The 72,089-nt window shown below is 41.2% G+C and overlaps 1 protein-coding gene across 4 annotated transcripts; it reads right to left on the reverse strand.

Annotated features, from left to right (window-relative positions):
• Positions 1-634: 634 nt before the first annotated feature.
• Positions 635-53,195, reverse strand: XIAP (X-linked inhibitor of apoptosis). 4 transcript variants are annotated; one of them, XM_079765081.1, is made up of 8 exons: positions 53,046-53,195; positions 52,679-52,803; positions 23,614-24,517; positions 21,986-22,085; positions 20,725-20,803; positions 19,773-19,815; positions 10,751-10,951; positions 635-5,225 (listed from the first exon to the last, which is right to left on the reverse strand). In XM_079765081.1, the coding sequence occupies exons 3-8, from the start codon at positions 24,488-24,490 to the stop codon at positions 5,032-5,034; spliced, it is 1,494 nt and encodes a 497-aa protein (XP_079621207.1). In that variant the 5' UTR covers positions 24,491-24,517; positions 52,679-52,803; positions 53,046-53,195; the 3' UTR covers positions 635-5,031. The 4 variants fall into 4 exon arrangements, with proteins under 4 accessions (XP_079621207.1, XP_079621206.1, XP_079621208.1 ...); XM_079765080.1 differs by lacking the exons at positions 52,679-52,803; positions 53,046-53,195 and adding an exon at positions 52,876-52,899 and having other exon boundaries at positions 23,614-24,522; XM_079765082.1 differs by lacking the exon at positions 53,046-53,195 and having other exon boundaries at positions 23,614-24,522; positions 52,679-52,798.
• Positions 53,196-72,089: the final 18,894 nt, after the last annotated feature.

Below are 72,089 nucleotides of genomic sequence, written 5' to 3' on the forward strand. Positions count from 1 at the left end.
TTTGGCTCAATGGATGGAGTGTTGGCCTGCAGACTGAGGGGTCCCAGGTTCGATTCTGGTCAAGGGCACATGTCTGGGTTGCAGGCTCAGTCCCCAGTGGGGGGCGTGAAGGAGGCAGCCAATCAATGATACTTTGTCATCATTGATGTTTCTATCTCTCTCTCCCTCTTCCTTCCTCTCTGAAAGCAATAAAAAATAAACAAAAAAACCCTGACTTTTCATGCATTTATAGAATTCTATAAATTAATGTGAAAATGGATGTCTCTTTTTTTTAATGATGACTTGATGTGTACCTTAATGCCTAGCACAATGGCATAAAGTGTATTTAGGCCCTAACCAGTTTGGCTCAGTGGATAGAGCGTCGGCCTGCAGACTGAGGGTCCCAGGTTCGATTCTGGTCAAGGGCATGTACCTTGGTTGTGGGCACATCCCCAGTAGGGGGTGTTGCAGGAGGCGGCTGATCGATGTTTCCCTCTCATCGATGTTTCTAACTCTATCCCTCTCCCTTCCTCTCTGTAAAAAATCAATAAAATATATATTTTAAAAACGTGCATTTAGGTTGTATTTTTAGTATTTTAAAAAGGGCTGTTCTATTTTTTTTCTGAAAAAGTACAACATATACAAAGTAATAAGATCATTTTAAAGAATAGTACTTTATTGAATACATTTTATTCACAGAAAAATAAGCTTTAATCTATGACTGCCAGATTATGCAGTGGAAAGTAATTTTCTTAGTTTTCCATGCTGATGGAAAGGTTTCTACTATATGGGGAAGAAGCCATAAAATTATACTCACAAATATAGTACTCTATCTCAAAACATTTCACACGATTATTCACAACACTAATACAATGATGTAATAATTAGCCATTCTCTCAGGTTAGATAAAGTATAACAGTAACAAAAAAATGCAAACTCTTCTAACAAAAATTACATAAAAGCCTGTTACATCAAATAAAAAACACAAATTTGTAACTAAGTATACACAAAATGACAAAATATACTTATACACAATCTGCAAACTTTAGACTTCAAAATAGAATCTTACCACCCAAACATTAATGTAGTATTGTACAATTTGAAGATATAGGTATTTAAGATTGTCCTATTGTATTAGTTATAAAGTGTCATTTAATATGTAGCAACAGCCCTGGCCAGTTTGGCTTGGTGGATAGAGCATTGGCCTGTGGACTGAAGGGTCACGGGTACGATTCCGGTCAAGGGCACATGCCTGGGTTGCCGGCTTGATCCTTAGTAGGGGGCGTGCAGGAAGCAGCCGATCAATGAGGCTCTCTCATCATTGATGTTTCTGTCTGTCTCTCCCTCTCTCAAATCAATAAAAATATATATATTAAAAAAATAATATGTAGTGACAAAAGTTATGGTATAGAAGAAAGAATAGTTGAAAAAATAAACTTTTGATACCTTCCAGGAAAGGTAGCTTGAAGTTTTTCACCTTCAAACTATGTTCCAGTCTGGGCTACCACTAATTAGCTATACAACAAAGAACAAATAACTTCACCTTTGAGCCTCAATTACCTCATCTGTAAAATGAGGGGGAAGAATTAGATACTCTCTAAGGTCACTTCTAACTTTGACCCCTATAATTCTATTATGCTGCAAATGAAATTCACATTGTGCTAAGTACTGTATATGGGTCAAATTGAAACTGATTATGAAGGTGGGAATTAGCCAATTGTTCCTATTAGGAAAGCTCACCCAAATTTGATAAATTTTTCAAGTTTTTTTTTTAAAAAGTAAATATTTTAAGGACTTGACCTATTGATTTATTGTAATTTACATTTTAACTATGAGAAACACCAAAAAAGGTGAGTAAGAGTCACTGAAAGAGTTATCACCTAACTTTTAGCTCAAATTTCCAGAGTCAAAGGCAAACCAGGAGGGTAACAGTGTTAGGAAGGGAATTAACATTTATAGCAGGTATTTTACATACCTGATCTCTTGAACTCTCATAACTGTAAGTCAGGTATTATTCTCATTTTTACAGATGAAGAAATGACAACCTCTTTTTTAAAAAAGATTTCACTAAAAAATAACTACATCTGTCAAATATTCTCTCCAGTTTTATTTCTCTAATGGAAATGATACACAACCAATCCCATTTCTCCCTCTCCTCTACCGCCTTCTCCATATGCAACACCTGAGTAATCAGGAAATAAAACAATGTTTGGATCTTAAGGGTACAATACATGCAACTAATGTTGTGGTGGTAGTCTTCCATTCAGAGAGTTCAAAGAGTTGAAAATACCAATTTTATTCACTAAAATGAAAACAAGAGAAAGCAACTACCAAAATTTAAATATTATAACAAGAAAAACAAGAAAAGATCATAATATGCAGGGTTACATTATGTACACACACTACAACCACCCTACCCCATCTTAGACCCTAACCAAAGGGAAAAAAAGCAAAACCACACACACAAAAAACAAATCTAGCAGGAAAGGCAATACAAAGCCATTAATTAATAAACTGGAATTTATAAACACTAAAGTCATTTCTTAAAAATTAAGACAAGGCTTTTAATCAGCATACCAAATTATTACAAACAAAGATAACTATTACAAAACTTGACTCTTCATGTGACTACAAGTAGCAAATTGGTGGTCACTTGGAAATCTTAGCATGAACTTCATACAGAAAAGGAATGTCTACATGTAGATACTGAGAACTATTCTGGGAAAGGGGGAAGCAGAGATTTGGATCCGGTTATATTTTTGACCTTGCAAGTGATCATTTTTTGCATAATTAGATGGGAAGGATCCAGTGCTTTTTTATAGTGTGAACACAGACAAACATTGGTAAGTCTTAAAAAAAAAATTTGACGAGAAGGTGGAGTGCTGAGTGATTTAAGAACCTGAAGCAACTGCATTTCTAAACAATTCTTAAAATAAACTTGTTAGTCACATCAGCTTCATGCATTAAATTTCACAACTCACAGGGAGAAAAAAGGTCTTGCTTAATTCTAAACACACAAGTTTTAAGAGTTTTAATGGACTGAGTCTCCCAGAACAGGAAAAGCCTTATGTTAAAACAATTCAGTCCTTGGCCAATAACTAGATTGAACTAACTACTTGACTTGGAGCAGATAGGTCCTGAAAGCACAGTTTACAAACGTTAACACTTTTCTCCCCTTGTAATTTAAATTTAAATTTAAATCTTAGACTACACATGTAAAATTTAATGGATATATAACTAATAGTAAAACAAAACCAGGACAGTCATTATTTTTTTAAATTCTCATTTAAATTTGCAGTGCAATTGAAAAACGACTATCACTTAAAGTAGTAATCAACAGAGGTTAGGAGAAAATGACGATACTCTTTCTCTTAGAAAATACAACTATAATTTTTAACGGTTTTACTCTCCAACTTTTCTCTGTAGTAAAATGCCTCATTCACCTCTACAACAGGTTGTTGTGAGAATCTTGTAATATAAAGCCTGGGTGTTCTATGAAGCATTTTAAAACTTTTATCTATATGGAATCTTACTCAAGTTTTATTTTCTCTTTAATATTTAAACAACTGTTCTTCTTTCCTTGTCAATATTTTATAATTTCCAAGAGGTTTTTAAGGATCTTAAGAGAACATTTATTTCAGAATTATCTACTACTATTACTAGTCAGGAAAATAAAAAGTTAGGTAGAGGAAAGACCTGACATTTTGTCCTATATACATCTTAATCATCCTAACGGTAAAAACTCACATGAAACTTTACAATACAAAAATGATATGATAATCTCAACATGGAAAGCCTTCACTACAACTACAAGCAGTATACAAACATGCTTCTACTTTCTACTTTTACCTACATAAGCTGACAGATGTTTAAAATACTGGGTTAACAAAGATCTTTTAGTAAAGTGACTTAGGCAGGCTTAAACTAGCAAGGATTAAGGATGAATCCTTACTAATTAATTGGAAGATCTGACACATATTTTATATTTCATTTTACAAAATCAGGAATATTTATTTTGAAACAAGAGAAGAAGACATGGTCTACCTGTCAGAAAACTACCACTCAGAAAGATTTTTCATCCACAAAGCAGGACAAACATAAAGACATTTAAATTTCACATTGGTACCAAAAAGGTTAACTGCCCTGTCTTCTTGGATTAGAAAAAACTAAAGCTGAGCAATAAGTAGTTTTGCAGGCGTTTGAACATGCCTAAGCCTTTAAATCATAAAATACTTTCTAAAAATTCTGATTACAAAAGTAACATATACTTACAAAAATTCAAACAGAACAAAATAAAAAAGTAGAAAGTGAAAGGCCCCGGAAAAGCCCCTCTGGATCCACCCCCCACCCCCCTTAAGAGAAACCATATTTAACAGTTTGGTGCATCTTTCCAAATCTTTTGTTTTATACATATACAAAACGCACACAACCTTCATTTGACTCATTTGATACACAGTGTTTTGCCACTTGCATTTTACATTTATAGCTTTGACTCTTTCCATGTCAATACACGTAGGCTAGATGGCATGCTATCATTAAATACCCTTTTAACAATGACAAAATCATCTTTTAAAAATCATCCATCCAAGTATGTATGTATAATTTTAAAATAGACAAAATCTACAATACAAAGACTAACATCTAAAAATAACCTCTATCCACCAGTGTGGAACAGTTCATTCCTTTTTCACACAAAACAAATTATGTGATTGGGGAGATTACTCTCCACGTTTACACAGAATGTTAAGCCTATTTGAAATTCGCTTACACTTAGAAGCCAAGTCAATGCACTACAAATACACATTGTGATCAGTTACAATATGATGGCTCTTAGTCTAGGGTTTCAATTAATAGAAAAAAATAGATAATACAGCTAATATTATGAAAAATCCAGAAATTAAAATTTTAGATCGGCAATTACAACACTGCAGTTTTACATTTTTCTTCTTGGTAGCAAATGCTAAATGGAATTCAATGCTGATTACTTAAATTTGGTTCACATCACACATTCAATCAGAGTAATAAGAATATAACATAGCTACTGTAGTTAGATTAAGACATAAAAATTTTTTGCTTGAAAGTAATGACTGTGTAGCACATAGGACATTTATCAACTGCTTCAGCACATTGTTTACAAGTGACCAGATGTCCACAAGGAATAAACGCCACAGCAATATTTCTATCCATACAGATTTTGCAAAGCTTCTCCTCTTGCAGGAGCCTTAGCTGCTCTTCAGCACTAATCTCTGCACAAAAAGAAAATAAATGAGTTAATTATAGACTTTCTTAGTTGTTTAAATTCATTGAGACAATTTGAACCCCTACTATGTGCCAGGTACTAATCAAGTGTTAGGAAATAGGATGACTCACACATGGTATATGCTTGCTCTTAAGTAGCTCGATTGCTAGTAGGAGAGAAGGACATGAGTGGAGACAATAAAAGTAAGCACAAAGGACAAAGTGATAAGTGCCATAATAAAGTTATCTACAAAGTGCTCGGGGACAAGATGAGAGAATAAGTTCTTCTATTCAGACTAACTGGGGAAAGCTTCATGGGTTGGCAGCTGCTGGGAGGGGGTAGTGGAAAGTAGAGTAATGACATTTAACATGACCAGCAATTGCCAGGCAGAGAAGCAAGGGTTACACAAAAGAAGTAGTGTATAGAAAGGGCATGGCTCCCAGCCCACGTGGCTCAGTGGTTGAGTGTTGACCTATGAACCAGGAGGTCACGGTTCTCCTCTCTCATCATTGATGTTTCTATCTCTTTCTCCCTCTCGGAGATCAACAAAACTATATATATATGAAAGGGCATGGCTTATTCCAGAAATGGAGGGATGGATTTGAGGGGCACTTCTGACGTGGGACAAATAGGATTTGATGACTGCCTAGAGGTGAGGGATGAGGAAGAAAGAAGAAATATAGTTGATTTCAAGACTTCTCGTGTGGCTGACAAGAGGACGGTGATGCCAATAGGAAATATAAAAGAAAGTACAGGTTTGGGATTTTCAAGATATTTTTGAGGTGTCTGTAGGGCATCTATATAAAATGTCTAGTAGGCCAATGGGGAGTCAAATCTTGAGGTCAAAAGTCAGCATTAGAGATAGAAGTTTGGGTGTCATCAGCATATGGATGGTATTGAAGTTTTTGCTTAATTCAGCCTTTCCCAAACCAGGTTTTGCAAAATATTAACACATATGCCACAAAAAATGTGTTTTGTGGTCTTATATAACTACAATTAACAATAGCAGCAGTTAACAGTAATACAGCAGTTATTACCATGTGCTAGGCACTATCCCAAATGTATTACATACTTTAACAATCTTTGTAATCACTGTATACCATGGTTTCCAAATCTGGTTTCATGAGAATCACTTGAAGCATTTGTAACAATAGATTTCTAGGCTCCATTCACTGAATCTAAAATTTTTTGGGTTGAGCCTACTGGCATTTGGAAACCACTGCTATCAAGTTCAGAGAAGTATAATATAGTTTTTGTCCCCTTTTAGAAATTCATAATGCATTTCCCTACCTAACTATAGAGTTCCTTTTTCATGGCATCCCTTTTAACAATAGTGGGGAACACTATTATGAAAACAAGTTTTGGAAATAGTGGTTTAATTTTATTCAACAGATACTGAACACTTAATTAGGTTCTAGACACTAGAGATACAACAATTATATTTATAGACCTTGGGCCCCCGATCATTCACAGACAAGTAAGGAACCCAAGTAAGCATGAAATTATAGTACAGTGTGATGATAAAAGTAGTTACAATGTGTTATGAAGAACATAGGAAGGATGGTACATGTTTGAACACATAAAGAGAAGGCCTCCTGGAGGAAAGTATACTTAAACTGAGTCCTAAAGGATGAGTAGGAATAAACTGGGGAGAGGGAGAGGCCTTGGGGGACAGGGGCAGAGGAAGAAGGGTGTTCTAGGTAGAAGAATGGCATAAGTAGGCTCCAAGGAAGAGACAGAAGAGGGCCTACAAGTCTACAGGTAAGGCTTGGGAATAGAATTTGAAGAGGAAATAGCATGAAATAAGGCTAGAGAAGGTTAGGAGGAGCCTGATTATGAAATATTTGGCAACCCATGTAAAGGAGTTTGAACTTGATCCTCAGGGCCCTGTGAGCCAGTGAAGGTTTTAACTTGGAGAGAGAGATGTTGAGATTTATGCTTCAAAAAGGTTTCCCTAGAGGTGTAAGAAAGGATTATTTAATCTACTTTTTCTTCAAAGACAACTATCTGAGCATAATCAAAACTATAGGCTCAAACATAGGGTAATTTTAAAAAACTACCTTTTTATTCATTTCAGAGAGGAAGGGAGAGGGAAAGATAGAAACATCAACGATGAGAGAGAATAATTTAATTGTCTGCCTCCCACACACCCCCTCCTGGGGATTGAGCCCACAATCTTAGCATGTGCCCTGACCTAAAATCTAATTGTGACCTCCTGGTTCATAAGTCAATGCTTAACCACTGAGCACCACCGGCCGGGAGGAAGTAAAGGACTTTATATCATACTATGTAATTATTTTTATTTTTTAAAATCTTAAAAATATATATTTTTATTGATTTCAGAGAGAGGAAGGGAGGAGAGATAGAAACATCAATGATGAGAGAATCATTGATCGGCAGCCCCCTGCATGCCCCTACTAGGGATCGAGCCTGAGACCCTTCAGGCCTCAGGCCGATGCTCTATCCACTGAGCCAAACCAGCTAGGGCTGATGTTATTTTTAGAATACTACTTACTGGGGCTTTTTCTGTTACACAGCAACTGGGATAAAAGCTAGTATTTTATCTAGGAGTTCTCAGTAAGCAACAGTTACACTGTAGTTTTCTAAAAAAACTTCTAGCCGAAACCGGTTTGGCTCAGTGGATAGAGCGTCGGCCTGCGGACTGGAGAGTCCCAGGTTCGATTCTGGTCAAGGGCATATACCTTGGTTGTGGGCACATCCCCAGTAGGGGGTGTGCAGGAGGCAGCTGATCGATGTTTCTCTCTCATTGATGTTTCTGACTCTCTATCCCTCTCTCTTCCTCTCTGTGGAAAATCAATAAAATATATTTAAAAAACAACAAAAAACAAAACAAAAACTTCTACCTGTTTTACTTCAATTAGGCCCACCTGCTATTTTGTATAGAATTAAAAAACTCATTTTTAAATGACTGAAAACATTAATGAGAGAGAAACATCATTGATTGGCTGCCTCCTGCACGCCCCCTGCAGCTGATCGAGCCTGCAACTCAGATATGTGCCCTGACCAGGAATTGAACAAGAAACCTCTTGGTTCATGGGTCGACACTCAATCACTGAGTCACACTGGCCAGGCTAGAATGAAAACATTTTTAGTGCCAGTTTTTCTTCATCAGCATTTGGAAGGAGAAATAAGCAGCAACCCTAGCATGAGAAGATAGCCGGTATCAATTACCTGCCTCTCAGTTTAGTGAGACTAAGGAGAGGTCAACCAATAAATTGCAACCCCTGCCCCTAAGAGCTTCCATTGCTTAGACCTTCCTTCCTTCACCATTCTAGCTTGCAGTCTCTGTGATAATAAGAACCCATTGACTCTCTTCCTATTGAACCTATAAAATCCTTCTGTTGCAGACAACTTGAGGTATAAAAACTAACACCTTACTCTCAAACTTAAATAGCTTGAGTTGTGGTTAAGATACAGAGAAAAATGACACAATCACTTGTATTTCTACTGCAGTAAAAGATAACAAAGTAAATTATTTATTTTACCATGGCTAAGGCAAGTAGAGCTATTACATATTTTAAATAAATGCAACTTTAGGAAAAGAGTCTTAGGCTTTCTGCTGGATCTTTTACATCAACTGATGTAATTTAAAAAATCATTAATGTTATACTGTTTTATGACTCCTAATTCTTTGAGTAATGTTTCAAAGACATCTGAAATGACTTAAAGATCACAAGGATCTTTAACATAAAAAATTAAGTAAATATTTAGGTTTATTTAGTACTACAAAATTCTCGTCTTTTGGGAGAAGTGGTCAAGAGCTTAGAGAACAATCCTATATAAAAGCCTAATATGCAAATTGACCAAACTACTAGTGGAACAATTGGTTGCTATGATGTGCACTCACCACCAGGGGGCAGATGCTCAATGCAGGAGCTGCCCCCAGCCCGCAGGCCGGCCAAGGTGGGTGCCAGCGGGGACCCCCCCCCCCCCCCATCGGCCCTGATTGCCGGCCAGGCCTAGGGACCCTACCCATGCACGAATTTCGTGCGCCAGGCCTCTAGTAATTATAATAAATGCATTTAGTCTGATACCTTTTCTTTAACCTTCAGTGCTGCTGGCAAGCACCAGAGTAGCTGTCATTCTTAAAGGAGGAACCTGCATTTTTTAAATCTTTTTTTTTCCCCTGAAAGGAGTTATATGCTTCTCTTCTACATTATTTAATACACTTTCTATATATGATGCACAGTATTAACCCTTTGCACTCGCTTGCTTTTTCTCGATTCCTGCTACCGATGCCAACCATGTCGAGTCATACTCGACATCTGAGTGCAAAAGGTTAAGGTGCCATTCATTCAAGCTCTATTTAGTAATATGACCCCTTTATATGTTTATCTCATATGAAAAGTTGCAGAACACTCTAAATCCAGTTTCAACTATATAAACTTATTCTACACACAATGATAAAAGTTAGCCTTTGTTGTTCTTTATCTAAAATAGAGCATAGCCTGGCCAGTGTGGCTCTTTGGTTGAGCGTCGACCTATGAACCAGGAGGTCACGGTTGGATTCCCGGTCAGGGCACATGCCCAGGTTATGGGCTCGATCCCCAATGTGGGGTGTGCAGGAGGTAGCTAATCAATGATTCCCATCATTGATGTTTCCATCTTTCTCTCCCTCTCCCTTCCTCTTCTCTCTGATATCAATAAAAATATGTTAAAGAGGAAAATATATAATAAAGAGGAATAGAAACCAGAGTGTTCTCTCTCAGCCATGTGAGGACACAGAGAAAAGGCAGCCATTTGCAAGCTTGGAAAAAGTCCTCACCATATCTGCCTGCACCTAGATCTTGGACTTCCCAGCCTCCAGAACTGTGAGAAATGTCTATTGACTGCCTATGGTATTCTGTTATATCAATCCAAGCAGACTAACACATAGTATTAAGGTTAATTATAAAAAAAAATCCTTATCTGTTAGATACTTATTGAAGTATTTATAGGTGAATGATATATAGGATGTCTGGGATTTACTTTGAAATACTATAGCAAAAACACCCAAACAAACAACAAAACAAACAAACAAACAAACAAACAAAAAAACACACTGGGGGAAGTAATGAAACAAAATTGGAAAGTGTTGGAAATTACTGAAGCTGGTTGATGGGTACATCAGGGTTCATTATACTGTTCTCTCCACTTTTGAGTGTGTTTGACATTTAAAAAAAATATATTTATTGCTTTCAGAGAGGAAGGAAGAGGGAGAGAAATATCAATGACAGAGAATCATTGATTGGCTGCCTCCTATATACCCCACGCTGGGGATTGAGCCTGAAACTGGGGCATGTGCCTTGACCGAGAATCGAACAGTGACCTCCTGGTTCATAGGTTGATGCTTAACCACTGAGCCATATCGGCAGGGCTCCTTGACATTGTTCATAATAAAAAGTCAAAAATTGTTTATTCTAAGGGGGATGTGAGAGGAGGGAAATGAATGGGTCACAAAACCATATTAAATACTACCCATAATGAAGTACTATTAGGTGTAACTTGTTTTTTAAAACTAACCAAGCATACCTTTCTGCAATGAAGTCTGACTTGATTCATGTTGCGTACTGTCTTTCTGAGCGCTCACTAAATCTGCAACCAGAACTTCCAGTGATTTATAGTTGCTCCCAGATGTCTGAATTTTTTCCTCCATTTTTTTCTTGATGTCTCTGAAACTGAATCCCATTCGTATAGCTTCATGTATCATAGGACTTTGAAAGATGTTATCATCTGAAATGAAAATTGGTGAGCAAAAAGAACAGAGTTTAAACAATTATTTTCATTAACAGAACTCAACACAAAGTATAGTTAAAAAGAAAAATTTAAGGAAGAAAAAATACCAAAAACAAACCAGCAAACCCAAACTACTCTGAGATGTTTAGGCACTAATGGATCACTTTCAGAATTTTACAATAACTGAAAATGCAGTGAGTATTTTGGATCACTGTGAAGTGAGATTAGGTTGTTTAAAGATTTGATGAGCCCTAGCCGGTTTGGCTCAGTGGATGGAGCGTCGGCCTGTAGACTGAAGGGTCCTAGGCTCGATTCCGGTCAAGGGCATGTACCTTGGTTGCGGCACATCCCCAGTGGGGGGTGTGCAGGAGACAGCTGATCGATGTTTCTAACTCTCTACCCCTCTCCCTTCCTCTCTGTAAAGTCAATAAATATATTTAAAAAATAAAGACTTGATAAAATAGTGCAAGATAAAGTAAAACAGGTAAGGGCTAAGTGCTTAAAAAATCTGAACATTTTCCAAATCAGATGTACGCATTGAGAACTAAGTTAAGGCACTTAAAGAACGAATGTCTTTATTGTGTCCTTAGCAATTATTTTGAAAAAATAATGGGAAATAGGGGAAAGTCTGTGACCTTGAAAGTATGAGTTTCCTATTTCTCAGACTTAGTTTCTATAGCTAAAGGGGGTGAACTAGGTAAAAACTAGGAAGCAAATAGAAACTCACTTTAACGGTACTCAGAATAGGAATACTGGTTATGTAAGAAAGTGCTAAAGAGAATATTAATACCCTCTGATTCATCAATTCCACTCTGGGTTATTAAAAATGATGCACCTATCTACCGAAGACATACAAAAGAATATTCATAGCAACATTATTTATAACAGCCCCAAACTGGAAACAACTCAAATATCCATCATCAGGTGAGAATGGCTAAGTACACTGTGGTATATTCAAATACCACACAGCAAAAAAGGACAAACTACTGCCATAGGCAACATGGATGAATCTCACAGACAGGAATAAAACATCATCTTAATGATGAACCAAAAACAAGCGATTACATAGCATATGATTACATTTATAAGAGGTTCTAATTTAATCTATGGTAATAGAAGTCAGAATATAACTTGGGGGTGGATACTGATTGGGACATAAAGGGGTTTGATTGAAAGAAACATTACATGGTAAGTAACAAAAGGTATTTTCTAGGTAGGAAAGTAACTTAACATTTGTGTTTGATAAAAATTCTGTCAGGAGGCTATAATGGAAATAAAAGAACAGTTAGGAGACTACTACAATAGCCTGGATAAAAAATAAGGGCAGGATCCAGGGCAGAACCAGTAGATTTTAGACAATATTAAAAAGGTATAATTTATGAGACCCAGTGATTAATTAAATGTAGAGAGATTAAGGAAAACAAAGAGCTTAAAATGACTCAAATTACAAAGCGACTCTGTGAATTGTGATATTATTAACTAACACAGGGAGGGAATAGAGCAGGGCTAAATTTGTCTGAGTGGTTTTCAGAGATGCTGAATTTAAACTGCTCTTGAGATTTCTAAGTGGAGATGTCCAGATCAGCTGGACACTACTGTTTCCTGATTCTACTAACTCTTGACTATTTTTCCCCAGTTTGCTTTGCTGGCCCCTTCTGCCCACCTGATTAGATATTGATGATTCCCTTCCACTGTCTCATTGACCCTCCTCCCTTTTTACAATGTCTCTGGATACTCTCCCTACTACCACAATTTTACCCTCATTTCTATGAGTTCCAGGTTTTAATATTCACCAAGTTGAATATTCTACAGGTACCTGAAGCTCATCTTGCTGAAAACCAAAAGCAAGGACAAGAGGATATCCACATGAAAAAGAATTAAATGTATCACGACTTCATATTATATATAAAAATTAACTCAAAATGGATCAAAGACCTGAATGTAAGAGATAAAACCAAAAAACTCTTAGAAAGCAAAAGCAACAAAAAACTCAGATCACCCTAGCCAGTTTTGCTCAGTGGATAGAGCATCGGCCTGTGGACCGAAGGGTCCCAGGTTAATTCTGGTCAAGGGCATTTACCTCAGTTGCAGGCTCCTCCCCGAACCAGACCCTAGTTGGGGCGTGTGCAGGAGGCAACCAATCAATGTGTTTCTCCCACATCAATATTTTTCTCTGTCTTTCCCTCTCTTCCACTCTCTAAATATCAATGGAAAAATATCCTTGGGTGAGGATTAAAAAAACACAAAACAAAAACCAAAAACAGATAAATTGGACTTCATCAAAATCAGAAACGTGTTTGCTTTAAAGGACACCAACAACAATGAAAAGACAATCTACAGAAAAGGAGAAAATATAAGAAAAACATATATCTGATAAGGAACTTATATATAAAAAGAACTAGAATATATCAAGAACTCTTGAAACCAAGATGGCGGCATAGGTAAACACCTAAACTGCTGCCTCGCACAACAATTTCAAAACTACAATTAAAGACAAAACGGACATCATCCAGAACCACAGGAAAGCTGGCTGAGTGGAAATTCTACAACTAGAAGGAAAGAGAAAAGCACACTGAGACTCACAGGAGCTACGGAAGGCAGAGGTACAGAGGTGCGCGCGGAGAAGGCTGGCAACTGAGTACTCGGCTGGATTTCTCAATCAGTAGGAAGACAAAAGCTCCTGACTGCTCTGAACTCCAGTTCCAGGCGAGATTCTGGGGACCCAGACTCATACAGGGAGAAACTGGACTGTATGGCAGCAGGTGAAACTCGAGGGTGGCGTTATCTCAGAGGTGCTTGCAGCAATTACCGCAAGACACTGAGACCCAGGGGACTCTTAGGGCAGGACTGACGGAAAGCCATTGCTGTCTGCTCCGCCCTGAGATCCCACCCCATGAAGCCAATGCTGATTGCTCTGCCCTGAGACTCCGCCCCATCCAAGCTGAGCGCAGAGGCTTTTGCATATGAATGCCTGGTCCTTTGAATTCTAAACTTACCTAACAAACTGCAGCTGAGTCAGTGAGACCCAGAACATCCAAAAGAAGGCGCAAGGCCCTACAGCAGCTTGCACTGCTTCATAGCTGGGCCTCATCTGGGCGCCTCCAAACCCCAAACAAATAAGAGGAATCTGCAGATCTCTCCATAGCTCCTGATGGGTGGCCTCAGGCAGAGGCTAAATTAGCACCTTATTGGAGATCCAAGAGCCAGTGTACCCAGTGGTCAGAGTGAGACCATCCAGATTACAACTCCTCAGATCCATAAGGGACACACTCAGGGGGCAGACTCAGTGAGCACCGAAGCCCCACTGAAACAAGTCTTGCCTCAAAAGGGTGTCTCCAGCACAGAAGTTCTCCCATCATAGACACAGCTGATTCTCACAGCCCACTCGTGTGAAGGTCAATTCCTCCCAGTGAGACCAACAACAATCAAGGCTTAACTACAACAAGACTGTGCACACAGCCCACAAAGGGGTGCACCAAGAGTGTCCACCTCAGGTAACTGGGGAGGCTGAGCCACTGGGCCGTATAGGACACCTAGCACACAAAGCCGCTTTATCAACACAGGGAAGCAGCCAAAATGCGGAGACAAAGAAACAGGTCACAAATGAAAGAAATGGAGGAAAGCAAACGACTGGATATAAAGTTCAAAACCACGGTTATAAGGTTTTTCAAGAAATTTCTAGAAAAGGCCGATAAATTTAGTGAGACCCTTGAGGATATGAAAAAGGACCAACTAGAAATTAAGCATACACTGACTGAAATAAAAAGTAATATACAGAGATCCAGCAGCAGACTAGAGGATCACAAGAATCAAGTCAAAGATTTGAAATACAACGAAGCAAAAAACACCCAACTGGAAAAGCAAAAAGAATCCAAAAAGTTCAAGATAGTGTAAGAAGCCTCTGGGACAACTTCAAGCATACCAACATCCGAATTATGGGGGTGCCAGAAGAAGAGAGAGAGCAAGATACTGAAAACCTATTTGAAGAAATAATGACTGAAAACTTCCCCCCACTGGTGAAAGAAATAGACTTACAAGTCCAGGAAGCGCACAGAACCCCAAACAAAAGGAATCCAAAGAGGACCACACCAAGACACATCATAATTAAAATGCCAAGAGCAAAAGACAAAGAGAGAATATTAAAAGCAGCAAGAGAAAAACAGTTAATTACCTACAAGGGAGTACCCATACGATTGTCAGCTGATTTCTCAACAGAAACTATGCAGGCCAGAAGGGAGTGGCAAGAAACATTCAAAGTAATAAATAGAAAGAACCTACAACCAAGATTACTCTACCCAGCAAAGCTATCATTCAGAATTGAAGGTCAGATAAAGAACTTCACAGATAAGAAAAAGCTAAAGGAGTTCATCACCGCCAAACCAGTATTATATGAAATGCTGAAAGGTGCCCTAACCGGTTTGGCTCAGTGGATAGGGCATTGGCCTGCGGACTGAAAGGTCCCGGGTTTGATTCCGGTCAAGGGCATGTACGCTGGTTGCAGGCACATCCCCAGTAGGGGGTGTCCAGGAGGCAGCTGATCGATGTTTCTCTCTCATCGATGTTTCTAACTCTCTATCCCTCTCCCTCTCTGTAAAAATCAATAAAAAATTATTTAAAAACAAACAAAAAAACAAACAAAGAAACAAAAAAGAAATGCTGAAAGGTGTTCTTTAAGAAGAGGAAGAAAAAGGTAAAGATAAAAACTATGAACAACAAATTCATATCTATCAACAAGTGAATGTAAAAATCAAGTGAATAAAAAATGTGATGAACAGAATAATCTGGTGAATATAATAGAATCAGGGCATAGAAAGGGAGTGGACTGACAATCCTCGGGGGGAAAGAGGTGTGGGGAGTGCGGGAAGAGACTGGACAAAAATCGTACACCTATGGATGAGGACAGTGCGGGGGGGGATAAGGGCAGATGGTGGGGTGGGAACCGGGTGGAGGGGAGCTATAGGAGGAAAAAGAGGAACAACTGTAATAATCTGACCAATAAAGATTTATTTTAAAAAAAGAACTCTTACAATCCTATTCAATAAAGATGGAATATGCAAATTGACCATCGCACCGCCACAAAGATGGTGGTGCCCAGTCCCCTCAGCCCTGCCGGAGATTACTATGGCAAGTGGACTGAGAAGGTTTTCAGTAAGTGTGAGAAGCAAGGGTGAGAAGCAAGCCTTGGCGGGATCGAGGGAGAGCCTGCAGTCTCAGGGCCGCTGCCGCCTGGGGAGGCCCGCAGAGTTCGGTTCTGAAACCACAGGGACCCTTTCCAGCACGGGCTGGGGAGGAAGCACCGCTGCCACCTGCCTAGTGCCAGGTCCCTGTTTAAGGAAGTGGGTCAAAGTCGCAGCCACGGGGCCTGGTGGAGCTGTCTCACTCTGGACCATTGTGGCTGAGCTCTGGCGGGGGCAGCGAGCGCTCCCAGGATCACTGTGTGTCCCCAGGATCACTTTTTGCCCCCAGACTGCCTGCAGACACCGATGTAGCGGGCGTGGGTTGAACATTTTAATGAAAATGGGACGCCTGTGCCCCGGGACCTTGTTAGGAGGCACCGGTGCTCAGGAGGGGCTTGAAGCAGAGGGCCCCGGTTTCCGGGTTGACAGCAGGACGGACCGGAGGTGCCTCCAGTCGCTGTCACCCGCCCAGCGCTAGGCCCCGGGCCCTCACTCCGGAGCTCAGCCATAGGAGGCGCTGGCCCTGGGATGTTTTTCCTGTTATCTGGCTGGAAGTACAAGAGCCAGTTGAATTAGAGTCATGATTGTAATTTAATTTTTCCAAATTCAGAGCTATTTTCTTTCCAAATACATCAGGGGACAGGAAACGTTCAAAGAACTGGGGAACCATTCCCAAATCAGGAAGGGAAGTCACAGGGTGTATACTATTGCTATGAATACAGTATTTCCTACTACTTACAACATATACAATGTAATGTATTAAATGCCTTCCTATCGCATGAAGTACGTATTCTCATAGAGTAATACTGGTAGATATGTTATACTTATGGCGGTATGTCATATCCTATCTATACTAATAAAAGGGCAATATGCTAATTAGACTGGAGACCTTCCGGACAAAGCCATGGTGGCGGCACCGAGGCAGAGGTGGTTGGGGTGATCAGGCCAGGAGGGAAGGGCAGTTGAGGGTGATCAGGCTGGCGGGGGCGGGGGGGGCAGTTGGGGGCGAGCAGGCCGGCAGGGGGGACCAATTGGAGGCGAGCAGGCCAGCAACGGGGGGCAGTTTGGGGCAAAAAGGCCAGTGGGGGGGCAGTTGGCGTGAGCAGGTCGGCAGGCAGAGTAGTTAGGGGCAATCAGGAAGGCAGGCAGGTGAGCGGTTAGGAGCCAGCGGTCCCGGATTGTGAGAGGGATGTCTGACCCCTGTGGATTCGGGCCTAAACCGGCAGTCAGACATCCCCTGAGGGGTCCCAGATTGGAGAGGGTGCAGGCCAGGCTGAGGGACCCCCCCCTCTCCCGTGCACGAATTTCATGCACCGGGCCACTAGTTAAATAATAAGAACACGAATAACCCAACTAAAAACTGTCAAAGGAGATGAACAGACATTTTTTCCAAAGACATACAAATGGCCAATTAGCACATGAAAATTGCCCAACATCATTAGCAAACAGGAAAATACAAATCAAAACCTTGATAAGGGCCTGGCCAGTGTGGTTCAGTGGTTGAGTGTTTACCCATGCACCAAGAGATCATTGGTTGATTCCTGGTCAGGGAACATGCCCTAGTTGCGGGCTCGACCCCCTGTAGGGGTGTGCAATAGGCAGCCAGTCTATTTTCTCTCTCTCTCCCAATCCCTTCCTCTCTCTAAAATCAATAAAAACATTTTTAAAAGTTCCCCCCTAAAAAACCCATGATGATACACTTCACACCTACTAGGATGGTTGTAATAAAAAGACAAAGAATAACAAGTGTTAACAAGGATGTGGAGAAACAAACTGGAACCCTCATACACTGGTGGTGGGAATGTGAAATGGTGCAGCCACTTTGAACACTGGCAGTTTACCGAAAATGTTAAACATAAGAGTTACCATATGACCCAGCAACTCTATCCCTAAATATATACCCAAGAGAATTAAAAACATGTCCACAAAAAAACTTGTACATAAATGTTCATAGCAGTATCAGCTATGTCTACCAAGTGACAAATGAATAAATAAGATGTATTGTCCATACAAAATCAGTTTTCCACCATAATAAACACACATATATGAATACAACATGAGTGAATCTTGAGGCCATTATAATTCCATTTAATATGAAATGTCCAGAATAGGCAAATTTATAGAGACAGAAGTAGATTAGTGGTTGTTTGGGGCTGGGGTGTGGGGGGCAGCAAGGGGAAGTGATTGCTAATGGGTATGGGGTTTATTGTTGGGGTTATTGTGATGTTCTGTAATTAAATAGTAATGATGGTTGCACAACCTTGTAAATACACTAAAAGCCACCAAAATACATACTTTAAAATGGTGAATATTTTAAAATAAATTATATCTCAATTTAAAAACAATCTGAAACCAAAACACCAATCTCATCCTAATATATAAAAACCCTGGGTCCATCACATCCACAATGACCGGAGGCTCAACCAACTGGAAATCAGTCCTGTAGTCAGCCCTGGGTTGCCGTGGCGACCCAGCACTGACTGCAGGGCGCCTCAGCCAAGGCAACTCAGCACTGACTGCTGAGGGAGCTGCGATCAGGCCTGGACAGAGGCTGGGAGAGAAAAGCAGGGTCTGATCGCAGCCTCTGTAGCAGTCAGTGCTGGGCCCATGTGGCAGAACTCAGTCCTGCAGTCACTGAGCCTCTAGTTAATCATAACAAGAATAGTATGCATTGTAAGGATGATTATCAAGAAATGTTACAGAATGTTTGTTTCTGGATAATATAAAAAATATAGGCTGGAATGAATGATTTCTTAAACTGTATTATTTATTCCCATTACAAAATCCACATTAAAGTGGATCTCTTTCTCAAGCATATTTATAAATATAAATATTCTCTTGCCTTGAAATCCTTAAGATACTAAACAGGCGATGCTATGAGTATAGGGAGTGGGGAATCACCAGACATATTCTAAATTAAACTTTCTACTATATTTGAAACATGATGACTCAGTTGAGAATGAGATCTGTAGTGTGATGTAGAATTCAGAATACCTTGCTTACACCCCTAGTTCCACTAATGATTTGTAATGTAACTGTGGACAGGTCACTTAACCTTTCTGACTCTTTCTCCTCATCTGAACTATGGGGATAACAACATCTTCCTTGCTTAACATATTACATTTATGGTTTTAAAGATGTCTATGATAAATATATAATCTTTGTGATAAAAACTTCTACCTCTCTGTGAGGTAATAGGAAACAAATAAGCTTAACCATACTCCTCTGCGAAGAAGATGGGCAAAGCACAAAGATAGCATGGAATAGACAGGTAGGTTAGGGTTAATTATGGTGATGGCACATTAGTAAAGCACTGGATTCATGATCCTGGCTAACTAAAAAAGTCCCAGGGACAAAAATATATCTAACCCTTCCTTTTGTGATTGTAACAGAAGTGGTGATGGACAACCTATAGTTAGCTGCTCCTTCCAAACTTGGAAAGGTAACTGTCTAACCTCCACAAGAATGTTCTGAATATATAAATATCCTACTGATATTTATAGGTACGTTGTTACTTCTTAAGTTTATAGCAATCTCATCTCAAACACACCTTGGTGAACCTGAAAGATTATGTTTACCTTTCTACCCTATAAAGTTGGCAATGAAATTAAAAGTATATTTATTATAATAAGCATATTTACCAATTCTTTTAGTTAGTGATGGTGTTTTTGCAGAAGTTCTTCCCTAAAATAGAAATATGAATTATAAGTTAAAATTCTTCTTGGTAGAAGGCAATAACCTCAATTTGAAAAGTTACATTAATCATGAACTTAAAAATTGGCCTTATTCCAATTCAACATATGAATATTCACAAGAGGCATAGCCTGATGAAGCTAGAAGGAAGTTAAAAGATCATCTAACCCACGCCATTCACTTTACAGACAAGAAGCTGGCACTCAGGAAGATTAAACAACTTGATTGAGGCAATATAGCTCATGGCAGAACAATAATGGCAACTCTGGTCTTCAATTCTACTCCAGGCCTCTTTTCACATGGTACTAATTGATGCCTTGGCCACCCTAGGTGACAATATCAATTTAGATATCTTTTTGAGATTTTAATTATTGTCTGTGGAAAGTTTAAAACTATGAGTACAAAACACACTGTACAAAACAAATTTCAAAAGATTGAGAGATGCAAGTATTTTAGTTCCTCAAGACCATTTTTGCCTATAGTGATATTAAATCAGTTCATCCTAATCCCCCTTTCACAAATTTGCTTCAGATTAAGAATAACAAACAACCTGGCCAGTGTGGCTCAGTAGTTGAATGTCGACCTATGAACCAAGAAGTCACATGATTCCCGGTCAGGACACATGCCTGGGTTTCAGGCTCAGTCCTCAGGTGTGCAGGAGGCAGCCAATCAATGATTCTCTCTGATCACTGATGCTTCTATTTCTCTCTCCCTCTCCCTTCGACTCTGAAATCAACAAAAATATTTAACAAAAACAATAACACTTTTCAAGATCTCCCCTTTAAAGTTCACCATACATTATGAATTTAAAATATGACACTGTGAATTTTACACCAAGAAATCATTGCAAAACAAATTATATAATACCTGAAAATATATATTCTACAATATTTGACTTACCACAGACTCCTCAAGTGAATGAGTTAAATGAATATTGTTTATATATTCTTGTCCCTTCTCTTCTAACAGATATTTACACCTAAACAAGAAGGTTAAACTTTAGTAGCTGAAAAATTAGTAAAGTGTATAATATCCACCATCTTAATTCCATTAACTTGCTTTTCAGTATTTCTAAGGAGCCACAAAACAAAATGTTACTTGCCCTGCTGGCATGGCTCAGTGGCTGAGCATCAACCAATGAACCAGGAGGTCACAGTCAGGACACATGCCAGGGTTATAGGCTCAATCCCCAGTGTGGGGCATGCAGGTGGCAGCTGATCAATGATTCTCTCTCATCACTGACATTTCTATCTCTTTCTCTCCCTCCCCCTTCCTCTTTGAAATCAATTAAAAAAATTTTTTTTTAAAATCAACTTGAAAACTTACAACTTTTAAGCAAATTATTAAATTATCACTTTAACATTTTTTCTAAGTTTTAAATAGTTAATCTTAACAAATGTTATTTAGAGGATTTACCAATTGTGCATTCAAAAAGAATTCTTTAGGCTTTCAACATTTCCTATTAAAGCTGTTTAAGGTTAAGATTTCTTTTCAAATGATTACTCTCAAGTTGTACTATTTTGTAGATAAAAAATGCATACTACTTCTGTATGTGTTACTTTATTTTAAAGAGGCGAAAATGGGGAAAAATAAATTAATTAAAAAAAATAAAGAGGCAAAATGGCAAAGAGACATTTAGAGTATGTCATCATCACTCTAAGATGCCATTGACTGTACAAAGCATGATTGCTTTATGTACCATTGTTGCTAATTAACTTATGGCCCACCACCAGATGTATCCTGATTTCAATTATTGGAAAATGTACACAATTTTGTGTCTTAGAATCAGTGAGAAACAATAATGTTTGCTAAAGGGTGTGATGGGTTCTTTAGGAATCTCCTTGGCAATGGGTTCCCTTGTGCCCATTGTAAAAGAGCCTACTTCCAACAGCTAAAGTATACACTCCTCCTATGCATACTTTATGTGTTTAGAAATGGAATCATCTGAATGTCATAAATATAATATACAAGCAATAATGTTTTCATCACCAGAGAAGGCTGTGTTTTTCTCCTATAAAGTAGGTGACCCCATTTTTTAGAAACCAGGTGTAAATTTCAAGCCATGGGAAGGCAAAAATAGTCGAGGTGAAAAGTTATTCAAGTCTTCCCACTGCATACTGTCCAATTTGGCTTTTACTGAATAAATATTGAAAAACCTTACCCTGGATACCACTTAGCATGTTCTTCCCAAGGGTCTTCATTGGGCTTCCAATTAGTTAGCCCTCCTCCACATTGAAAGCACTTTACTTTATCACCTTCACCTAAGAAAACACACAAGTAAAAATACATGTATTTTGTACAATCAGAAGCTTACACAAAAATACCCTTTTTAGGCCCTGGCCGGGGTAGCTCAGTTGGTTAGAGCATCATCCCGATACACAAAGGTTGCGGGTTTGATCCCTGGTCAGGGCACATACAGATATCAACCAATGAATACATAAATAAGTGGAACAACACATTGATATTTCTCTCTCTCTCTCTCCCGTCTCTCTAAAATGAATAAAAAACCCCGTTTTAACACCATGAAATTAAGCATTTCTAAATTTACATAAAAACCTCACAGCTTAAAAGAAGACATTCAAATTCACATCTAAGTAATAGATATGACCATGAGAGGAAATACACATTAAATTCACTAATTCAACTTGAGGTATTTTACAGAATACAAAAGTAAAATAGCCCAATTTTTATATGGAAAATTAAAATTGTTATTCTTTTTTTTTTAAATCCTCACTCGAGGAGTGAAGACATTTTTTCCATTGATTTTCAGAGTGGGAGAGAGGGGGAGAAAGGGAGGGAGGGGGGAGAGAGAGGACAGAAACATTGATGTGAAAGAGACACATTGATTGGTTGCCTCCCACATGGGGCCAGGGATATCAGACCTGCAACCCAGGTACATGCCCTTTGACAAGGAATCAAAACCTTTACCCACTGGTGCGTAGGCTGATGCTCTAATCATTGAGCAACACCAGCCAGGGCTACTACATTCTTTTTTAAACATGACATTTGAGGCCATAAATACTATACCTTTTCAAACTGTGAAACTTTAATAGTAAAGTTTAATGCATAATGAAGTTAAAAGATAAGGTTGTAGCTACATGACAATAACCTTCAAGATTGTAGCTACATGACAATAACCTTCAAGATTGCTATGTGAGACTATATAAAATATTGAAATACTTGGTATTTTGGCACTATTCAATCCTAAAGTAAATGGATCAGATATATAATGGTGTAAATTTTTCTGAAAATCCCTTGAAGCCATCACACTAATGGCTCTTCCTGACATGTCTAAGGTAGTCAATTTGAAATGCACTCATTTGAAGCAATAAAGCATCATACAGGGCAGCTTTCAAATATAATCTCTGTACAAAAGGCAGATACCAATTTTAATATCAATTTTACTAACAACAAAACTAAACTCTCTAATATTAACTCTTCTTGAGAGGTGCAGAGAAAATGCATAGAGTACGCATTCAATAAATTATAGTTAGTATTACTATCAGACCCATTGTTTTATCAGGGATACCTATAATCTTTTGCATGTCATCCTTCTCCAAAAAACAATTACATGAAGATAAACATGACTCATAATACAGTAGTCTTTCACATAAATTCAGTGGTTACATTACATATTCAACATAAGGGTTAACAGAATAATGTTATAATCATGCCAGACCATACCTAAATATTTACCAGTTCAAGGGGCTAAAGGAATCTATTTACTTTTTAGGAGCCCTGGGATAGTTGGAAAGTTATTTATTAGCCTGGTTTTATAGTAAAGTTTACCTAAAGCATAAAATCCAGCTCTTGCAAGCTGCTCCTTGTTAACAGAGTACATCCACGTCCCAAAAGTAATGATCCGTGCTTCATAATCTGCCATGGCTGGGTTTCTTGGAGAATTTGTTGAATTTGGGAAATTCCTATCAGAACCCAGGACATCAGATTCATTTCGAATATTAACATTCTGTCCCAAAACAAAGAAGCAATTGGGAAAGTGTCGCCTGTGTTCTGACCATGCACGATCACAAGGTTCCCAATTTTTCAGTTTTCCACCACAACAAAAGCACTGCACTTGATCATCAACACCTGTATAGTAGAGCCCAGCACTAGCTAACTCTCTTGGGGTTAAGTGGGCATAGTCTGGCCAGTTCTGAAATGACTTTAATCGAGCTTCTTCACTACACATGGCAGGGTTCCTCGGGTATACGGTGTCAGACATATCTACAACCTGTCCAGTTCTCAAAAGATAGTCTGCATGAGTCTCAGATGACCTGTCTAAAGCAAAATGATTTCTGTCTCCCAGGTAGTTTTCAGCTTTGTACTGACCATTCTGGATACCAGAATTGGTAGGTTTCGCGGCATTATTTTCAAAATAAAAGCCATTGATAAATCTGCAATTTGGGGATACTTTCCTGTGTCTTCCAACTGCTGAGTCTCCATACTGCCATCTATCTACTGCTGCGTGACAACTAAAGCACTGCACGGTGTCTCCTTCACCAGTATATAGAAAACCAGCTCGTGCTAGCGTTGATGCTGAAACAGGACTACTACTTGGAAAATTAGCAAAAGTTTTTAATCTATTAAACTCTTCTACAAATTCTTCATCCTTATCGATGGCTGCAGGTACACAAGTTTTAGATCCTCCAAAACAGTTAAAAGTCATCTTCTCTTGAAAATAGGACTTGTCCACCTTTTCTAAAAAGAGAACATTACATTAGGAAATCACTTTTGATATTAGGAACTAACAAATTACCCACTTATAAAGTTACACAATCTCTAAAAACCATTCTAATTCTAAATACTAGAGTTCTACATTACCACATGTTTCAAGTCATAAAGTAAAATCTAGCATTTTTGTTTTCTTTTAGAGGAAAGTAATACTTAAGCAAGTAGAACAGAACTATTCATTTTTAAGTGCTTATTTTCACACAAATATAGAAACTGTGATGCAGAATATATTAAAATTAACCATGTGAAATCATTAATTAGGGAAAACATGAAAGCATAAAATATGCAGATTCTTAAAGTCTATGCATAATTGTTATAATGGATTATTATATATTCGAGGCATCAAAGTTCAGTTTCTACAATTTTTTAAAAAAGAATGTTCAGAATGCTAATGATTTAATTTTAATATTTTTTTTGCTTAACAAAAGAGAAAATATTCACAATAATGATTCCAATGGGTTCTTTAAGAACATCAAAAGTTTCTGATTTTCATGCATAAACAGAGGGCATTTTTCATTGAAATTGGATCATTTTAGATGTATATACTACTGCCCTCTAGAGGGTGGCTCAGGAGGAATACTAAGTACAGTATGTGTAATTCCTTTTGCTATCAACTTCCCATGGTCAAGGAAGTTCAAATATAAGTACCATTGCAGCCTCATTACATCTGCCAAATCATAACTGTATAATCTTTAACCCAGGTTAAAAAAAAACAAACCCAAGAGGAACTAGATGGATTATGAGAAGGATGGTCAGTTACTTATCCTCAAAACCAAGACACTTTTTGAAAGTGAAAACTGATGCTACTAATAATTACCCTGGGACAATAGGCTGAAATCCGAGTTGCCTCAGGCAAACCTGATTCTCCAGAATTTCACACAGTTCCTAACACTGTACTCTGTATATGCTTGTCAAATGCAAAATAAAAGAACAGTCACAATGACTCTGTCTCTACTTCATAAGTGCATTAATTGATTTCTTAGGAAGAATAACCAGCTCTTTTGACATTATGTCGGTACAGTATGACTTGGAACATTATCCCTCTTAATGTTCAACAAGGCTTCTGTCTTGTGGGCTGGCAATGGACATCAGTCCTTCTTGACCATGTCAGTTTACAATGGTATTAATTCATATATACCTCAAAAGCTGAGTTATAACTGCATACAATTTTTGGAAGAATCTCCATGACTTTTTTTTTTAAATATATTTTATTGATTTTTTACAGAGAGGAAGAGAGAGGGATAGAGAGCCAGAAACATCGATGAGAGAGAAACATCGATCAGCTGCCTCTTGCACACCCCCTACTGGGGATGTACCCGCAACCAAGGCACATGCCCTTGACCGGAATCGAACCTGGGACCCCTGAGTCCGCAGGCCGACGCTCTATCCATTGAGCCAAACCGGTTTTGGCAGAATCTCCATGACTTTTGATTGTTTCTCAGATATCTGAAAATATTCTGATACTAGTTTCAAGGTCCTTTGTTCAATCAGCATAAACTGGATGTCAAAAATCAAGATTCAAAGAAACCAAGGCAGGCTGATAGGCTAATGAGATAAATTAACAAGGATATGTGTAAAGTTTTACAATCTGACTTGAAAAATATGCTGTACAACTAAAGGAAGATGGAAACTTGATTTGGAAAGAAGTCACGTTAAGGCAAAGCAGAATAAAATCTTGGGATTTTAGTTAATTACAAATTCATTATGAGCCAACATTACATGGCTGATAAAAAAACTTAAAGTGACTTCAGGCTGCATTAATGTCCAGATGTGCAACATCCAGAGCCAATTCAGCTATACTTTGAATATTATTTTAAATTCTGAACAAATTTTAGAAGGGACATTACACTTTTGTCCCTAAAGAGCAATCAGGATGATGAAAATGATGTCCTATGAGAAATAGTTGGAAGAGCTGAGTGTGTTTATCTCAAAGGGAAAAAAAATTGTGAGGAGAGGGATATGGAGGATAGAATAACTGCCTTTAGATATCTAAGATGCTGTCACATAGAAAAGGGATCCAAATTCTGTGAAGCGTGAGGGCAGAATTAAAATCAAGAAACACAACTAGCCCTAGCGGGTTTGGCTCTGTGGATAGAGTATCGGCCTGTGAACTGAAGGGTCCCAGGTTCAATTCTGGTCAAGGGCACAAGCCCGGGTTGTGGGCTTGATCCCCAGTAGGGCGCGTGCAGGAGGCAGCCAATCAATGATTCTCTCTCATCATTGATGTTTCTATCTTTCTCTCCCTCTACTTTCCTCTCTGAAATCAATAAAAATATTAAAAAAAAGAAACATAACTACTATAGATTTTAACCCAATACAAGGATGAGCCGTTACAATAATCAATAGCAGTACAAAATGGGTTGGAATGCCTTGTGGAATATGAGTTCCTTACATCATTGGAAGGTACTTCAACATTGACTATGAGAGAGTATTAAACATTTCTAAGTCCTAATTACCCTGAAGAATTAATGCTCAATATAATCCATATAAAAATTACCTTCTCTGAGATGTTTTATTTCTCAGGTCAATCAAAATAGAAGTGTAAAATCAATGATTCATTGTCATTTCACAATAGTGTATATTTTGTGTGGTTTAAGCAGCCACCTTATTTCAGATATTATATAGAACTCCACCATTCAATATTATTAGCAGGAGAATTTCTATTTGAAGCTTTCAAGTGGAGACCTCAACGTCCCAGGGGTTATTTCTATGCTAATAGTTTATATTTCACTGTTTTAAAAAGCAGATATTTTTTGCCCTGGCCAGTTTGGCTTAGTGGATAGAACATTGGCCCGCTGACCCAAGGGTCCCAGGTTTGATTCTGGTCAAGGGCACATACGGGTTGCAGGCTCAATCCCCAGTGGGGGGCATGCAGGAGGCAGCCGATTAATGATTCTCTCTCATCACTGATGTTTCTATCTAACTCTCCCTCTCCCTTCCTCTCTGAAATCAATAAAAATATTTTTAAAAAAAGCAGATATTTATTCAGAAGCACTCCACACTACATATATAGTATCAGAGTGAGAGCTTCTGGAGAAGGGTGAGAAAATGAAATTACCAAAGAAGTTAAAAGTGAAAGGGAGAACGATGACTGACAAAAGACAGAAACCTTGGCTTTGGAGGAAGATTCCAAAAGAAAGGGAGAATTTAAAAAACAAAACAAAAACATTTAAGTGAAATGAAGGTGTGGAAGAGGATATTTAGAAAGTAAGTATACACAGAGCACAGGAACTGTAAATACAGAATAAAATAGGTATGGGTATTGGAGAAGGGTGATAAAATGTTTTTTGAGAATAAAAAGGTCTGAATGCATTGAAGTATGCTAAGCCCAGCCAGTGTGGCTCAGTGGTTGAGTGTTGAACCATGCACCAAGAGGTCTGCTGGTTTGATTCCTGGTCTGGGCACGTGCCTGGGTTTCAGGCTAGATTCCCCGAAGGAGGCATGTTGATTGATGTTGATGCATTGATGTTTCTCTCCCTTTCCTTTCCTCTCTCTCTAAAAACAAAATCAATAAAAACATATTTTAAAAAAGATTCACTGCTAGTTAAAAAAAGTATGTTGAGATAAATTAAGTCTTCTTTGTAAAAGCATATTCGGTCTTTGTACTGGGTAAGCAGAAAGGTAAGAAGGCACAGAAAAAAAAATCTTTAGGGGAACGGTGCTTGGGAAAATGGCACTATGGAAGCAAACACTGGCAAAAAAGAATCAGCAAGTACAGGTACATGTTTATATGGGGGGTATGGAAGACTTCAAGATGTGAGATGTGTTTAAAATATAGATACACACACAGTATATGTATATATAGCCTAGTCAACTAGGTAAAGATAGCCATTGGCAGGTGCCGAGAAGAGGCTGACTGCTAATTTAGTGATAATGTGGGAATATGGACTGTTGGAGGAGAGAGAAAAATGCACACAAAAGACCCACCTACTTGGTATCTGCATATAATACAAAAGTTTCTATTCCCTGGGTTTTTATTATTAAATATACAAAATAGAAGTGATTTTAATGGGGGAGAGGAATATAAAATAGGAGGTACATCAGACTGATAGTAACAATTATGCCGTCAAGCTGTCAAGGGTGTGGTGAAAATGGGCGTGCTCACTCATGCTGAAAAAAATGTAAGCAAGTAGAACCTTTTGGGAAAGGAATTTGGCAATGGTTATAATGCTTATCAGAATCTATATCTAGGAATCTACTTTAAGAAATGACCTGAAATGTGAGAAAGATATTATACATGAAGATGTTTGTCATGGCTTTATTTATAATAGTGAAAGGTGGAAGCAAACTAAATAACTGTACAGGCATGATTAGATAAAGAAGATATGCAGTCATTAAAAATGTTGCTTGTGAAAATTTTAAATAACATGAAAAAGTACTCATGAATAGGATTAAGTACAAAAAGAATATCCTATACTAGTAGCCCGTTTGCACGAAGATTCGTGCAATAGACCTTCATTCACCTGGCTGCCTGCACCAGTTTTCTGCCGGCACCGGGGACCCAGGCCTTGGCTGTGGCCACCGCCTTCTGCCTTCTTTCAGGGTCGGGGCTTGGCCCCGGGCGGCAGCCTTGGGCTCTGCTGCACCCCAGCGTCCCTGCTAAGGATCGTAGGAGCCGACCCCCGGTGGTTTCCTGCAATCCATGCAGGCTCCCCGCTGGTGCCCAAGGCCGGGAAAGCCTCCGCCCGAGGCTTTCCTGGGCTTGGGCTCGGCGGCACCCAGCGTCCCTGCTAGGGATCGCAGGAGCCGACCCCCAGTGGTTTCCTGCGATCGGTGCAGGCTCCCCGCTGGTGCCCAAGGCCGGGAAAGCCTCGGGCAGCTTTCCCGGCCTTGGGCTCGGCCGCACCCAGCGTCCCTGCTACGGTTTCCTGGTGGGCGTGGCTGGTGGGCGTGGCTTGGGCATAGCGAAGGTGCGGTCAATTTGCATATTTGTCTATTATAAGGTAAGATAATAAAAGGCTAATATGCAAATCGACTGAACAGCAGAAAAGACTGGTTGCTCAACACAGGAGCTGCTCCCGGTGGTCAGTGCGCTCCCATAGGGGAAGCGCTGCTCAGCCAGAAGCCGGGCTCACAGCTGGCGAGTGCAGTGGTGGTGGTGGGAGACTCTCCTGCCTCTGTGGCAGTGCTAAGGATGTCCGACTGTCAACTTAGGCCCACTCCCCATGAAGCTGTCAATTGGACATCCCTCGAGGGCTCCTGGATTGTGAGAGGGTGCAGGCCAGGCTGAGAGACCCCCCTGAGTGCACAAATTTCATGCACCGGGCCTCTAGTTTTTAATAAATGGGTAGAATGTGTTAAGGTGGCAGGATTAAAGGTGATCTTTTTCTCCAAAGTGACTTTAATAATATTTTCACTTAATGTTTCTCAGGATGGTACCTCTGGCCTGGGCCAGAAGCCCAGCTGTGTGGGAGGTGGATGAGCAAGGAGGTGGATGGCCTAGTTGCTTCATCCTCCTCCACAGGAGCCCTGCAGCCACCAAAGCAGAGGGAGGGAGGGCAGAAGGGAGTTATGTTTCCACCTGCCACCAATGAGCCCTATGAAGCTCAGAGGAGCTCAGCATTGAAACCCAAGTCACCAGTGCAGGTGCATTTGGTGAGTTGTAGGCTCCTAGGCTGCATCCACCTAGCGCTCATGAGGGATAGCCCCACACTCAGCATGACCGTCGCTGCAGGGGCATCCTGGTGGGAAAAAGCAGGTATGGCACTGAATTTCATCTGTTTTTGCTAGTAGGAGCAAAATTTAGGCATTTTGAGGATTTTTATGGATTACTACAACATGTTCATAAGATACTTAATGTTGACATTTTTTAGGCTATGCAGACCTCCAGGGAAACTTATTACCTATAAATAATGCTGATAAATACAGCCAACCCACTGCTTACGATTTTAATACAAAAGAAGGAAGAAACAGATAACAGTACCTTTGGTACAAACACTCTAATGAAGAAGTAAAATGTTTTAAACCAATTCACTGTGTCCTGTCAACCACAGAAAAAAGCAACACCCAGTCAGTCACTGGTATGCCCCAAGACTTCACACCTATCTTTAATTACAGATGTGGATATTCACCCAGAAACACATTGTAGGGTAAGTTCACCTTTAAACACCACACTGAACACTCCCTAGGACCCTACAGCTGGGATGGTTTCAGCCTAAGGGAGATACCACATGGCTTAGAGAAGGTCCCAGGGATCTCTTTATATCCTTGCTTGTTCCAGGGGGTCTGGTTCATGGCACAAGTCTATTGGCTATTAATGATGAAGTTTCAGAAATTAATGATATAGAAGTTACAGGAAGAGTTTTGATCAAGTAATAGACATGATGATTGCAAACAGCTACAACCTCATCATAGCAGCAAGATAAACCAGGAGAATAATGTCAGGAACAGTAAGATTTCTGGCAGCTCCACCCAACCTACTGAAAATAATCTTCTAGGCTATACACAGCAGATTGAACCAAACACTGAGCCAAAGGATGAAGACAGTGATGAAGATGACATTATTATTGAAGATAATGGTGTGCCACAGAAGATTCCTAAAGCTGTTCTTTATACCGAAGGCCTTGGAATTGTTAACACAAACAGAACAAACTCAGTTATGAGTCTGGACGGAACAGTTTTATTCCTTCTAATTAAGTGAGTTTAGTACCCCTAACAAGTGGCACAAACAGAAGAGAATTTGAAACACATGTTGCAGATCAAAAACCCTTAGAATATGGAACAATAATTACATCAGGAAACCATCCTTTGAATGTTTTCTGAGTGAGGATGTCACAGGACATGTACATTTGGCTGGTTTAAGAGCTTTTAAACCTCTGATCCAATGACCTGGAATAGGCATGAGAACAATAATGTTGCAAGTTAAAATGTTATAAAAATAAATAGAAACAGAAAGTAGATTAGTGGTTGCCTAAGGCTGGGGGAAGAGGGGAAATGGGGAGCAACCGCAAATGGTTATTGAGTTTCTTTTTAAAGTAATGAAAATATTCTAAATTAGATTGTAGTGATGGTTGCATAACTCTGTGAATATACTAAAAACCACTGAACTGTACACTTTCAAATTAATTTTATGGTATATGAATTAATAGTTTGCTAATTGTTAGTATACACTTTGATGGAGCAGAGGTCATCTTAAATCTAAAACAAAGAGATCTTTGCTAATGAAGTTATGTGCTTTTGATATGAAAAACTAGATGTTACAGTACATTTTCAGAACTATGTAAGATTACCAAATCATTTCTGTTTAAAGTGGTTAAATATTTAACCTGTTGCAAAGATTCTAGTTAAGTTTTCCTTTAACTACATTCTTTAAATTCTGTGAAATCTGATTCTCTCTTTTGGTACTCTGAGTTCTTGTGTTTCCAGAATTTTATTTCTTAATGTTGTTCTTCTGTTGCTAATTGTTACAAATCATTTTCTGAAATGCATTTTTTAACTTCTAAGAAATCAAACTAAATGGCTTTAAAAATATATATATATTTTTATTGATTTCAGAGAGAAACGGAAAGGGAGAGAGACATCATTGACGAGAATCATTGATCAGTTGCTTCCTGCAAGCCCCCTACTGGGTATCGAGCGCAAACTGTGACCTCTTGGTTCATAGGTTGAGGTCAACCACTGAGCCACATCGGCTGGGCTCAACTGGCTTCCTAAAGTTTCTTCATATTATGAAGCACTGAAGCTATGTTCCTGAATTAGGAAATTCTGTAGCTTACATATTTATAAACACATTCCAAATGTGTATAATTTATGATTTCAAAATGCAGTTAATTCCATTGACCCTGGTAATATAGGAGACTCTCCTTTAATTCTTATCCTCATTCCCAATCTCATTGGAAAACATTTCTTTTGTTTTGGGTGCATGTTTCTATATATATATATGTTGGTGTGCTTTTGAACTCTTCTAATTATTCAAGTAATGTGAATTGTTTACATACAAAATGAACCTAGATTAAGAGATTTTTACACACAAGACAAATGTGCCCTTTTTTATACAAAGATTTTGGATTTTCTTCAGTGGGATTATTCTAGGAACACCATCTAGACTTTAGGAAAAAGATGTATTGACCACTGACAATTAAGAGTTTATATATATTATTTTCATTAGGCTATTTCCCACACATCTACCTAGAACAAGTAAGAGTAAAGCTGCTGACATTCATTTCTGGCCTGATTTCTTTGATATTTATCATTGTAAAATGTGCGTGAGCACTATGTGTGTATATAGAAATTAAGAATATTATAAAGCACATTAACTCCTTATGATTTATGGATAATTCCCTGCAAAGTTATTAATTTTATGGTAGGGGTAGTGTGGATGCCTTTATAACAGTTGTATGTTATTAAATCAATGCAGAATCAAATGATGGTTTTGAAGGATTAACTTCTCTAAGTGGTAAAAAACAAAAAAAACCCACACAAATAATCTCTTATTTGAAGAAAATTCTAATGTTGCTCTGGCCAGTGTGACTCAGTTGGTTGGAGCATCATCATGTGCACCAAAGGGTCACGGGTTCAATTCCTGGTCAGGGCACATACCCAGGTTTCATTTCCCCCCCACCCCCACCCCCCGTTGGAGTAAGTCCAGGAGGCAACCAATCTATGTTTTTCCCTCACATCAATGTTTCTCTCCCTCTCCCTTTCTCTCTCTCTAAAATCAATAAAAAACATATCTTCAGGTGAAGATTTAAAAAACAAAAGCTATTTGGTACTCAATTATTACTGGCTCAAGCAATTTTATGGTCTTTAGGGTTGTCTATGTACAATATTATGTCATCTGCGAATAATGACAGTTTTACTTCTTCTTTTCCAATTCGGATGCCTTTTATTTCTTCTTGTCTGATCGCTATGGCTAGCAATTCCAGTACTACGTCAAACAGGACTTGTGACAGTGGTCATCCCTGTCTTGTTCCTGTTCTTAGGGGAAATGGTTTTAGTTTTTTCCCATTGAGTATGATGTTGGCTGTATGTCTGGCTTAAGCAATTAAAAAACACACATTTTATTCAATAATACCAGGAGATTCAGTTATCATAGCATCTTAGAAAAAAATAAGCAAGCAGTTTCATATGCATACCAGATACTGAAGAAAGTAATTTTGACTCTGAAGATTAATACAAATTTATTTAAGGTGGCTAACTAGGAAACTATCTCTGATGACTGAAAATTAATTACAAATACCCATTAAAACTTTTAAAGTCAAAATAGCTCCTGAATAGCAAATCACTGTTCTTTTTTTTTATTTTTTACAGAGAAGAAGAGAGAGAGACAGAGAATCAGAAACATCGATGAGAGAGAAACATCGATCAGCTGCCTCCTACACACCCCCCACCGGAGATGTGCCCGCAACCAAGGTACATGTCCCCGACCGGAATCGAACCTGGGACCCTTCAGTCCGCAGGCCGACGCTCTATCCACTGAGCCAAACCGGCTTCGGCAAATCACTGTTCTTAACAACTAAGTGGCAAAACCTTTAAGTCTTTTTTTCCCCCTTTAGTCTTTTTTTTCTATCAAGCTCATAGATCTCGACAATGTACATGAGCACTATAGTATGTGTGTATATAAAAATGTGTATGTCTTGTCTCTTGAATAAAAGAGACACCCTCTTATCTCTGGAAGAAATTCCTCCAATCACTACAGGCTCACTTAATAAACTACAAATACCATTATTTCTGCAAACAAGGGCTTTGTTAACCTCTCATCATGAAAACAAAACAAAACATTTAAGTAACTATATCGATGAGGCACTATACAAAGGGAATGAAGTAATTGTTATGGGTTGAATTATGTCCCCCACCCCCCCCCAAAAAAAAGATGTGAAGTCCTAACCACCAATTCGGAATGTGATTTTATTTAAAAAAAGAATATTTGGAGATGTGATCAAGTTATGATGAGGTCATTATAGTGGGCCTTCATCCAATATGACTGACAATCTTATAAGAGAAGAAAAACACAGAAACAGAGACACGCAGGGGAGACAGCCATGTGAAGATGGAGGCAGGGGCTGCAGTGATGATGCATCTACAAGCCAAGGAACACCAAGGATCAAAGGCAACCCCAGAAGTAAGAAAAAGGAATGAAACAGGTTCTTCCCAGGGCCTTCAGAGAAAGCATGGCCCTGCCAACATCTTGATTTTTGACTTCTAGCCTCCAGAACTGTGAGAAAATAAATGTCTGTTGTTTTAATCCACTCAGTTTATGGTACTTTGTTATGGCAGCCCAAAGAAACTAATATAACAGTGTTAAAAATATGAAAAGAATTATGCATAAAATATAACTCTATTAGCTACCACTATAGTACTACTATCATGCTAACTGAAACATTATCTGATTATATAATTAAATAAAGGCATCTGTTTAAAACTCAGAAAACAGTTATTTTTAGAATCTCATCTATGACATTTTTGCTGGTTCTCCCACTCAAAACTCCAGGACAATGACTATTCTTTGTGCCCCCCATGTATCCTCTACATAATTTGCTGATGACTCAAGTATACTGGATTTAATAATTTCTGGAGGTATGCATGTTTGTGTGTGTGTGTGTGTGTATATGTATGTTGTTAGAATGAAGGTCCTTTATGACAGGACTTTTATCACAATTGTATTCCCAATGTCTAATGCAATGCATAGCACATAGTAGTGCTTAATAAATATTAGGCAAAAGAATAACTGTTGAGTCCAGCCAGTGTGGCTCAGCGGTTGAACATTGACCCATGAAGCAGGAGGTAGCAGTTTGATTTCTGGTGGGGGCACATGCCCGGGGTTGCAGGCTTGATCCCCAGTAGGGGGCATGTGGAAGGCAGCTGGTCCATGATTCTCTCTCATCATTGATGTTTCTCTCTCCCTTCCTCTCTCTGAAAATCAATAAGAACATATTTTTTTAAAAAAAGAATAACTGTTGAACCACCTCTATTAGGCTACTGCCGTTATTATTCCACATCCCAACCACCACATCCCTTGGACTCTTGAAATCACTCTGAGTACTAAAAATTGTTAATATGCCATTGTGCCTTGGAAATGTGACCGAAATAGGAAATATATGCATACCATGTAAACAGGATAATTCTTCAGTGATAAAAAACCCATACTAAAATCACATTTCAAAAAAATACAGGATTCATAAAAGTTTTCATAGTAACACTATAAAAACTTAATGTGCTAACCAAAAAAACCCACACCATAATAATATAAAACTTATCTTAAGATTCTCTCTTTGCTCAAATATTACAAGTTTTTCTTATCTGTAGCTTTTTCCTCTATATTGGACCCAGCATAGAGATCTTATCAAATAAGCAGCATTCTCCCTGACCCAATGTAGGGCAAATCCTCTTTTAATTATCTTAAAATATTAGCCAGTTAGTTCTCTGTTTAGAAATAGCATTATGATTTGCAATGTTGTAGTACCTAGGACATATATTGGTGTAAATGTATCATAGCATAAAAAAGCTGAATTTTTAAAATGATATGCCCCAAACAAAAATGGAATATCATTTTTCAAATTCAGTTTTCATACTATGATACATTTACATAAAAATTCAACACTTAAGCAAATTGTTCATTTATACTATACTGACATTATTCATATTGTGAAGCATATTTTCTTCTTTTAAATATTTTTATTGACTTCAGAGAGGAAGGGAGAGGGAGAGATAGAAACATCAATGATGAGAGAGAATCATTGATTGGCTGCCTCCTGCATGCTCCACTGGGGATTGAGCCTGCAACCTGGGCATGTGCCCTTGACCGGAATTGAACCTGGGACCCTTCAGTCCGCAGGCTGATGATGCTCTAGCCACTGAGTCAAACTGGCTAGGGCAAGCATATTTTCTTTTAACTTTAAGTTAAATGGCCGATAAAACATTTTTTTAAAAATATATTTTATTGATTTTTTACAGAGAGGAAGGGAGAGGGATAGAGAGTTAGAAACATTGATGAGAGAGAAACATCGATCAGCTGCCTCCTGCACACCCCCCACCGGGGATGTGCCCGCAACCAAGGTACATGCCCCTGACCGGAATCGAACCTGGGACCTTTCAGTCCGCAGGCTGACGCTCTATCCACTGATCCAAACTGGTTTCGGCCGATAAAACATTTTTGAGGTTAGTTACATTCAATCAAATCACAAGTTCTTTCCCTAAACTTACCCACTGGAGCCCCCATTCAAATAAATGAATGGCACTAATGAGCACTTAGCCTATACTAACACTGCTGTATACAATGTATGCTTGATCATGAAGTCTATTTCTGTAAATACCTGAAAGGGCATACTGAGAACCAACAAAAAGAATATCAATTATATGTTCTACACTTAATTTAGAAAGTCATAGTAATACGTGAATTTGAGTACAGAACTCCAATCTTTGACAAATTATTCATAATAATTAACTCCGCAGGAACAGCTCCCTCAGAATAAACACATAGTAAGGCATTTCCGCATCTATTCTTCAACAAATTATAGAACTGTGCTCCTCCGAAAGAATGTTTTGCATGAAGATACACAGGTTTGGGGCTCAAGAATTCCCTCAAGAGCATAAAAAAAGCTTAAGACCACTATTATTCCCCTTTCATTTCACTGAAAATTGTTCAGAACTTAGGATAATTTATAGTGCTCATTAATCAGTAGTCTTTGGATTCGTGCTAGAGATAAACCATGTAGATCCATGGCATAGATCAATACTATTTATGCCTTAACCTATGGACAAAGACAGTGGGGTGGTGAGGACGTGGGGTGGGGAGCAGGGGTGGACTGGAGGGGTTCGATGGGGGGAAAAAGGGAGACATATGTAATACTTTCAACATTAAAGATTTTAAAAAAATACTATTTATGCTTATTCAGATCTCAGATGAAAACCTTTACTAAAATCAGAGCAGGCAGAAAAAAAACACCTCAAGATGGACACCAACCCAATCTTGAATACAACTGTTTTCCTTTTTAAAAGACAGGGGTCAGAAAAATCCTACTACCCAGGCTGTGAACACTTTAGAATATTTATCCTTTAAGAACCTTTCCTGTGTGCATGCACACATGCACATTATAATTATTTCTAAAAGGGATTTATTGTACATGGTGTTTTATAACTTGCTTTTTTTACTTAATAATATAAACATCTTTCCACATCCATTTTTATCTGGATTAGAAACATTATTTTAAATGGATGTATGAATGTGTCATAACCTCACCAAATCCATATTTCTGACCATTAATTTTAGATGTATATTGTTTCAAAGAGATAATACCCACATGATCAAACAATTCAAGAGGCACAAAAGTTATATCCATTCCACCCGTGTACCTTAAACCTCTGGTTCTCTTCCTAGAAGCAATCACTCTTACCAGTTTTTGTGTATTCCTCCAGAGATGGTCTATGAATATAAATGCACGTATGAGCATTTTAAAAAACAAGATGTTAACATATTCTATGAACAGGTATGCAACTTCATTGCTAGACATTTAGAAAGCTAGCAATATTTCACTACTATACTTCTGTATACTATTGTATAAAAACTATGTAACTTTTTACTATTATAAAAAATGTTGCCTTGGCTGGTGTGGCTCACTCGGGAGTGTTGTGTCATACACAGAAAGGTCCCAGCTTCATTTCCCGGTCAGGGTACATGCCTAGGTTTTGGGTTCGTGCAAGAGGCAACCGACTGATGTTTCTCTCACATTGATGTCTCTCTCTTTTTCTCCCCGCACCCAAATCAATGAAAATGTCCTCTGATGAGGATTTAAAAAAAACTGTTGGCATGAATGTCCTATCTAAACCTGCTTAAGTCATTATTTGTTTTTTAACACTAATATTAAATTGTCTCAAACAGGATTGTGTCGTATCACCACCTCCTTTTAAATCAAGAAAAAGCTTGAAAGCATTTTTAATCCGTTAAGAAAAAGATAAACACCTCAATAGAAATAGTCAAACTTACACATGGGGAATACTAAGACACAGAGAGAGAAATATCGATATGAGAGAAACACGTCAATTAGTTGCCACGTGCGCACGCCTCAACAACGGCCTGGGCCAGGGAGGAGCCTGCAACCAAGCTACGTGCCCTTGACTGGAATCAAATCAGGGACCCTTCGGTCAGCAGGCCGACACTTTATCCACTGAGCCAAACCGGCTAGGGCTAAAAAATAAACATTTTAGAAGCTACTATTTTTGTCCAGTTTGACAGAGACTGCCATCACTACCAACAGTAAAAACTCAGCGGTGCCCTAGTCGGTTTGGCTCAGTGGATAGAGCATCGGCCTGCGGACTGAAGGGTCCCAGGATCAATTCTGGTCAAGGGCACATGCCTGGGTTGCAGGCTCAATCCCAGTAGGGGGAATATGCAGGAGGAAACTGATCAATGATTCTCTCTCATCAATGATGTTTCTATCTCTCCCTCTTCCTTCCTCTGTGAAATTAATAAAAATATATTTAAAAAATTCAGCTGTGGAGAAGGTATGGGACAACAGGCACTCTTGCTGGTGAAACTAAAAATTTGTATACCTTTTCTAGAGGGTAATCTGGCAATATGTTCTAAAAGTCTTAAATATACCATTACATTTTGAACAAGCCATTCTAGTTTTAAGCATTAACTCTAAGGAAATGACCAGGGACATTTTTTTTCAAAAACATATTTTATTGATTTTTTACAGAGAGGAAGAGAGAGGGATAGAGAGTTAGAAACATTGATGAGAGAGAAACATCGACCAGCTGCATCTTGCACACCCCCTACTGGGGATGTGTCCGCAACCAAGGTACATGCCCTTGACCGGAATCGAACCTGGGACCCTTGAGTCCGCAGGCCGACACTCTATCCACTGAGCCAAACCGGTTTCGGCTGCGACCAGGGACATTTTTAAAAAGTTTATATATAAGGATGTTTCTATACAGTGCTATTTCTAAAGACAAAAAAAAATTTAATGTCCAACAAATGCGACAATACTTGGATATGTGGATAAAAGGCAACCATTAAAAACTCAGGTTGCAGAAGACTTACATGGACACATGTTCGTGATATTGTATTAAGTGCAAAAAGCTGGTTACAAAATAATATTGTGCAGTATAATCCCAATAATAAAAATACAGATATATATATATATATATATATATATATATATATATATATATATAGAGAGAGAGAGAGAGAGAGAGAGAGAGAGAGAGAGAGAGATATTTAGGCTAAATTATGCATTAAAATTCTACTGTGGCCCTAGCGGGTTTGGCTCAGTGGATAGAGTGTCAGCCTGCAGACTGAAGGGTCCCAGGTTCAATTCCAGCCAAGGGCACATGCCCGGGTTGCGGGCTTGATCCCCCCCCAGTAGGGGGTGTGCGAGAGGCAGCCAATCAATGATTCTCTCTCATTGATGTTTCTATCTCTCTATCCCTTCCTCTTTAAAAAAAAAAAAAGACTTAAAAAATTCTACTGTGGTTCTCTCTGGTCAGTGAGAAAATTAATTTTTTTTCTTCTTGGTACTTTTCTTAATTTTTGAAATTTTATCCAGCAAATATACTAGATGCTAATGAAAAGAAAAAAGCATGTGTGGAATATAATGAACAACATAAACTGATGAACAAAAACAGATCCAGAGACAGAGAAGCATTGATCAGACCATCAAACCTCAGAGGGAAGGCAGGGGAGTATGGGGGTAAGGGGGGAGAGATCAACCAAAGGACTTGTATGCATGCATATAAGCATAACCAGTGAATATAGACACCAGGGGGGTGAGAGCATGAGCGGGGTGGGTGGGTGAGGGGTGCAATGGGGGGATAAGGACACATGTGTAATACCTTAATCAATAAAGAAAATTTAAAAAAAGAAAAAAGCAGTTGGGCTCTTGATTAGTCAGGGCCCTTACACAATCCTGTCGAGAAGACTGGGGGTGTTATTTGGCTATTTTCCATGTGACAATGCTTCCTCCATCTGTGAAAACATTGTCCCAGTAAACTATCAATAGCAGGGCCTGGCATTGCAAAAATTTGCCTTTTCATTCACAGAAGATAATTTTATAACTTACAACAAGGAGAGGGAAGGATATGTTCCTGGTCCTTATTTTTGCCTATTGAGAATTTTTGCCAGTTTCTTACTTTGTAATATTACTGTTAGATGAGCAACTCTGATGAAAAAAAGAGAAATTATAAATTTATCATCAGGTTAAAAAAAAAGAGGGATACAGTCAACTCTTAGAGATGAAAGTAGTAATTAGGTCATGTCTACGGTGGTTGGCCATGAACAAATGGCTTTTGGGCCACTGCTTGGGTGGCATTATATCACCAGCAGAGAGGGCTGAGAAACACAGGTAATACCTGATTGAGGCTTATTGTTACTTGAATTGAAAATAAAAGGACTTTGTTGAAAAATGTTTCTGAGTGATGTCTATTGCTGGAGTTCTGAACTGTTCACTCACTGCCTTGTAAAAATAATTAATTTGGGGCCTAGTAAGAAGAAAAGAGCCTCTCCTGATATTTGGCAAAAAGTTTTCCTAAAATAATTTTTACAGCCCTAGCTGGTTTGGCTCAGTGGATAGAGCGTCAGCCTGCGGACTGAAGGGTCCCAGGTTCGATTCTCGTCAAGGGCACATGCCTAGGTTGCGGGCTTGATCCCCAGTGGGGGACATGCAGGAGGCAGCCAATCAATGATTCTCTCTCATCATTGATGTTTCTATTTCTCTTTCCCTCTCCCTTCCTCTCTGTAATCAATAAATATATATTAAAAATAAAAATAAAATAAAATAATTTTTACATGCCCGGCAGGCGTGGCTCAATGGTTGAGCATCGATCTACGAACCAGGAGGTCACAGTTCTGTTCCCAGTTAGGGCACATGCCCGGGATGTGGGCTCGATCTCCAGTGTGGGACGTGCAGGAGGCAGCTCATCAATGATTCTCTCTCATCACTGATGTTTCTCTCTCTCTCCCTTCTTCTCTGAAATCAATAAAAGTATATTTTAAAAAATAATTTTTACAAAAGGGCAGCTCAAATCAAGTACTCTGAAAAAATCATTATATTTTATAGATACCCACAAGCAAAACTTGTTCACCATAACTATGTTTGTGCTGAAGAGAATAAAAGAAATAACTCTTTCATTTTAAAGATAAGGAAACTAAAACATAAGGAAGTTAAATGATTTGACTAAGGCCATACAGCTGATTAGTGGCACAGAACTGGAGCTTACTCTACTTGATATTTGTCCAGATAACTTATCCTGACAGAATGATTAGGATGTAGTACTTAAAAGTCAGATGGTTCCACAAGTGTAATGGATGACTTGGTGAATGGGAAATAGTAATACTAGATACTTTTCAGAATTAAGTATTCTCTTAATCATGTTAGGATCTCAAGCAAGTATTGAAATAAGTTCTTGATAAAAGCCAACATCTTTTCCTTTTTCCTCAGTAAAAATATTTATTTCAATCTGGAAATTACTCTGCTGCCCATATGCAAACATTTAACAGTTTGTCTTCTGTCTGGGTTTGAATTTAAAAAATGACACAAAGTAAACTTTGCCACAATAAGTGACTATAGGACAAATTAAAACAGTACAACATATCTAATGAGTGCCCACGTGTTCTAAACACTTATCTACAATTTTTCATTTCCCTCTATCCATCATTTTAGCTACATGTAAATATAGTCTCTAATCTACTAAAACATGCTGAATTTAAACTAAAAATCTCTAATCCTATTTAACACAAGGTCAAAATTTAAGCATGAACTTGTGATTCCACAGCCCACCTCTTTTTTACAACATATTTTATTTTTACCATATTTTAGTTAATAATAAAAGGGTAATATGCAAATTGACCCTAAGGACAGAATGACTGGAACGACCGGTCGCTATGACACGCACTGACCACCAGGGGGCAGACGCTCAACACAGGAGCTGCCCCCTGGTGGTCAGTGCGCTTCTATAGGGGGAGCGCTGCTCAGCCAGAAGCCAGCTCATGGCTGGCCAGTGCAGTGGTGGTGGCAGGAACCTCTTCCGCCTCTGCAGCAGTGCTAAGGATGTCCAACTAATGGCTTAGGCCCACTCCCCGTAAGCTGTCAGTCGGACATCCCCCGAGGGGTCCCAGACTGTGAGAGGGCACAGGCTGGGCTGAGGGACCCGCCCCCCCCCCCCCCCCCCCCCCCGCCCCACCGCCAAGTGCATAAATTTTCATGCACTGGGCCTCTAGTTATCTGATAATAGCTAAAATATGCAATGCACTTTACAATTTATAATGTTTTCATATATGGTCCCTAATTTAACCTATACAACATATCATAACTCCCATTTGAAATATGGGGAAACTGATTTTCTGACTGGTTGGTTGTTACTCATCAAAGATCACACAACCAGTAAATAACAGTCAAAAATCAAACTCAGTGATTATGACCAACACAGGTCTAAGGAAATTACTATAAGAATTATTGGCAGGCCCTGACTGGTTTGGCTCAGTGAATAGCATTGGCCTGCGGACTGAAAGGTCACAGGTTCGATTCCGGTCAAGGGCATGTACCTTGGTTGTGGGCACATCCCTAGTAGGAGGTGTGCAGGAGGCAGCTGATCGATGTTTCTAACTCTCTATCCCTCTCCCTTCCTCTCTGTAAAAAAATCAATAAAATATATATTTTTTTAAATAAAAAAAAAAAGAATTATTGGCAGAAGGGGTAGTTCAGTGAGGTAACAGAAAATATTAGGTTCCTTGACCATACAGGGTTAAAAAATTAGCTGGAACCACAGAAAGGTAAATCGCACAGCAATATATGCTGAGAGGACTGTGTTTTGAGGTCAACAAAATTATTACAGGAATACTAAGTATAAAAGTTCAAACAATGTATGTATAGCGCAAGCCGGTGTGGTTGTTGAGTGTCATCCTATGCATCGCAAGGTTGCCTGTTAGATTCCTGTCTGGGCACAAGCCCAGGTTGCGGGCTCGAAGCCCAGGTTGCGGGCTCGAAGCCCAGTAGGGAGTGTGCAGGAAGAAGCAGATAGATGTTCTGCTCTCACATGGATGTTTCTCCCTCTCCCTCTCTCTCTAAAAATCAATAAAAAATATTTTTTAAAAGTTCAAACAACATATAAATATTTAGATATACCAGGGAATGCACAGTGGCACCACCTTTGCCCAGTTTAGGAAATCAGCCTTCACTCAGTTTACCCTATGTCTAACCATCTGAGTTCAAGCTATTTCCAGTCTATACAGGTGAAAAGAGGGGAAGCAGAGCTTGCCATTCCAAAATATGCCTTTTTAAAACATTATTGTAAACTGGTTATTTTTTTTAAGAAACAAAAGACGGCCTGGCCATGGTGGTTCAGTGGCTAAATGTCAACCTATATGAACCAGAAAGTCATGGTTTGATTCCTGATCAGGGCACATGCCGGATTGGAGGCTCAATCCCCGATCAAGCAGGAGGCAGCCGATCAATGATTCTCTCTCATCACTGATGTTTCTTTTCTTAAATATATTTTATTGATTTTTTACAGAGAGGAATAGAAAGTTAGAAACATCGATCAGCTGCCTCTTGCACACCCCCTACTGGGGATGTGCCCGCAACCAAGGTACATGCCCTTGACCGGAATCGAACCTGGGACCCTTGAGTCCGCAGGCCGACGCTCTATCCACTGAGCCAAACCGGTTTTGGCTCATCACTGATGTTTCCATCTCTCTCTCCATCTCTGAAATCAATAAAGATATGTGTGTGTGTGTGTGTGTGTGTGTATGTATATATATATATATATATATATATATATATATATATATATATATAGTAAAAAAAAGAAACAAAAGAGGAAAGAACCTTTGACCCTCCCCCTTATTGGCCTGAAGGAATTCAGATAGAAAAACCTGCTTAAAGGAAATGAGCTATCACTTTAACATAATATAATCTAAGTGTGACAGAGAGAAACTTGGAAAGTCTGGGGACTTCCCATTGTTTCTGGGTGGCATGGCAAGAATTTATTATATGTTTGTTCTTTCCCATTTACCTGTGAATTGCCTCCTTTCCCTTTGAAGTCTCAGACCCCCGCCTCCCTCTCCTTAGTCCAGAATGGCATATAAGCCTCAATTGCCCAATTTGTCCTGTGGTCCCATATTCTCACAGAGCCCCCATATGTACACAGGTAATAAATCTGGTTATTTTCTCTTGTTAATCTGTCTCATGTCAATTTGATTATTAAACCAGCCAGAAGAACTCAGAAGGGTAGAGGAAAATTATTTTTCCTCCTCCACACAGGTACACCACACTTTTCACCATGACCCATATCTTTGGAAACATATTATAAAAGCAGATCATGCTAAGTGACTTACATGTATTCTTAACAAAGATTGGGTACTAATCACACCAACATCAAATTCCAGGCCTAGCTGCTTTGGCTCAGTAGAGAAAGCATCGGCGGCCTGCGGACTGAAGGGCCACAGGTTTGATCCCTGGCCCCTGTTGGGGCATGTGCGGGAGGCAACCAATGATGTGTCTCTCTCACATCAATGTTTCTCTCTCTGTGTCTCTTCCTCTCCCTTCCACTCTCTCTAAAAATCAATGCAAAGAATATCCTCAGGTGAGGATTAACAACAACCAAAAAAATCCCAAAAGGTATCAAATAGCAGAGTTACAACTATATCAGAATTAAAAATAATAAAAGCCCATGACAAGTCCTACAAAATGGACATAAATATGCTTGTATCCCACAAAGGACAACCTACTATTAAGTTATACACAGAGACGATAAAACATGTCATTCTTTTTTTAAAAAAATGTTTTTATTGATTTTTGAGAGCGACAGAGAAGGGGAGAGGGAGAGAGGCAGAGAGAGGGAGAGGGGAGGGAAACATCAATTAGCTGCCAACTGCATGCCCCTAATGGGGATCAAAGCTGCCAACCTGGGCATATGCCCTGACCAGGAATCAAACTGGGGACCTCTCAGGACATGGGATGATGCTCAACCAGCTGAGCCACAACAGCCAGGGCATAAAAGATGTAACTGTTAAGTTTGACCTTCAATTCTTTTTTTTATTTTTTTATTGATTTTTTTTAAGAGAAAGGAAAGGGGTGGGGGGGGGAGAGGGAGAGGGAGAGGGAGAGGGAGAGGGAGAGGGAGAGGGAGAGAGAGAGAGAGAGAGAGAGAGAGAGAGAGAGAGAGAGAGAGGGGGGGAGGTGAGAGCGAAACATAGATTGGCTGCCTCCTGCAGGCCCCCTACCTGGGATAGAGCCTCCTGACTGGGAATCAACTAGCAACTTCTCGGTGCATAGGACACTCAACCAACTGAGCCACACCGGTCAGGGCTGGCCTCAAATTCTTTTTTAAAAAAATATATATTATTGATTTTTTACAGAGAGGAAGGGAGAGGGATAGAGAGTTAGAAACATCGATGAGAGAGAAACATCGATCAGCTGCCTCCCGCACACCTCCTACTGGGGATGTGCCCGCAACCAAGGTACATGCCCTTGACTGGAATCGAACCCGGGACCCTTCAGTCCACAGGCTGACGCTCTATCCACTGAGCCAAACCGGTCACGGCAGGCCTCAAATTCTTATGGTAGATACAATAACTAATCAACAACAATAGAAAGGCCTTTCTTTTAGATTATCTGGAGGGCCTTGGAAGTTTACATTTTCCCTTTTCCTTTAATACATTTCTTTGTAACAAGTAGTAGCATTCAGTCAACAATTTTTCACCAGGCACCTACTTTCTACATCAGCCACTGTCAGTCAATACAGCTCAAGGTGTGTTAGTTTGGTAATCTCAGCCTAAAAACTATTTTCATAAAGTGCTATCTCAACATTTCTCACCTTAGCTTCTCAATTTACTCAAAACTACCAAATTGGTTAATTTTGATCAACGCAATACCATCAAGAAATATGTTTAAGAGACCTGGCCAGTGTGGCTCAGTTGCTGGAGCGTTCTCCTGTGCACCAAAGGGTTGCTGGTTTGATTCCCGGTCAGGGCACATACCTAGGTTGCGGGTTTGATCCCCAGTGGGGGCACATGCGGGCAGCAACTGATCGATGTTTCTCTCTCTCCCTTCCCCTCACTCTAAAACCAGTAAAACACATCCTCGGGTGAGGATAAAAAAAAAAAAAAAGAAAGAAAGAAAAGAAGTATGTTTAAGAGATCTTCATCTTTTGAAATACAGCATGCAATGAAAGAAAAGCCTGAATACTGACTGGAATCAGAGGAATCTGGATTCAAATCCTACTTCTGCAACTTAATAGCTATTTGGATCTTGGGCAAGTTATTGAACTCTCCTGAGCTTCTACAAATTTTCTCTCCTCTGTGCTAGGATAATCCCAAAATATCAAACTCAGAAGCCCATTTTCTCCCTCTTCAAGCTATTATATACCCATCCTACAAAATTAAACTAAATAGGTCAGCTTCTAACATAGTAATGATACATGTTGAAGGTGATACACATACACCTCCAACAAGTTTTTTAAAAACATATTTCTTTATTGATTTCAGAGAGGAAGGGAGAGGGAGAGACAGAAATACCAATGATGAGAGAGAATCATTGATTGGCTACCTCCTGCATGCCCCCTAATGGGGGATTGAGCCCACAATCCAGACATGTGCCCTTGACCAGAATCAAACCTGGGACCCTTTAGTCCACAGACCAACGCTCTATCCACTGAGCCAAACCAGTTAGGGCCTATTCTTAATTTCATAAATTTTCTATAATAAACATATTTCCTTTATAATATAAAATACTTTTTATGTTTTGAATTAAATGGAATAAATTAAAAGAAATATGGAGGCACTGAGATTTAGTGATTTGCTCACAATTACACAGCTAACTGGAAACAAAGCCAAGGCATGAACACAGGCATCCAAATCAAGGCTCTTTCCACTGTATCACATGGCCTTCATGATACAAATCTTAACATTTGTTCAATTCCATATCAACTTCTTGTTTTACCACTGTTTTTGTCTCCTCAAATCTACTCACACAATGACCTTAAAAAGTGCTACAGATTACATTTTATAATACCACTAGTGTCCCGGTGCACGAAATTCGTGCACATTAAAAGGGGATTAATTAGAGGAAATAATTTAATATTGCTATTTGCCCTTTCTCTATAATAGAAGTGTCAGAGATGAAAGAAAATTAGTAAAATGTATATGAAAACCTTCCTCCTGTCAGAGTCTGGGGCGCACCACGGGACCCAGAGTCAAGTCCCCGCCCACCCACATGCACCTCAAAATCACCTGAGACCCAGACCTGGCCGCCCCCCCCCCCCCTTATTGGGCTAGATCCAGACCCGGCCAGTCCCACCCTTGTCAAACCCCACCGGGCAGGGGACATAGCCTCAGGTCCCATGGCCCGGCGCCAGGATGGGGGGCGTGGCCTGAGGTCCCCCGTCAAGCCCCGCCAGGTGGGGGGGCGCTGCCTCAGGTCCCCCGGCCCGGCACCAGGAAGGGGGCACAGCCTCAGGTCCCCCGGCCCGGTGCTGGGGCAAGGGGTGTGGCCTGAGGTCCCCCGGCCTGGTGCCGGGGTGGGGGGTGCAGCCTGAAGTCCCCTGTCAAGCCCCACCTGGTGGGGGTCGTGGCCTGAGGTCCCCCAGCCTGGTGCTGGGGCGGGGGGAGCAGCCTGAGGTCCCCTAGCCCAGCACCAGGACAGGAAGCGCACCTTGAGGTCCCCCATCAAGCCCCACCAGGCGGGGTGTGTGGCCTCAGGTCCCCTGGCCTGGTGCCGGGGAGGGGATCACGGTCTGAGGTCCCCCAGCCTGGCCCCAGGGCAGGGGGCAAGGCCTGAGGTCCCCGTCAAGCCCCGCCGGGTGGGGGGCATGGCATGAGGTCCCCCGGCCTGGTGCCAAGGCGGGAGGCACGACCTGAAGTCCCCTGTCAAGCCCTACCCGGTGGGGGTGCGGCCTGAGGTCCCCCAGCCTGGAGCTGGGGCAGGGGGAATAGCCTGAGGTCCCCTAGCCCAGCACCAGGATAAGAAGAGCACCTTGAGGTCCCCTGTCAAGCCCCACCGGGTTGGGGGCGTGGCCTGAGGTCCACTGTCAAGCCCTGCCAGATGGGGGGCACGGCCTGATGTCCCCTGTCAAGCCCTGCCGGGTGGGGGATGTGGCCTGAGGTCTCCTGTCAAGCCCCACGGGGGCAGGGGATGGCGTAGCCTCAGGTCTCTGCTGATTGCTTGTTAAGGCTCCTTATGGGAACTTGACCTCAGCTGTGGGTGCAGCCATCTTTGTAACGGAGCAATGGTCAATTAGCATATTCCCTCTTTATTAGATAGGACTAGAGGCCCAGTGTACAAATTCGTGCACGGGTGGGGTCCGGCCGGCCTGGCCCCGATCGGGGTGGATTGGGGCCGGGCCTGTCGGGAGGAGGAGATGGCAGGAGGTTGGCCAGCCAGCCTGCCCTGATCGGGGGCAGGGCCAGCCAGGGGGATGGGCCATGGGAGGTTGGCCGCCAGGCCCACCCACAATCGGCCGGTTCACTGGCTGCAGTGGGTGTCATAGTGACCGGTTGTTCTGGTGGTTAGAGACTTCTGGTTGCTGGCTTTTTATCTATATAGACTAGAGGCCCAGTGCATGAAATTCGTGCATGGGGAAGGGGGCATCCTTCAGCCTGGCCTGCACCCTCTCCAATCTGGGACCCCTCGGGGGATGTCAGACATCCCTCTCACAATCTGGGACTGCTGGCTCCTAACCGCTCGCCTGCCTGCCTGCCTGATTGCCCCTAACCGCTTCTGCCTGCCAGCCTGATAACCCCCTAACTGCTCCCCTGCCAGCCTGATCGACACCTAACTGCTTCCCTGCCAGCCCGATCGCCCCCAACTGCCCTCCCCTGCCGGCCTGATGGCCCCCAAATGCCCTCCCCTGCTGGCCTGATGACCCCCAACTGCCCTCCCCTGCCGGTCAGATGGCCGACAACTGTCTTCCCCTGCTGGCCTGTTCGCCCCCAACTGCCCTCCCCCTGCCAGCCATCTTGTGATGACACGAGGCCGGCCATCTTGTGATGACGTGAGGGCGTCGCGCAAGGACCACCTAGGCTTTTATTAGTATAGATTACTAGATTAGATCAGAGATTTAGTTTAAGAATTGACTGCTCATGATACTCTTCCAGCCTCAAAATAACAAAGGCATCTATGTTGCCATATTCACCTTTAGAACTCTACCACACAGTACAATGAATGGCACATAGTAGGTGCTCAATACATATATATATATTTTTTACAGAAAACAAAAGCTTTTTTTCCTGTTAGCACTAGCTACCATAAACACAAATCCGAACAAAAACAGTGAAATATATCATTTCATATTTGGGGATATATAAGCATTTATAATATAAACAATGATTCACTAAACAAAGTAATGTTTACATTAATTTCAGTAATTTTTAAAGTTTTTTTAAATTAATTTCAGAGAGGAAGGGAAAGGGAGATAGAAACATCAATGATGAGAGAGTCATTGATCGGCTGCCTCCTACACACGCCCTACTGGGGATCGAGCCTGCAACCCAGGCACGTGCCCTTGACTGGAATCGAACCCAGGACCCTTCAGTCCGTGCTCGATCCCCAGTAGGGGGCGTGCAGGAGGCAGCTGATCAATGACTCTCTCATCATTGATGTTTCTATCTCTCTCTCCTTCTCCCTTCCTCTCTGAAATCAATAAAAATATATTTTAAAAAATATTTAAGTTTTTATTGATTTTTAGAGAGAGAGGAAGACACCAGCAGCCTCCTGAACATCCCCTACTGGAGAACAAGCCTGCAACCCGGGTCCATGCCCTCACCAGAATCGAACCGGTGACCTCTTGGTTCCTGGATCGACACTTAACCACTGAACTACACTGGCCAGGCAATTACAGTAATTCTTATCTACTGAAATGGGCCTGACTAACCTTTAGTCACCATTACTTTGCCTAGTTGGAGTCATCTAATGTACTAACAAGCAATAGAATTACAGGTATAGTACAAGGGGCACTGGACTAGGACCAAGCTCTGCTAATAATCAAATATATAATCTTGGAAAATTCACTTTTTCTTCTTTGAGTCTTAATTAATCTATTCATAAAAACAAAAGAGCTGAACTACTAATCACAAGGGACCTTTCCAGTCTTAATTTTTAAATGATTCTTATTCATAAAGATTCTACATTCATATTTTTTTCATTGTGTCAAATTTGATATATTGAATGTTAGTTTGGTACATTATTCGATAATCAAAAGCTTAGCATATCCTATATAATAAAAGGCTAATATGCAAATCGACTGAACAGCGGCATGACCAGCAGAACGACTGGTTGCTGTGACATGCACTGACCACCAGGGGGAAGACACAACACAGAAGCTCCCCTCTGGTGGTCAGTGCACTCCCACAGGGGGAGCACAGCTCAGCCAGAAGCGAGGCTCATGCTGGCCAGTGCAGCGGTGGTGGCGGAGCCTCTCCCACCTCTGCAGCAGCACTAACGATGTCCGACTGCGGCTTAGGCCCGAGGGCTTCCGGACTACGAGAAGGCACAGGCCAGGCTGAGGGATCCCCTAGCTAAGTGCACGAATTTCATGCAGTGCACTGGGCCTCTAGTTTTCATATAATTTTATTAACCAATGTTACCCAATAAAAAAAGCAAAAAAAACCTTAGCACATTTTGTAAAAATATTTTAAGACTAGTAACATAATTTTTACCATCTTACATTAGGAACAGTAGAAGAAAACCAAAGAAGAAATGCAAGCATGTTTTGCCAGTTTGGCAGACATAAACCACACTGAATTTTACAATACAACCCACTGATAAGAAATAAACAAAAAAAGACCCCCAAACCACTGATACATAAATACATATATGTATATAAATATGTATACACACCATTGATACATACTTTTTTATATTGATATACATATAATTATGTGAACTTTAAAACTTGTTTTAATTATACTTGTTCATTGTAAGAAATTCAAACTGTATATTAGGCCACATGTGAAGTGCAAAGGAAAAAGTGTCCCACCTCTCTCCATCTTCCATAAGTAACTACTGTTAATATTTTTATGTATCCTTCAATTAGTTACCTAAGCATATTCAAGTCTACATATGTTTATGTATATAAATCTTTTTAACCTAAAATTTTTCCACTTCTTGAAAGATGAAAAAAAAATGTCTCAAGCACAGGCTTCATAAGCATGTTAAAAACACTGAAAGTAGTACCAGAGTTGTATGGATCAAAGTGGTATCTGCTTCAGAAATGTGCGTTGAACTGAATACATTTAATTTTCTTGCTTGGAGCAGTTGCGCAGAAAGAGCTTTTAGCAAGAAGCCAGACAACCTGGGTTCTAATTTGAGTAGTCGAGTACCCTTAGGCAAGCCATGAAATCTTTCTGTGCCTTAGTTACAGCTTTTGTAAACGGCTGGACTAAGATCCCTTCCAACTCTAAAATTTTATAATTCTAAGATGGCCGTCTGTAACGGTGTTCTCCGGAACTGGTTGAAACAAATATTAAGTAAAAAGAGAAGAAATACTATAGCGACCTCCGGTCTTACCAAAGTAAATTTCTATGCGTCATTAACAATCAAGGTATAGTTGTGATAGAACTAGTGATATAATTATATTTGAAAGCAAAGTAGCAGATTTTTAAAATCGGATAGGTTTTTTTACAAAGCTTTGATTGACGTCTTCCTTTTTTTTGGAGGAGGGCTGTGGCTTCGTTTCAGTAATAAACACCCCCTCCGTCCGAAAAGAAAAGAATTAAGTGTATTTTGGAGTTAAAATCATGAAACTGAAAGACTGATTTTCGTTTTACTTACAGAATATGCTGGGGAGGTGACTAAGGCAGCAAAGATTGGAAAGAATTACTAGCTAATTTCCTCTCCCGGAAGCTCTTTGGCTCCCATTCTTTCTGTTTCACACGCCCTCACCGCACACATTCCATCCAGTTCCTAACGTGCCACAGGCATCAGATGGGGGGATGGGAGGGTCCCTTTAATACTAAAAAAGTTCCTTGACTCGATTTACCTTAGAGGTCATGGGGTTCAGGTTGGCACCCACCCGCCCACGCCCTCCTTCGACAGATCCGGAAACCTGGGCCAAGAACCCTGGCCTGGCCACCCTCGCCTGGCAAGGGCGGCCTTCCCGCCTTCCCCCGTAATGCAGGGCCCGAGCGGGGGAAGGGGAGGGAGAAAAGAAAGGGGAGGAGAACGAGGAGAAAACCCGCGCAGGCTGTACCTACCGCGCCAGGAGAGCCAGCCCGGATCACCCGCGGTGCCCGGCGCGGTTCCGAGGGGTGGGTCCTGGAGGAGGGGGGGCCCAAGCCCCAATCTGGAAATGCCAACTCTACTCGGCGGCGGGCCCGGCCTAAAAGGAAACGGAAGTCCCTTCGTCTCCCTCACTAGCACCCACCAGACCGCCCAACCCACGGAGGATTACCGAGGGCCTCAAAGGACGTCTAAGAGGCACCGGGCGAAGTCCATCTGTCTCACCGCCCCGGCCCGGCCACTGGGCCCCCGCAGTCTCCTTCCCGCCACCCCCGCCTGGTAGCCAGCTTCCCGCCCTAAAAAAGCCCCGCCTTCTTCCCCCTTCGCCATTTTCAAACTTACCCCTAGGGTCCGGGTGTCCCTCGCGGAGCGCGGAGCCCACCCGGGGCGCCGCGGAGGTCCCGCCACTTCTCCGGGCGGGAAGGGGGCTGCTGGGACAAACGAAACCCTTCCCCCCACCCCCCAAGTTGGAAACCAGACCCCAAGGGAGCAGGCGCGCATGCGCTGTGCGCACCGCGCAGTCCCCGCCCCCAGCTCAAGCATTTCCTCTTTTAGCTTCGAGGTGTTTTTTTTCCCACGGTTTTTGCCTGCAGGGTTCTAGGGTTGAGGAATAGGAAAATAGAGATTAAAGGATAAAAACAGAAGAGAGGGAACGTGTTGAATTCTAACTGTAGACCAGGCGCCGTGGTAGCCATATAACGTGTACTTCCTTGTAATTTTGACAACTCTATGAGATAGGCACTCTCTTATTAAACCCAGTTTACATAGGAAATTGAGCCCAGAGAGGATAACTCCCCCAGTAGGACTCAGCTAGTAAACGAGGGAACTGAGATTACAATATGACCTGTGTTCAAGGAGGGAAGGATGAAAAGAAAAAGAAAGGAAGACAATTCGTAGGACAGGAGGGGATTGGAAGATGAAGTGGAAAATGAATAGAGAGCACAGAACACAAAAAGAAGGGAAACAAGAAATCTGTGTACGTTAAATATTGATTCTATCTTAGATTTATTTCAAATATGCTGTAGGATTGTCAGACCAAAGATAAATTTTGTTTCAGAAACTTGGGCTCCCTACAGGCTAGTGTAGTAAGATGAGAGGTTTTCAATGAGAAGGTTTTATTTCAAGGGGAAGATCCTAAAGTATCACCTGCATCCTCAAATGATGCTGCCCTTCATTGAAAAGGGAACTTGAAGGGAGTAAAGACTGATTTTTGGTTCGTTGGCATTTGCTTTGATAGTATCACCTCTGATCCTCTCCCACTGTCACAGCTCTGGGAATCTCACTTTGACTTATATGATAATAGTAATTGCAAGAAAATATTTGTCTCATTTAATTCTCACAGCAAGTTTATAAAATATGTAACTATCATTCTCATTTTACCGATGAAGATACTGAGGTTTAGAGAGGTTAGGTAGCTGCAAAAGTCACCCTGCTAGTATGTGTAGGAGCTGAAACAGTGATTCAAACCTAGTTCTATTTGATTACAGGCCTGTCTGATCAATACCCTGTCTCCTAACTAGTCTCTCTACCCCTAGACTGGTACCTCACAATCCAGTCTGCACAAGGCCATCTGAGTTAAAACATTCAGTATGGCCTCCAGGATAATGGTAAAACTACTTGGCTTCATGTTCACTCTCTCCTTGAACTCTCGAGGCAGTTGAATTTTTGTTTTTGGTTTTGTTAGCATCTTTTAAGAATTGGTTAAATGTATATAACATAAAATTTGCCATTTTAACTATTTTTAAGTGTGGAGTTCTGTGGCATTATACACATTCCCATCCATCTATAGAACTTTTACATCTTACTTGGCACTTGAATTTGTACCTTTGTTATGGAGCACAGTGCTTTCTGCCTTACAGGGTTACTACTGTGTACATGCCTTATCTCACCTATGTTGTAAGTTAATTTGTAGCAAGATCTCTATCTACTCAATTTGGTAATTCTTCCAAAACCCTTGGAATCATCTTTTTTAAAAATTAATCCTCACCCAAAGATATTTTTCCATTGATTTTTAGAGAGAGTGGAAGGGAGGGGGAGAAACAGAGAGAGAGAAACATTGGTGTGAGAGAGACACATCGATTGGTTGCCTCCTGCACACACCCCGACTGAGGCTGGGGATCAAGCCTGCAACCAAGGTACATGCCCTTGACCAGAATCAAACCCATGACCCTTCAGTCTGCAGGCCAACACTCTAACCACTAAGCAAAACTGGCTAGGGCTGGAATCGTCTTTAATTGCACTCTCTCCTATCCCATATCCAATCCATAAGCAAATACTGTCATCTCAATTTTCAAAATATAGACAGAATATCACCAATTCTCATCAACACCACTACGCCCCTAGTTTACTCTCTCTTGCACTGTAAAAGCTTCCTTATCAGTTTCCTCGCTTACATCCTTGCCCCTTTCCAGTCTATTCACACAGAAGCCAGAGTTATCCCATTGATCATTGTCAATTATCTGCTCAAATCCCTTCAATGACTCCCCATTTCACTCAAAGTGAAGGCCACAGATTTATAACCACCTACAAAGGCTATTATAGCCAGCCACCAAGATTATCTTCAGTAATCTTTATCCTTGCTTTTCATACCCTTGGGTAGTTCTCTTCTACAATAAACCAGAGCTGACCTGTGTAACCAATAGAATGCAGTGGAAGTGATGGCATGTGACTTAAAATGCTAGGTCATAAAAGGCATTGTGGGTTTTGCCTTGCTCTCCCTTGGATTGATTGCTCTGGGGAAAGCCAGATGTCATGTCATGAGTATACTCCAACAGCATGTGAAGAGGACCACACAGGGAAAAACTGGGTCCTCTCCTTCTCCACCTCTCCTTCTCCCCCAACCACAACAAACACCAACTTGCCAACCATGTGAGTGAGCCACCTTGGAAGAGAATTCTTCAGACCCAGACTTCAGATAACTGCAACCTCTGGAGATTCAGAGCTGGAACCAACCAGCCAAGCCACTTTTAAATCCTGTGTATTGTTGTTTTAAATTTTAGGGCAATTTGTTACCTAGAATTAGATAACGGATACAAAGATCCTACATAATAGGCATCGTTCTTACCTTTATTTATTTATTTATTTATTTATTTGGTAATCCTCACCTGAGGATATTTTTCCCATTGATTTTTAGAGAGAGTGGAAGGGAGGGAGGGGAAGAGAGGAGAGAGACAGAGGAACATCAATTGGTTGCCTCCCACATGCACCCAGATTGGGACTGGGGATCGGACCTGCAACCTAGGTACATGCCCTTGATCAAGAATTGAACCTTCGACCCTTCAGTGCGTGGGCCAATGCTCCAACCACTGATCCAGAGCCCTTCTTGCCTTTATATCCTCATTTCCTACTACTCCTTCCCCTCTTTCCTCTAGTTTCCCTGCTTCAGGACCTTTTTACTTGCTGTTTACTTTGACAGGAACACTTCCTCCAGATATCTCTTTCACCTCCTTCAAATCTTTGCTAAGTTGTCATCTTCTCAACAAGGGCTGCCAATGATCACCATATTTAAAATTACAACTTCTCCTTCTGTCACTCCCAGTCATTCTTCTCTTGGCATCTATCATTTTCTAAAACACTGTATGGTTTTCTTGCTTGTTATGTTTATTTATTGTTGTATCTCCTCCTTCTCGCATCTGCCAGAATACTAGTATAAGCTCCAAGAGGGCTGGGATCTTTGTTTTATTCAATGATCTAGTCTAACTGCTTAGAACGTCTAACTGCTTAATCTGGCACAGTGTAGGCCCTCAAAAGATATTTATTGAATGAGTGAATAAAAATTACATAAAAATGCCAGACCCTGCCCTGGCCGGTTTGGCTCAGTGGATAGAGCGTCAGCCTTCGGACTGAGGGGTCCCGGGTTCGATTCCGGTCAGGGGCACATGCCCGGGTTGTGGGCTCAATCCCACAAGGCACAGAGAGTTAGAAACATCAATCAGCGGGGGGTGTGAGGGAGGCAGCCAATCGGTGATTCTCTCTCATCATTGATGTTTCTCTCTCTCTCTCCCTCTCCCTTCCTCTCTGAAATGAATAAAAATATATTTAAGAAAAAAGCCAGACCCTCAGTAAATACTTGTTGGGTATATTGTCAGTTGGGAGATGTGGACAGAAAAGGCATGTATACTTGAGATGCGGTGTCTAGGTTTTATGGGCCCAGTATTTTTCACTTGAGGATATTTTTCCATTGATTTTTAGAGAGAGTGGAAGAGAGAGGGAAAGACAGAGAGAAATATTGATGTGAGAGGAACACATTGATTGGTTGCCTCCTGCATAAGCCAGACCAGGGCCCAGTACAGGGAAGAGCTTGCAACTGAGGTACGTGCCCTTGACAGGAATCGAACCTGGGACCCTTTAGTCCACAGGCCGACGCTCTATCCACTGAGTCAAAGCTGCTTGGGATGTGGTGTCTAGGTTTTATATGTAGGAATACATAGAGGCATAAAGTTAGAAGAACACAATCTATGGACAGGTTACTCTTACCTTTACGAGGATTTATTATTTTGGGGGGGGGGGGCGGTAATTATTTTTGGTTGAGAAGAAACATCTGGAGAGGAACAACAGAGATATATTAGCTTGAACCGTATGAAAATACCAATATTCCATCATTGCCAAATGTTCCAAGCAGCAATTTATTTAAAAAAAATTTTTTTGGCCCTAACTGGTTTGGCTCAGTGGATAGAGCGACGGCCTGTGGACTGAAGGGTCCCAGGTTCGATTCCGGTCAAGGGCATGTACCTTGGTTGTGTGCACATCCCCAGTAGGGGGTGTGCAGGAGGCGGCTGATTGATGTTTCTAACTCTCTGTGCCTCTCCCTTCCTCTCTGTAAGAAATCAATAAAATATATTAAAAAAAAATTTTTTTGTTAATCCTCATCCGAGGATATTTTTCCATTGATTTTTAGAGAGAGTGGAAGGGAGGGGGGGAGTGGGAGAGAGAGAGAGAGAGAGAGAGAGAGAGAGAGAGAGAGAGATGTGAGAGAGACAGATTAATTGGTTGCTTCCTGCACATGCCCCAGGGTGCAGGATCCAGCCTGCAACCAAGGTACAGCAGGTACCAGAAATGAACCCAGGATACTGGGCTGAGGCTCTATCCACTGAGCCAACCTGGCTAAGGCCCCAGCAGCAATTTACTGTGGGTCAACCTAATAGGAGAAAGGAAAATTCATGACATAAAGACTCAGAGGGCCCTGGCTGGTTTGGCTCAGTGGATAGAGTGTTGGCCTGTGGACGGAAGGGTCCCAGGTTCGATTCAAGTCAGGGGCACATGCCCGGGTTGCAGGCTCGATCCCCAGTGGGGGGCTTGCAGGAGGTGGCTGATCGATGATTCTCTCTCACTAGTGATGTTTCTCTCTCTCTCTCCCTCTCCCTCCTCTCTGAAATCAATAAAAATATATTTAAGAAAAAGACTCAGAGGAAATGAGATCAAGCCTGAGTAGTGGCATTAGCCTTGAACAGAAAAAAGGCTCAGAGGCCAAAGGGCATGCAATGTAGATAAGTAGAAATTTTGAGGGTGGTCACCACACCTCAATGGCAACTGGATTCTTTGGAAAGTAAACTGTGTAGTTATCTGCTGAGAAGACAGCAAAGTTTTAGCATTAGAACACCTTTTACAAAAGCAGTGATAAGTAAAAGCACAAATAAAGAAAATAAAGAGCAGAGTTGCTTTCAGTGAAGGAAGGTGGGGTGACTTCCAGACCTTGCCCTTGGAGCCATTAGTTTTATGTACCTTCTGGCAGGAAGGGGTGTACACCTGCATAGGATTACTCTTGACTTATCAGAGCACAACCTTTGTGATCATTAATGTTGAATAGCGTGTATTGGCACACGTGCCCTTCCCTCTCCTGACTTTTACTTGGGTGCCTTGATTGCTAACTCTCACTACCTCCTTGCTGCCAGAAAGACTGAAATTATATTTCCTCTCTTTAAGCAGTAAAAAAGTTGCCTGACTTTATTTTGTGCTGGCAAAACTAGCACCTCCAGCCAGCCCTCCCTTTCCCATCTCTGCCTTTATCTTCCAGGGACCCAGGCATACAGAAGAGACTTTTTTTTTTTTGGGGGGGTGGAGACAGAAGAGCTCACTTTTGTCTCAAGCTAATGGAAAATTTCACCTGGGCTTTCTATATCTAATCCATTCGTATGGTTATACACAATCTATTCAGTCTGCAAAAATCCAGCACTCCAACAACAATGTCCAGTCAGGATGTTGTCATGGCGTGTCTGGAGTAGAGTGGAGGTGAAAGCTACTGGAGTTGAGGTCCAGGAGAGAGAGAGGCTAGCATTGGAGGGATCATTCCCAAGAATGGTAGTGGGATTTGTGTTTAGAGAGGAAGACTGAACCAAAAGCCATAGATGTCAATGATGTTAGGAAGTGCCCTAAATATAGATTGATAATAGTTAGTATTTACTGACTGTTTATCCTATGCCAGACACTGTACTGTCTTAAGTGCTTGGCACACTTTATCGCTCACAATCCTCTCAGTAACTCTATGAGCTAAGTGTTCATTTTATTTTTAACTTGACTCAGAATCTAGAATGGTGCCTGGCATATGGTAGTTATTCAAGCCAGATCTAACCCTGCAATGGCTTCTTATTTTGTGGAGGCAAGCACAGGGTGCTATGGGAGCCCAGAAGAGGGCTGACAATTACCTGAAAGAGAAGTTGGGGTGCTTCACTGGGCTGGAAAAAGTTTAGCTAAATCAGAAAGCAAGTCTAATTAAGCAAGTTTATTCTATAAAAGGCTAAGTTGACTAGTGCATGCACGATACATATAAAGCTCTCGTTGGTGCCAATTGCACGCATGTGTTTCGATCTGTCATTGTTGATCATGAATTTGGTTGACACTCTATTATAGAGAAAGGGCGAATAGTGATATTAAAATATTTCTTCTAATTAATTTCCTTTTAATGTGCATGGATTCATGCATGGGGCCACTAGTGTTTTAATGTTAGTACTGTGTTAAATGCATTTCACAGATGATCACATTTAATCATTTGCAACCCCAGGAATAAGAAAACTGGGGACAGGAGGATCTAAGATAGTGGTAGAGTAGGTGGAAGTTCAAAACAATGGTTATAAGGATGCTCAAGGAATTTAGTGAGAACTTCAACTAAACCATAAAGAAAAACACAGTCAGAAATGAAGAATATAGGGTATCCAAGATAGTGGCAAAGTAGGTGGAGGGTACACTCACCACCTCCCAGGACAGAACTGGAATTACAACTAATGTATACAACAATCAACCTGAATAACTAACTGAAGACCAGCTGAATGATGTCTTATAACCAAGGATTTACAAAAGAAGCCACATGGAGACTGCTAGGAAGGGCAGAGACACAAAAAGGGCTGACCCCACAGCCATGGACAGTGGCTGAGATTCTGGTGGGATATTTCAGCTGCAAAGGTTCTCCCTGAGTAGCATGAGGTATCAACTCCATGCTGGGCTGCCCAGCTCAGAGCATCAGATCCAGCAGGGATTCTGTCCACCAGGGAGAGACAGGAGTCTGCAAGAGAAACATGAGCCCTCTTCAAAGGTAAATGTACAAAATTTCATTCACAGCCATTCATCCTGGGCTCTGGCAGGGGGAGGGAGGAGCAGACTAGAGACCTATAAGGAGAGACTGGGCTTTGTGGCTCTGGGAAGGGAGCTGAAGGGACAATCACCAGGATCTCTGTGCTGAGTACTTCTCCCATACCGCAGATGCCATCTTTCTTGGGTGGAGTATTCCCCTCCTTATGGCATCATCCTGGAGGAATGCAATAGTCCTACCCTCTGAAATACCTGTCACCTTACACTGTGGAGATCACACCCTGCTGAGGAATCATCTGCCTGGGCCCAGGTGGCAGGCTCAGTGGGGTATCAGTGACTGAGTTATGTGGCTTAGGGTCAGGGTTCATTTCCCCCACTTTCCTGTGAACCTGACCAGCACTGCACCCTCATAGGCGATCCACTAGCCCCACCAACTGGGCTTCTAGTGGCCCTACCCTCCTGGTTTAAGTTTATTTAATTTATGGAAAATGCCCACCATATAATCTAATTGGCAGAGTCAATTAGAGTCCTACTCTGTTTTAAAAAGTCTGGACTTGTTTCTCAATTCAAATAAAATGTGTGCTCAGCTGGTGTGGCTCAGTGCTTGAACCTATGATCCAGGAGGTCATGGTTCAATTCTGGTCAGGGAACATGCCTGAGTCGTGGGCTCAATCCCCAGGGTAGGGCATGCAGGAGGCAGCTGATCAAGGATCCTCTCTCATCATTGATGTTTCTATCTCTCTCCCTTCCTCTCTGAAATCAATAAAAACATATTTTAAAAAAATACCTTAAAATGTGTTAATGCATTCCTTGTAACAACTATCTCATTTCTGAATTCTAATTCTCAGATAGCTGAGTCAGAGAATCTTGCTATGAATTTGTTGTCTAGATGAAATCAGGCACTGGCCCTTCAATATTTCTTACCAAAATCTCATTGCCTTGTTGTCAGGGACCTGTCTCTCAGGAGCAGAGAAAGACACAAGAGTTTGATTAGTGGAGGCTTCTTCAGCATCAGTAGTTTTTGTCTCTCCCTCACCACAACATGTTATTATAGAAAAATTTAAACAGAGAAGTTAACAGTTATACACAAATGTCCATATCCTAGGCACCTAGATTCTGTAATTAGTATTTTGCAATGTTTACTTTTTTACCAATCTTTCCATCTATCCATTTCCCTATCCATCCATTAACCCATCTTATATTTTTATGCATTTCAAAGAAAGCTTCAGTCATTAGTACACTTTACTCCTAAATATTTCAACATGCATATTATTTGCTCTTATTTTCTTGAGGTAGTCAATCTTCATTCCCACCCAAAAGCAACCACTGTTATTTTTTTTCACTATAAATTCAGATTCCCTGTTCTATAATTTCATACAAATACAGTATGTACTCTTTAAACACTGATATGTTGATTTACCCCTTTGCTTGGGTCACCAGAGGTTTATACTTGGGGCAAATAACAATACTAAGATTCAGGTTGTGGGAAAGTTATGCAGGCATTTATGCAAGGAAAGATGGAAAAAAGAGACCCAGAATAAGGCTACCACACCTTCAGTTTTAGTGAAGAATAGATATGGCATTGAAGATCTAGAAGTCGGTTCCTTCAAAGTTATAGTCTTAAACACTTTCAAAAGTCTTCACATACCCCTAGGGAATGTGTATACCTTAGACTGAAGATCACTGTCCTAGACGAGGTATAACGTACAATCTGTAAAAGAAAAATTAGTAAATGTGACTATATTAAATTTTAAAACTTATGCATAAGAATAGATACCATAAGATATTTACATGTAAAAGATGCATGATTAGAATAAAGAGCTCCTTCTTCAAAAAAGGATTAAAGACAAACAGCTCAACAGAAAAATGAACAAAAGATACAAGTAGACAACATATAAAATGAAATGTGGTTAACATGAAAATATGTTCAATTTCACTAGTAATCAGAAACATGTAGATTAAAACAATAAGAATGAAGAGAGATGAAAGCATATATTCACAAAAAAGACTTGATGAAACTGTTCATGGCAGCCTTATTCATAATACCCCAAAATTGAAAAGAGACTAATTATCTGTCACCAGAAAAACGAATAACAAAAACTTTAAAAATTCATACAATGGAATTCTACTCAGCAATAAGAAGAAACAGAATAGGGATAAATGCAACAACCTGGATGAATCTTAAAACATTATGATGAGTGGCCCAGCTGGTGTTTTTTAGTGGTTGAGCATTGACCTATGAACCAGGAGGTCACCGGTACAATTCCCACTCAGGGCATATGCCTGGGTGTGGGCTCAATCCCAGTAGGGGGCGTATAGGAAGCAGCTGATCTTTGATTCTCTCTCATCATTGACATTTCTCTCTTCCTCTCCCTTTATCTCTCTGAAATAAATTAAAAATATAATTAAAAAAACATTATGATGAGTGGAAGAAATTTTCCACAATAGAGTATGCATTGTATCTAGAACAGACAAAACTAATCTCTCATGGAAAAACAAATACAGAATAGTGGTTTCCAGGTGGGTGAGGAACAGGGATTGACTTGAAGGTGAATTAGGGGGAAAATAAGAGGGAGGGACTTAGGAAACTGTCGATTGGAGATAGTAATGTTTTATTTTTTATGGAGGTTTTGGTTACACAAGTATTTTTTTAAATTTAATAAATCTTTATTGTTCAGATTATTACAATTGTTTCTCCCCCCCCCCATAGCTCCCTTATACCCGGTTAACACTCCACCCTCTGCCCTTACCTCCCCGCCACTGTCCTCATCCATAGGTGTATGATTTTTGTCCAGTCTCTTCCCATACCCCCCACACCCCTTTCCCCCTGAGAATTATCAATCCACTCCAAATCTATGCCCTGATTCTATTATATTCACCAGTTTATTCTGTTCATCAGATTTTTAATTCATTTGATTTTTAGATTCACTTGTTCATAGATATGTATTTGTTGTTCATCATTTTTATCTTTAGTTTTTTCTTCTTCCTCTTTCTTGCTATTCATCACTTTGAAGATTTCTTGTCACTCCCTTCTGGCCTGCATAGTTTCTGTTGAGAAATCAGCTGACAATCCTATGGGTGCTCCCTTGTAGGTTAACTAACTGTTTTTCTCTTGCTGCTTGTAAGATTCTCTCTTTGTCTTTTGCCCTTGGCATTTTAATTATGATGTGTCTTGGTGTGGTCCTCTTTGGATTCCTTTTGTTTGGAGTTCTCTGCGCTTCCTGGACTTGTAAGTCTATTTCTTTCACCAGGTAGGGGAAGTTTTCTGTCATTATTTCTTCAAATAGGTTTTCAATATCTTGCTCTCTCTCTTCTTCAGGCACCCCCATAATTCGGATGTTGGTACGCTTGAAGTTGTCCCAGAGGCTCCTTACACTATCTTCATATTTTTGGATTCGTTTTTCTTTTTGCTTTTCCAGTTGGGTGTTTTTTGTTTCTTCACATTTCAAATCTGACTTGATTCTTGCAATCCTCTACTCTGATGTTGGATCTCTGTATGTTATTCTTTATTTCAGTCAGTGTATGCTTAATTTCTAGTTGGTCCTTTTTCAAATCCTCAAGGGTCTCATTAAATTTATCGGCCTTTTCCATGAAATTCTTGAAAAATCTTATAACCGTGGTTTTGAACTCTAGATCCAGTCGTTTGTTTTCCTCCATTTCTTTCGTTTGTCATCTGTTTCCTTGTCTCCTCATTTTCGCTGCTTCCCTGAGTTAGTAGGGTGGCTTTGTGTGCTAGGTGTCTTATATGGCCCAATGGGTCAGTCTCCCAGTTACCTGAGGTGGACACTCTTGGTGCACCCCTTTGTGGACTGTGTGTACAGCATTGTTGTAGTTAAGTCTTGATTGCTGTTGGTGTCACTGGGAGGAATTGACCTCCAGGGCAATTGGCTGTGAGGACCCGCTGTGTTTATAATGGAAGAATTGTTGTGCTGGAGACACGCTTATGGGGCAGGACTTGTTTCAGTGGGGCTTTGGTGCTCACTGAGTCTGCCTCTTGAATGTGTCCCTTATGAGAGTAGTTGAAATCTTGTGTCGTCTCACACAGACCACTAGATACACTAGCTTCTGGATCTCCAATGGGGTGCAGGTCAGCTACTGTCTGAGGCCACCCAGCAGGAGCTACAGCAAGAACTAGTTTTCTCCTCTTTGCTTGGGGTTTGGAGGTTTTGGACCTGTCTGACCGGAGCTGTAGTTAGTTTGGTTAAGCTGCAACAGGGCAGGCCATTTATATGCAAAAGCCGCTGCGTGGAGCTGGGGTGGGTTTGTAGATTGTGCGGGGTGGAGTCTCAGGGCGTCACTAGGCTAGGGCGTGGCAAACAGCAATGGCTGCCAGTCAGCCATCTCTGAGTTTCCGTGTTTCCAAGTCCCCGTGTCCCACGCTCCAGTGCAATAAACAATGCTTGCTGGGCGCACCTCTGCAAGAAAGTCACCCTCACTTTCTGACCCAATGGCCAACAGTCCAGCCTCTCCCCGTAGGAGTTTGGGTCCCCCACGTCTCCCCGGAAACTGGATTTCAGAGTAATCAGGAGCTTGTCTCCTTTCGGGTTGAAAAAAAGCAGCACATCCAATCACCCGACACCAGCCCGATTAGCACGCCTCCGTACCTCAGCTTTTCTGCGCTTGTGCACGTCTCAATGCTCTTTTCTCTTTCCTTCTAGTTGTAGAACTTCCACTCAGCCAGCTTTCCCATGGTTCTGGGTGATAGACGTTTTGTCTTTTAGTTGTAGTTTTGAAATTGTTGTGCGAGGCAGCAGTTTAGGTGTTTACCTACGCTGCCATCTTGGTTTCTCCTCTGGTTACACAAGTATTATGTATTTGTTAGAACTCAGTGAATATATACTTATGGTTTGGACATTCCACAGTGTATAAATTTTACCTTAAAAGTCTGTAAGCATGCCCTAGACAGTGTGGCTCAGTGGATAGAGCATTGGTCTGAAGGGTCCCAGGTTCGATTCCAGTCAAAGGCACATACCCGGGTTGTGGGCTCAATCCCCAGTTGGGGACGTGCAGAAGGCAACCGATCAATGATTCTCTCTTATCATTGATGTTTCTAACTCTGTCTCCCTCTCCCTTCCTCTCTGAAATCAATAAAAATATATATTAAAAAGTCTGTAAACAAATGTTCAACTCTAGTTAATGATATGCATGCTGAAGTGTTTAGAGGTGAATATACAGTACTGATGTTTTCAATTTTTTTGTAATATATTACAAAATATGATTGATTTTGACTTATGGACATGTGATAAAGCAAATAGGACAAAATGCTCATGAAGCTACCACCTGAATTCACTGCATAATTTAAAAATTTTTACTATATGTTTATATTTTTTTCATAATAAAATGAAAAAGCAATAATAAGATACTATCACATCCACCAGATTGGCATAAATAACTGAGTGATGTGTGAAAATGAGGTGAAATATAGTGAAAACATAAGTTGGTACAACCACTTTGGAGAGTAGCTTAACAATAGCTAGTAAAGCTGAAGATGCTCATATTTTATGACTCAGAAATTCTTCTTCTAAGTATATAACCTAGAATTTCCTATACCCAAGAAGATATGTCCAAGAATGTTCTTTGCAACATGGCTCTCTCTAATAATCTTTTATATGGAAACTAGAGGCCCGGTGCATGAAATTCATGTACAGGGGTGTGTGCGTGTGTCCCTCAGCCCAGCCTGCACCCTCTCCAATCTGGGACCCCTCGAGGGATGTCCAACTGCCTGTTTAGGCCTGATCCCAGCATTTAGGCCTGTTTAGTCTGACAATCCAAGACTGCTGGCTCCCAACCTCTTGCCTGCCTGCCTGCCTGATTGCCCCTAACCGCTTCTGCCTGCCAGCCTGATCACCTCCTAACCACTCCCCTGCCAGCGTGATCAATGCCTGACTGTTCCCCTGCTGGCCTGATTGCTCCTAACTGCCCTCTCCTGTTGGCCTGGTCACTCCTAACTGCCCTCCCTTGCCAGCCTGGTCATCCCCAACTGCCCTCCCTTGATGGCCCGGTCACCCCTAACTGCCCTTCCTTTCCAGCCTTGTTGACCCTAACTGCCCTCCCCTGCTGGCCTGATTGCCCCTAACTGCCCTCCCCTGCCGGCCTGGTCCCCCCCACCTGCCCTCCCCTGCAGGCCTTGTCCTTCCCAACTGCCCTCCCCTGCAGGCCTGGTCCCCCCAAACTGCCCTCCCCTCCAGGCCTGGTCCCCCCCCAACTGCCTTCCCCTGCAGGCCTGGTCCCCCCCAACTGCCCTCCCCTGTTAGTCTGGTCACCCCCAACTGCCCTCCTCTGAGTGCCCAGTCACCCCTAACTGCCTTCCCCTGAAGGCCTGATCGCCCACAACTGCCCTGCCCTGCTGACCATATAGTGGTGGCCATCTTGTGTCCACATGGGGATGGCCATCTTTGACCACATGGGGGCAGCCATCTTGTGTTTTGGAGTGATGGTCAATTTGCATATTACCTCTTTATTATATAGGACTAGAGGCCCAGTGCATGAAATTCATGCAAGGGGAGGAGTCCCTCAGCCCAGCCTGTGCCCTCTCACAATCCAGGACCTCTCTGGGGATGTTCAACTGCCGGTTTAGGCCCAATCCCCGCAGTCGGTCATCTCTTTCGCAATCCAGGACTGCTCACCCTTAACTGCTTGCCTGCTTGCCTACTCAGTGCGAGTCATAGCAATTGGTTGTTCTGGTCGTTCCGCCATAATGGTCACTTGGGCTTTTATATATATAGATGCTTAAAATATTAAGTTGTTGAGAGAAACCAAGATGGTGGCATAGGTAAACACCTGAAATTGCTGTCTCGCACAACCACTTCAAAACTACAACTAAAAGACAAAACGGACATCATCCAGAACCACAGGAAGGCTGGCTGAGTGGAAATTCTATAACTAGAAGGAAAGAGAAAAGCACACTGAGACTCACAGGAGGTGCGGAAGTAAAGTGCAGAGGTACAGAGGCGTGCTCGCAGAAAGGGCTGGCAACTGAGGACGCGGTTGTCTTTTTCAATTGGGAGGGAGACACAAGCTCCCAACTGCTCTGAACTCCAGTTCCGGGTGAGACTCTGGGGACCCAGACTCATACGGGGAGAAACTGTACTGTCTGGCATCGGGTGGAACTCGAGGGCGGCTTTCTCTCAGAGATGCTTGCAGTGATTACCACGGGACACTGAGATCCGGGGGCCTCTTAGGGCAGGGCTGAAGGTCAGCCATTGCTGTATGCCCCACCCAAGCTATTGCAGAGGCTTTTGCATATGAATGGCCTGGCCCTTTGCAAACTAAAATTACCTAACAAACTGCAGCTGGGTCAGAGAGCCCCAGAACTTCCAAAAGAAGGCCCAAGGCTCCACAGTAGCCTGCATTGCTTCACAGCTGGGCCTCATTTGGGCACCTCCAAACCCCAAACAAAGAAGAGGAATCTGCAGATCTCTCTATAGCTCCTGATGGGTGGCCTCAGGCAGAGCTAAATTTGCAACTCCTTGGAGATCCAAGAGCCAGTGTACCCAGGGGTCAGAGTAGGACCATCCAGATTACAACTCCTTAGGTCCATAAGGGACACACTCAGGGGGCAGACTCAGTGAGCACCAAAGCCCCACTGAAGCAAGTCCTGCCCCATAAGGGTGTCTCCAGCACAGAAGTTCTCCCATCGTAGATACTACTGATCCTCACAGCCAATTGGGCTGGAGGTCAATTCCTCCCAGTGAGACCAACAACAATCAAGGCTTAACTACAACAAGACTGTGCACACAGCCCACAAAGGGGTGCACCAAGAGTGTCCACCTCAGGTAACTGGGGAGGCTGAGCCACTGGGCCCTATAGGACACCTAGCACACAAAGACCCTCTATCAACACAGGGAAGCAGCCAAAATGCAGAGACAAAAGAAACAGGTCACAAATGACAGTAATGGAGGAAAGCAAACGACTGAATATAGAGTTCAAAACCATGGTTACAAGGTTTTTCAAGAATCTTCTAGAAACTGCCGATAAATTTAGTGAGACCCTCAAGGATATGAAAAAGGACCAACTAGAAATTAAGCATACACTGACTGAAATAAAGAATAACATACAGAGATCCAACATCAGAGTAGAGGATTGCAAGAATCAAGTCAGATTTGAAATGTGAAGAAACAAAAAACACCCAACTGGAAAAGCAAAAAGAAAAACGAATCCAAAAATATGAAGATAGTGTAAGGAGCCTCTGGGACAACTTCAAGCATACCAACATCCGAATTATGGGGGTGCCTGAAGAAGAGAGAGAGCAAGATATTGAAAACCTATTTGAAGAAATAATGACAGAAAACTTCCCCCACCTGGTGAAAGAAATAGACTTACAAGTCCAGGAAGCGCAGAGAACTCCAAACAAAAGGAATCCAAAGAGGACCACACCAAGACACATCATAATTAAAATGCCAAGGGCAAAAGACAAAGAGAGAATCTTACAAGCAGCAAGAGAAAAACAGTTAGTTAACCTACAAGGGAGCACCCATAGGATTGTCAGCTGATTTCTCAACAGAAACTATGCAGGCCAGAAGGGAGTGGCAAGAAATATTCAAAGTGATGAATAGCAAGAACCTACAACCAAGATTACTCTACCCAGCAAAGCTATCATTCAGAATTGAAGGTCAGATAAAGAGCTTCACAGATAAGAAAAAGCTAAAGGAGTTCATCACCGCCAAACCAGTAGTATATGAAATGCTGAAAGGTATTCTTTAAGAAGAGGAAGAAGAAGAAAAAGGTAAAGATAAAAATTATGAACAACAAATACATATCTCTCAACAAGTGAATCTAAAAATCAAGTGAATAAAAAATCTGATGAACAGAATAAACTGGTGAATATAATAGAATCAGGGGCATAGAAAGGGAGTGGACTGAAAATTCTCGGGAGGAAAGGGGTGTGGGGGGTGTGGGAAGAGACTGGACAAAAATCATACACCTATGGATGAGGACAGTGGGCGGGTAAGGGCAGAGGGTGGGGTGGGAACCAGGTGGAGGGGAGTTATGGGGGTAAAAAAGAGGAACAGCTATAATAATTTGAACAATAAAGATTTTTTTAAAAATAAATCTTTATTGTTCAGATTATTACAATTGTTTCTCCTTTTTCCCCCCATATCTCCCCATCACCCGGTTCCCTCCCCCCCATTGTCCTTATCCATAGGTGTATGATTTTTGTCCAGTCTCTTCCCATAACCCCCACACAGACACCCCTTTCCCCCTGGGAATTATCAATCCACTCCCATTCTATGCCTCTGATTCTATTATGTTCACCAGTTTATTCTGTTCCTTAGATTTTGAATTCACTTGATTTTTAGAATCACTTGTTGATAGATATGTATTTGTTGTTCATAATTTTTATCTTTACTTTTTTCTTCTTTTTCCTCTTTTTAAAGAATACCTTTCAGCATTTCATATAATACTGGTTTGGTGGTGATGAACTCCTTTAGGTTTTTCTTATCTGTGAAGCTCTTTATCTGCCCTTCAATTCTGAATGATAACTTTGCTGGGTAGAGTAGTCTTGGTTGTAGGTTCTTGCTATTCATCACTTTGAATATTTCTTGCCATTCCCGTCTGGCCTGCATAGTTTCTGTTGAGAAATCAGCTGACAGTCGTATGGGTGCTCCCTTGTAGGTAACTAACTGTTTTTCTCTTGCTGCTTGTAAGATTCTCTCTTTGTCTTTTGCCCTTGGCATTTTAATTATGATGTGTCTTGGTGTGGTCCTCTTTGGATTCCTCTTGCCTGGGGTTCTGTGCGCTTCCTGAACCTGCAAGTCCATTTCTTTCACCAGGTGGGGGAAGTTTTCTGTCATTATTTCTTCAAATAGGTTTTCAATATCTTGCTCTCTCTCTTCTGGCACCCCAAACATTCGGATATTGGTACGCTTAAAGCCATCCCGGAGGCTCCTTATGCTATCCTCACACTTTTGGATTCTTCTTTCTTTCCGCCTCTCTGGTTGGGTGTATTTTTCTTCCTCATATTCCAGATCTTTGGTTTGACTCTTCGGGTGCGGTGGTCTACTCTGTATATTCTTTATTTCAGACAGTGTATGCATAATTTCTGACTGGTCCTTTTCCATTTTTTTGGTATTCTCATTTAGGTCCTTGAAGGTCTCTTCAAGTTTATCAGCGGTTTTTAGAAGATTCTTGAGTAACCTTATAAATATGGTTCTGAACACTGTGTCGTCCATTAGTTGGCTTTCATCTATCTCTCCTACTTGTGACATACTTCGATGTCTCCACATTTTGCTGCCTCCCTGTGTTGATGGAGTGGCTTTGTGTGGTCGGTGACCTATAGGGGCCAGTAGCTCAGCTTCCCCAATCACCCTAGGTGGTCGCTCTTGGTACACCCCTTTGTGGGCTGAGTGGAAAGTCTTGGTGTAGTTAAAAGCCCTGATTGCTGTTGGTACACTGGGAGGAATTGACCTCCGGTCCAATTGGTTGTGAGGGCCTGCTTTGTCTATAATGGAAGAATTGCTGTGCTGGAGACACAGTAGGGCTTTGGTGCTCACTGAGTCTGCCTCTTGAATGTGTCCCTTATGAGAGTGGTTGAAATCTGGTGTCGTCCACACCGACAGAAAAGTCACTCTCACTCTCCAACTGATGGCCTAGAGTCCCGTAGGCGTCTGGGTCCCCCGCGTGTCCCCAGAAACTGGAGTTCAGAGTGGTTGGGATTGTTGGTTTCACTGGGGGGAATTGATCTCCAAGCCAGTTGGCTGTGAGGATCCGCAGTGTCTCCGCTGGGAGAGCTTCTGTGCTCAGCTTGGATGGGGCGGAGTCTCAGGGTGGCGCAGACAAGCTTTGGTTTCCCGTCTGCTCCGCCCTAAGAGGGGCGGGTTCTCCGTGCCCGAATTAATGGCTGCACGCCTCTGGGAGAAGGCAGCTTTCAAGCCTCTCCCGCTGCCTAACAGACCAGTTTCTCCCCAGCTGGGGCTGGGTTTCAGGGCAGACCGGAGGTTTTGTTTTACTCCCGAATGAGAAATCCAGTCACTGGGAGGGCTGTGCTCAGCTTGGATGGGGCGGAGTCTCAGAATGGTGCAGACAAACTTGGTTTCCGTCAGCGCGCCCTAAGAGGGTCGGTTTCTCCATGCCCTAATGGCTCTGAGAGAAGGCAGCTTTCGAGCCTCATCCACTGCCAAACAGCCCAGTTTCTCCCCGACCGCAGCTGCATTTCAGTGCAGTCAGGAGCTTTTGTTTTTCTCCCAAACGAGAAAGCTAGCCACGCAGCGTCTGCTGCCCTCCCTCTCCGCGTGCTGCGAGCAAGCCCGCAGCGTATTCAGCTGCCCGCCCTTTCCGCGCTCACGGATCTCCGCACCTCCACAGCTCCTGAGGCTCAGCGTCCCCCTCTCTTCTTTTCTCTAGTTGTAGGTTTTCCACTCTGCCAGCTTTCCGGTGGTTCTGGACGGTGTGATCTCTGTTTTCCAGTTGCTGTTTCAAAATTGTTGTGGTAGGCAACAGTAAGGTGTTTACCCTATGCCGCCATCTTGGTTCTCGTCCTTGACTATTTTTTTTTTCTGAACAATAAAGATTTATTTAAAAAATATTAAGTTGTAATAATAATGCAATGAATGCCCATATACCTTTTATCAGTCGTTATCATGTTCCCACATTTGCTTTATCTATGTGTAAATATACAGTATTTTTTCTGAATCACTTGAGAGTAAATTGCACTTAATCCCTAAATACTTCAGCATGTTTTTCCCTAAAGCAAAGGCATTCTTCTGTATAACCACAATATAAGGACAACACTCAAGACATTTTAATATTTGTTATAATTTTTTAAATCTAATTTATAATCCATATTCAAATTTCTCCAATTATTGACGGACTGAAGACTATGACAAAAAAACTCTAACTTTATTATAAATGTACTAGGGGCCCAGT

Source organism: Cnephaeus nilssonii, assembly GCF_951640355.1.
Source record: "Cnephaeus nilssonii genome assembly, chromosome: X".
NCBI lineage: Eukaryota > Metazoa > Chordata > Mammalia > Chiroptera > Vespertilionidae > Cnephaeus > Cnephaeus nilssonii.

Coding starts and splice junctions, on each gene's coding strand:
- XIAP (XM_079765081.1), bottom strand. CDS start 24,490: ATGACTTTTAACTGTTTTGGAGGATCTAAAACTTGTGTACCTGCAGCC. Junction 19,816..20,724: donor ATTCACTTGAGGAGTCTGTG/GTAAGTCAAATA, acceptor TTTCTATTTTAG/GGAAGAACTTCTGCAAAAAC. Junction 5,226..10,750: donor TCAGACTTCATTGCAGAAAG/GTATGCTTGGTT, acceptor CTTTTTGTGCAG/AGATTAGTGCTGAAGAGCAG.